At 41.8% G+C, this 70,268-nt stretch overlaps 6 protein-coding genes across 8 annotated transcripts; 2 read left to right on the top strand and 4 right to left on the bottom strand.

The window, feature by feature from the left end:
• Nucleotides 1-13,785: 13,785 nt before the first annotated feature.
• Pate3 (prostate and testis expressed 3) lies at nt 13,786-15,838 on the bottom strand. Of its 2 annotated transcripts, none has more exons than XM_048458791.1 (3): nt 15,790-15,838; nt 14,286-14,412; nt 13,786-13,906 (listed from the first exon to the last, which is right to left on the bottom strand). In XM_048458791.1, the coding sequence occupies exons 1-3, from the start codon at nt 15,836-15,838 to the stop codon at nt 13,786-13,788; spliced, it is 297 nt and encodes a 98-aa protein (XP_048314748.1). The 2 variants fall into 2 exon arrangements, with proteins under 2 accessions (XP_048314748.1, XP_048314747.1); XM_048458790.1 differs by having other exon boundaries at nt 13,786-13,910; nt 14,290-14,412.
• Nucleotides 15,839-22,401: 6,563 nt separating this feature from the next.
• LOC125416072 (nucleoside diphosphate kinase D, mitochondrial-like) lies at nt 22,402-22,989 on the bottom strand. 2 transcript variants are annotated; one of them, XM_087905098.1, is made up of 2 exons: nt 22,772-22,989; nt 22,402-22,669 (listed from the first exon to the last, which is right to left on the bottom strand). In XM_087905098.1, the coding sequence occupies exons 1-2, from the start codon at nt 22,987-22,989 to the stop codon at nt 22,432-22,434; spliced, it is 456 nt and encodes a 151-aa protein (XP_087761224.1). In that variant the 3' UTR covers nt 22,402-22,431. The 2 variants fall into 2 exon arrangements, with proteins under 2 accessions (XP_087761224.1, XP_048314723.1); XM_048458766.3 differs by having other exon boundaries at nt 22,402-22,989.
• Nucleotides 22,990-25,433: 2,444 nt separating this feature from the next.
• Nucleotides 25,434-27,570, top strand: Pate2 (prostate and testis expressed 2). Its single transcript, XM_085688560.2, has 4 exons — nt 25,434-25,597; nt 25,743-25,756; nt 26,378-26,528; nt 26,847-27,570. The coding sequence occupies exons 1-4, from the start codon at nt 25,546-25,548 to the stop codon at nt 26,981-26,983; spliced, it is 354 nt and encodes a 117-aa protein (XP_085544686.1). The 5' UTR covers nt 25,434-25,545; the 3' UTR covers nt 26,984-27,570.
• Nucleotides 27,571-39,390: 11,820 nt separating this feature from the next.
• Pate1 (prostate and testis expressed 1) lies at nt 39,391-42,064 on the bottom strand. The gene is made up of 5 exons (XM_085688559.1): nt 41,800-42,064; nt 41,470-41,505; nt 40,816-40,851; nt 40,401-40,523; nt 39,391-39,697 (listed from the first exon to the last, which is right to left on the bottom strand). Exons 1-5 carry the CDS (start codon nt 41,870-41,872, stop codon nt 39,564-39,566), a joined length of 402 nt encoding a protein of 133 aa, XP_085544685.1. The 5' UTR covers nt 41,873-42,064; the 3' UTR covers nt 39,391-39,563.
• Nucleotides 42,065-56,712: 14,648 nt separating this feature from the next.
• Nucleotides 56,713-57,325, bottom strand: LOC125416047 (DNA-directed RNA polymerases I, II, and III subunit RPABC1). The gene is given in 2 exon segments (XM_048458720.3): nt 56,713-56,746; nt 56,748-57,325. Coding segments are annotated over 2 exon segments (612 nt in total).
• A 6,061-nt stretch (nt 57,326-63,386) lies between these two features.
• Nucleotides 63,387-69,097, top strand: LOC146894704 (uncharacterized). The gene is made up of 4 exons (XM_087905945.1): nt 63,387-63,459; nt 63,882-64,010; nt 64,444-64,579; nt 69,058-69,097. The coding sequence occupies exons 1-4, from the start codon at nt 63,387-63,389 to the stop codon at nt 69,095-69,097; spliced, it is 378 nt and encodes a 125-aa protein (XP_087762071.1).
• The last annotated feature ends 1,171 nt before the right edge of the window (nt 69,098-70,268 follow it).

Here is a 70,268-nt window from a genome sequence, read left to right as displayed (position 1 = left end):
TAGCAATTGAGGAAAGGCTTTTATTAGGGCTGAGGAAACACATGCATGCAGCAGACACACAGAGAAAAGGACTTTTTGCAAAGTGGGTGGTGGTAGTGATGGGGAGCCAAAAATTTCAGTCTCTTTGTAAGGGTCAGGTTTTTTTTTTTTTTTAAATTCATCATTCCTTCCATTCATTCCCTCGACCTCCCTCCTGCTCCTACCCACTCCTCCTCCATCTCCGTTCATATGGGGTAAAGCCTTCCATGGGAACCAACATAGCATGGTGTGTCAAGTAGAGGCAGAACCAAGCTCCTCCCTTCCTCCCTCTCTCCTCCCTCCATCAAGGCTGAACAAAGCATCTGACCATAGGGTATAGGTTCCAACGAGCCAGCTCATGCATCAGGAACAGGTCCTAGTCCCACTGCTAGGGGCCCCACAAAGGACCACGCTACACAACTGTCACCCAGATGCAGAGGGCCTAAGCCAGTCCCATGCCGGTTCCCAAGCTACCCGTCCAGAGTCCATGAGCTCCCACAAGCTCAAGTCAACTGTCTCTGTGGGTTTCCCCACCATGGTCTCCTGGCCTCCTGGAGCTCAGCCCAGTGAATGGCTGTGGATCACTGCATCTGCTTCCATCAGGTACTGGATGAAGGCTCTCTGATGACAATTAGAGTGGTGACCAGTCTGATTACAGGAGAAGGCCAGTTCAGGCACCCTCTCCACTATTGCTAGGAGTCTTAGCTGGAGTCACTTTTGTGGATTCCTGGGGACTTCCTGGCACCAGGTTTCTCCCTAACCCCATAATAAAGGCCAGGGCTTTAGAAACCTCTGAAGAATTTCCCTCCTCTCCTTTAGAGTTGGTCAATTTGAAAAAGCTAGGATGTCTGGATTGCCTCAGAACTGTTGTATAGGGATCCTGAGCAGACCTTGAACTTGTTGAGCCAGTCCACCAGCTGGGGGCCTATTGATGGGAGACAAAGCCTACAAGGCCTTTGTTTTATACTGCCAGGCTTTTTGTCTCAAGGCAGAAGAGTGAGAAAGAAGCAGCCATCTTGATAATTTTCCACCTTTATTACCTAGGGATAGCCCTTCTCCCTAGCTATCTCTTTACCAGGAATCTGTCTAACCCCTAATCAGCGGCTCATATAGATTTTCTTGGGCAAGAGAGGTGGTCAGAAGTCATACTTGGATCTTCCCCAGTCCCTCTTCTCCACTGACTTGCACATAGTTACTGTAACTGCAGCTGTGGTAGTAGATGGAGACCTGTTCGTGAGCCCTCCAAGTATGGTGGCTACAACCAGATGGAGCTCTTGGAAGGCAGCAGGTCATGTGTTAGGACAGCCTGTGAGAGCTGACTCAGAGCAAACCCTGGCACACTGAGATCCTGCTGTCTCAGTCCAGGCAAAGACACAGGTGGTGGTGGTGGAAGAAGACTGCTGGGAAACTTTCCTGAGAAAGTTAATTATTGAAGTTTTGGGCTTCGTTGTAGGTGGCCTCTTGTTTGTTCCTGGCTGCCCAGACCATGAAATAATCACACAGAAACTATATTATTTAAATCACTGCTTGGCTAATAACTTCAACGTATTTCTGGCTAACTCCTGTATCTTAAATTAACTCATTTCTATTATTTTATATTTTACCATGAGGCTCATGGCCTACCAGCAAGGTTCTAGCTGGCAGCTCATGTCTTTCCCCTCTGGCAGGTACATGGCTTCTCTCCGTGACCCTGCCTTCGTTCTCACAGCATTCAGTTTAGTTTTCCCTGCCTACCTCTACTCTTTTGCCCTATCACAGGCCAAGGCAGTTTCTTTATTCATTAACCAATAAAAGCAACACATATATAGAAGTATCTTCCACATCAAAATTTCATTTACCAAATCAGTAGATGAAGGCACTATGCCAGGGATGTGGGAGAGATGACCTGCGAATAGAGGAGACACAGAATCCCTACCTAAAGCTAAATTTACACTTGGGATTTTTCTCACTTGGTCTCTGGCCTGATACCTGAGAGGACATGAACCATGTGTTGTTGTTTAATGTTGGCATGTTCCCTGGCAGGCTCGCAGAGCAGCCTCTAGTCCGACAAGGACAGCTGTGGGTCCCTGCAAGATCTCCAGGGTGGCATGCTGGTCCCACCATGCGCCGGGCGAGTCAGGTGGGTGGGTGCAGCGGATGGTGGAGTAAATAAACATAAGACTATACATAAAGCTAAACATTTATTACTTAAAGAAGAGGCAGAGAGACAGAGAGGCAGAGATAGAGAGACATAGAGACATTAAAAAACAGAGACAGAGAGAGACACGTGTGCACACGCTGACAGAAGGGGACAGAAGAGAAAGAGTTAAGATGGCGACCAGGAGGTCAGAAGAGGCTGGGAGTGGGCGTGGCTTGCCCTTAAAGGGACCAGAGCCAAAGGAATAACAGCATGATCTCCCCCTGCCTTCATGTTTTGGTGACATTTTAACTGATTCCTATTTCTCATGTGTAAAATAGATGCTAAACTCTGTGGCTTTTAATCCTAACTCCTTTATTTACACAGATGACAAAATACAACCGCCCATGGTACCTTTACACTGCCCAAGGTCAACAGGTTGGAGGGCGATTAGGAGAAGGATCCCGAGGGCTCTGGCAGGAGGCTATCCTTGGATGATGGTACATGAGGAAATGGAGGGTGAAGGGCTCCTCGCTGGGATCCAGGCAGACAGGATAATGTCCCAGGGTGAGTGTAGGCTGCCAGAGGATGCTTGGGTCTACGGAGGGCTACAGGTAAGGAGACCTGAGTGCCCTGGCTCCATTGCCTTGCAGGCTTGGGAGTGAGACAGGTGAGGTGCCAAAGAGAAGGAATATGGCTGCCGGGACACTTGCTTCCTCTTTCCATCTGTGTGGAGGCTCTGGTGGAGCCTCATCATGTAACTTCCCCTCTGACACCCTGTGTGAGTGACGGATCTACTCTTCAAGTCTCCTCTCTGTTTTTACTTAGTGAAGAACACTTTCTTTGTGGGGGGGGGGCATTAGTCTTAGTTTATTTTCCCCTGCTTTTCTACAGAAGTAAACACAGAGGAGCCTAATCAAACTTCAAATCTGCCACTTGCCCCTCCCTTGGCAGCAGAGGGGGAGTGGGTGAGGGGAGGCTCTGGGCAGAAGGAGAGCAGGACGGAACAGTTTGTTCTACAACTCCTGGTCTAAGAAAGAGCAGTGAGGAAAGACAAGGCTTTGGGTCAGAGCCAGTGTTGGGGGTAAGAAGGTTATACTTTCCAGGCTTAGGAGAAGGCTCAAGGGAAGGCCAGGGCGACTCTGGAAGTCCAAATAAAGGGATGGGGAGGGCAGATTGGACAGTGAGTCTCCTCTCTGTGGGAGGGAGAGGGGTCTCCAGGTACCACAGGACTGTCTATGATCCATAAAAACCTTGCTAGAGTGAATGTTCTCAAGGACAAACCTGTGCATCTGCCCTTCACGGGGTTCCTCTGCCTACTGAGACATGGACTTGTGATATATGTGGGGAATAATACTGGATGGAAAGACGGTCCACCATTCCTTAGAGATAGATGTTATGCCCAGATCCGTGAAGTCCCTTCAAAATCAACAAGGAGACCGAGTACTGTATGTAAAAGCCAAGAGCCTTTGCAAACTCGGCCTCTCCGTGTGTCCAATGTATTGGAATAATCGGAGAGGCTTGAGCCCAGATAGAGTTGGGTTTTTATAGTAGTAAAGGTGGGGGTGAGGGATTTCTAAGGTTCAGGACCCCTGATTGGCTGACATTTGTCTAGGGGTGTCCTGGTGAGTGTATGCTGGCAGGTGATCCTATCTACAATGGTTGGAACATTAGAAATTTCCTTTGGATGGTCTGTTCCTGGGTGGTGCTCAGGTAATCTCAGTTTGTGGTCTTCCTGCAACCAGGTGTTGCTTCAGGGTAAACTACTGAGACTCAGGCCATCACAAACGTGTCGTGGCAGAGTTCTACTCTGGCAGGTGATAATGGTTGGAAGTTAAGAACTTCCTTTGGGTGCTCTGCTCCTATTGAGCTTCTCATGGCTGAATCCTACAGTAGAGACGGAAAGGTGATTTTCACTTACTTTTTAACAATCTTGGTATTGTTCTAAATTTCCTATTACTCTTATTCTGGGAAATATGTTCAAAGTTGTCTGGAAAACTTTAGAAGACTGGGGTCGAGTGGAGCTGGGCATTCCATCAACATATTTAAACACTGGACACCCATGACATCTTTCTGGATGGCGCGAGGAGTCTTTTGCTGGGTGGAATGAGTTGATGCTCTTAGCTCAAGCCCCTGCCGAGAGTCACATGTTCCAAATGAGAGTCCTGTAAAGGAGGTCTGCAAACCAGCATGGGAATTCTTTCCTGCAATGGCCTGTAAATTCTAGAGTCCAGTCAGGTCCTTGGATCCTTCTAGTTTTGATGGGATCTGCTAGTAACTGTTGTCTCTGCTAGGCAGGAAGAAACTCATTTTTGTTTGGTGGAGAGAGACTCTCAGTTGTACCTCACTTACCATTGTTGTGAGGAGCCTAGGGTAGATACCATCCAGATCAACCCTGGGGACCCAATTCTAGACTCTGGATGCAGAGCTGGACTGGAAAGATAACATCTAGGTTATTTAGACAGTTGTGTGCCTTTGTTGTCTTGGTGAAAAACCGTTTCGTCTCTAACACCCCCTTGGTCTTCATCAGTAAGATGAGGTCAGTCATTTCTAACCCACAATACTGTCAGAGAATTCAAAGACGTAAATGGGCGACATTCTGGAGAAAGTCTAAATTTTCGTTCTTAAATTGGGCATTGTTAAATGTAAGCACCTATGCTTCCTTACTGGGTCAAGGTCACCTGATACAGCTATGAGGAATTAAACTGGGCAATTGGAAGGGGCCACTGCCATACTGAAGCTGTGACAATCTTATTGAGAACAGTCAGATTTCTCATAGCTTTATCAGAAACAGAATATAATGTCAACTGCCAGAATCAATATAGTTGTAGTTGCCCAGTTACAGTGATATTTGCAAGTTTTACAGGGTTTATAAGATTAATGTCCGAAGCCTATTTTCCTGATGAGCATCTTGATTCTTTGACTTCTGTGGGAACAGAGAAATGAAAAGTGGCCTCAACATGTCATTGCCTGAGGGAGTGTGTTGATACAATATACTTATTTGTATGTAATATTATTTCAGATATAGCAGTAATGCCCCTTTTTGAGTTCCTTATTGTGTTTGCTTATTAGTTTCTACCATGTTAAATTGTCTCTTTATTAACCAATGAAAGTAACAATAGACAGATAACCCTCCTCCATCATAGAATAACATATTTAAATCTAAAAATTACTTTCAAATCACCTGTAGTGTCAGTAAGAAAGAATTTGTCCAAATCATACAACATTAAGATAGAGATTAGAGTTTAACTTCATGTCATGTGAAAAATATGGCAGATGCCTCCATTGGGGTCTGGCTAATTAGTCCATGTGGACAGAATAGAGATAAGGGCAGCAAGTTCTCATGATGAAAGGCTCCCTGGGAAAACTGCTGTGTATACTCATTGTACTTAGAATGATCCCAGCAAGTAAAAATCATGTTGAAACAGAAACTGAGAGAAAGGTTCAAACTAAAGAAGAAATACAAAGTAGATGTGATAAAGGTAAGTGACAGCAGGGGGCGAAAGAGAGAGACCCCGGGACAGAGCAGGAACGGACAGCCACACACAGCTAAGCCTGAACTGAAGATCATCTGCCTTTGGCAGAGCAGAATCATATTCCTCCATGTGGCCCCGTAGGTCTGGCCTTCCTGAAGTCTGACCCTGTATTGGATTTCCATGAGATTCTGAATCTCATGTTGCCCCACATTAAAATTGTTTTCTTCCACTATTGAGGTCTAGTTACAATAAACTTGTTCAAAATGTTTTACAAACAACAACAACCAAGTCAGAAGTCAAGAGAATGGTCAAGAAGGCCATACCTTAAGCAAATGTGGCAAATTTGGATCAGGGTCTCAAATACCCTTCTTGGTCAAAGATATCTTCTGCATGATGAATTTGTAGTGGCAAAACTGGTGATCATCCAGGGAAGACAAAATCTGAAAAATTATTTCAGAGTCACTGGATTCCTCATTTACATAAACAGACCTCACAATGTCCTTAGATAGAAGAAAGTTTCATAAATGCCAATAATAATTTATTGGGTATTTACTGACAGAAACATGGCACTAACTTGTAGCAAGACCAGTGGATTCCAACACACACACACACACACACACACACACACACACACACACACACACATATGTTGGGGGAAGTTGTTAGTTTGTTCCTGGCTGCCCAGATCACGAAATAATCACTCAGGAACTATATTGTTTGTAATACTGTTTGGCCAATAGTTTAAGCATATTACTAGCTAAATTAACCCATTTCCATTATTTTATATTTTACCATGAGGCTCGTGATTTATCCGCAAAGTTCTGGTGTGTCTGTCTCTGGGGTGGCTTCATGGTTTCTCATTGACTCTGTCTACTCTCTCTCTCTATCTCTTTCAGCCTGGCTGTATTCTGTTAAGCCATGGGCTGAAAGCAGCTTCTTTATTAACCAATAAAAGTAACTCATATACAGAAGGACTTCCCACACCATATATATAAATAAGTTGCAAATATGTATTAATGTGAGCATACATTACCATATTTAATATGTTAATATTTATTGATAATGAACATACTATTAATATATTAATATCAAACATAATTATAGTAACATATCATATAATATTAATATATCAATGTATTGCATTACTATTAAATAACATATTAATATAACATACTAGTATTGCTATGATTAAGCTATATAGCATGTTCTATTAATAGCAATATGATAGTATTAGTAATATTGTTAAGCACAATATATTGTAATATATTATAAGTAATATAATATAAGTTTATTATAAGTATATTATAATATATTAATGGAATATGATATAAGTAATATATTGGTATATTATATAGTATATTAATATATAATTATATATAATCATATACTAATATATGATTTACCAAAAATTTTGGGAGCAGTCTCAGGATTAATTGTACCAGTATATGCATATAAACCTCCACAGAACACTGATGACTTCACTTACATAAAAGATAATGGAAAATTATCAATGGGAAACCAAATAAGATTATTTAGAGGCAGTCATGGTAGTTACATCTCAAAATGGCAGTAATGATGTCAGTCTGAATCACATCCTGGAGTATTATTAACATGAGGAAGATCATAGCTTCATTTGGATAAACATATGCAAAAGGATAGAAATCCAATAAAATATGTTTATTTACTGATTAATTTAAAACTAGATCTCAGACCCCAAAACAGCACAGGGTATTTATTATCTTTGCCCCAAATCCACCACTAGAACTTGATGGTATGACTGTATTGCTGAAGACACTACACAGTTTAGTCACAGAATATAGAGAAACCAAACTGATGAAACCTGGAAGCTTCCTTCCTATGGCTTGCTTTCTCAGAGCTGTAAAGTGTTTTATCATGGCACTGGGAGAGAGAAACAACCAATAATTTTACTCAGCTGTGAACTCCAAGAGCTACAATAATGAGTGATGTTTTGAGGTCACACAGTTTTGAATGCCATGGAATGACCAGTCATTCTGACTGCAGTTAAGACCCACCCCACAAGATGGACCACATACCTGGTAATGTTAACTGGGCCAAGAATCCATAGTTGGATAAGTCGTAAGCCCTAGCAGAGAATCTATTTTGATTTTAGTGTTATTTGTTCTTAGTGACTCAACAATAAACTGCTCTCGAAATAATTATCTTTTAGAAAAAAGTCTATTCACTTATTCATCTGTTTCATGTCTCTATGTGTTTGCCCAAGTGAGTGTATAGGCATGTCATGTACTAGAAGAGGGCATTACATCATCTGGAACTATAGTTACAGGTGGTTGTGAGCAACCAAGTGGGTGTTGAGAACAAATTCACTGTGGCTATGGTACAGTCACAAGACTTGGATAAGATCAAGGCATTCAAATTATCAATTTGGATGGGAGGGACTTACAAAGGCCTGCTCCTAGGAGTTATTGGTAATTGATGACTGCTAGGAAAGGAGTATTGACTTCTTTAGGAATGTAGATCTGGGTAGGTTACCCATGCTCCAGTGGTGGTCCTATGCCCATATACATACCAGCATCACTAATTGGACTCAGTAGTTTGTTTTTTTTTTAATGAGTACATGAAGTTAGGAGGGAGATGTGGGATGGAGGGGAAGAACAGACAGAAGTTGGAGGGAAAGCATGGAGGCAGATTTGATCAAAATACATTATATACATGTCACAAATCCCAAAGAATAAAAGTATGTTTTTAAAGAAAAAAGTGAGGGGTTTATAGTCACCTGCAATTTTATGTTGAAAGATGTTCCCTAAGTGCTTCCTGAGCAGAACTTAGCAATTTAGATGTTCACTAATAGTTTTTGTGGTCCTGTGTGATGTGGGATAACAGTCAAACTTTTCAAGGTTTATGAACCTGATGTGTAGACAAGAAAATTCAACTCTTGCAGTAGTGTTTGCACTTGTCTTATGTAAAAATTGACTCTGTGTGCAGGGTTTTGCACTTCCCTTATTTTGAATGGTTTTTTCATTCTTTGCCTACATGTGCTGTGGGGTCTTTTGTGATCACCAAGACCAACACAGTAATGATCCATAGGAGGTAAAAAGGTAGTTTGCTTCAACAGGACTAAGTAGACTGTGTTGGTTTGAACATTGAGAGTCTGACCCTAGTTTATTTTAGGCACATTTAAACATAGCAAAATTTGCTGAAAACTTCCCTGGTAGTAATTAACTCAATTTCATGTGCACAACAAAGCACAAAGTAAGCTAAATAAAGATTGAATGTGACTAAATAAAAACACTTTGTAAAGTTCATGTAACGCCTTACATAAAGATGGGTTTACTGGTTGAGAAAAACAGGTTTGCAATAAGGGTCTGGGGGAGGAGCTGGTGTGATCTTGGCCACTTATAGGGCTCAAAGGTTGCCAGGCTATTAAATGCATCTGCTGCCAGTCTTCTTGGGGGGTGGATGGGAAGGCAGCTTATGTGTCCTTTCCTTTGACAGAACAACCCCATATGTTTAACATCTTTATTGCTTATCTATGAGCACAAAGGACCTACCATGCCTTCTATAATGTGCATATGTGTTCAAAGGTTATTATTTCCTAACTGATTTAGGAATACTTTATACTTCAAATAACTGAATCTTTTTGAATGTCTCATTGAAAAATGAACAACTTCTTTCTGAGTTCTCTGAATATTGGAGCCTGGCAGGTGGTAGGTGTGGTGAGTTGAAATTAGACACTAATGTTTCAGCTTGCTTAAAGGTCAGCTGCTCAACATTGCTGAAACAGACTTAGCAGTCTCCCTTCTGTGTGTATCCTAAACCACTTCTGACCAGCATTAGCTTTGCAGCATGTGGGCAAGCATGGATCTCACTTGTTCCAGACTGTACACACTGGAGTCACAAACATCTAAATCAAGGGTGCCCTAAGTGTATTGGTTGTAGAGGAAGCAGAGTTCTGAAAGCTGTTACTAGAGGACTCATCTCAGTGCTTTCTAATCCTGCTCAACACTAAACACCCCGTGCAAAGGAGGAACCTGTAGCGAGTTCACACATACGAGTTTAGTGTTCTCACTACTGCAACTAGAAAACTTCAAGACCAAGGAGAAACCTGACTTCTGGTTCAGGGTCATCAGTTTCTTCTTCACCAAAAGGATAGGGCTACCCACCAACCTACCACTGAGCTCTTCATTGTCTGAGTTTCTGTATTTCTGAGTTTCTCTGCATGTCTTCAATCAGATCTCCCATTTTCATGACTACCTTGTGTTGCCAGCTCCAACCCAGGGTACATGACTGTATATCTATCTTTAGGCTCTCAGTCTGTGGGTCTTTTTAAGGGCCTTCGATAAGCTCTGTACCAAGAAATATGTTCTATTTTAAGAGGGTATGTGGGTGTAGTTCTCCAAGGTACAGAGATGCCTAAGAGGATATCATCCATTCTGACTTCTTACTTAGGTTTCCACTTGGATTAAAAATTGTAAGAACTAAACTGGACAATAATGGTGCATGATTTTAATTACAACACTCGTAAGGCAGAGGTTGGTGGATCTCTGAGTGAGTTCAAGGTCAGTCTGGTCTACAGAGTGAGTTCCAGGACAGCCCGGCTACACAATGAAATTCTGTCTGATCCCTCCCCCAAACTTTAAGAACTATGGGCCTACTATGTACCACTAAGATTGACTTTCAGGCCCTTTCTGAACAGGACTGCCTGGCTTAACTTGTGAGTCTTCAACTTCCCCTTGCCCTCACTGGGAAACTCTGAACTCTGTTGTGAATTCTGATGCCCTTTGCTTTTTCTCTCTTCAGTATAAAGGCTATCCTTGGTTTTCCTGACTGTTCTCCATCCTGGGGTCATACTGAGCCTGCTTTCACGCTGCCACCTTGACTTGACTCTTCAGAATGAATGGTTTTGAAGAAGAGAAACCTCTTGGTTTGTCATCAGTTAAGATCTTTGGTGATGAGAGAGAACTGTACACCCATGGATGGGAGTGAGAGAGAATTGCACGCCCACGGATGGGAGGCGCTGGAAAGGATACAGTATTTTGTGTTCATCATCATGTGTTGTTTGTGGTTGCAGATCTGCCACCTGAATGGAGTCAGGCAGATACTGTGGACTGATCCAGTGTGAGGAACTGCAGAAATGTTAAAATATCAAGAGCATGAAAACAAAAGGAAGATTGTGAAACTATTCTGGACTGGGGGGACTACTTAGATGTGGTAACTAGGTGTGATATTGTGATTGTGGGTTGAATTATTTCACTAAAGAAATGTTACTGAAAGATTGTAGAAACTTAGCCAGTAGATGATACATCGTTTTAGTCATAATCTTGTGATTGTGATGAGAATCTTGTGGATATGGGGGAAATGTTCCTGTTTATAAGAAATATACTGAAGAACCCAGAGTTTGCAAAGCATAAGGCAACAAAAGCCGTCATATTATAGTCAAACAAGACAAACAATCAGAAGGAAAAACCCTCAAATAGTCAACAAAAATATTCTTTGTGGTATTAGAAATGGAAGACTTCAATAAAAAAGATTAGTTTATATGATATAACTAATATCAGAGTTTGATTATATTAAATACATTTTTGAAAAAGGAAACAAGACAAGATGGAAAAGGTTAGAATTGAAATGGCCCAAAAATTACATGAGGAATGTTAAAACAGACTGTCAGAAATTTTCACATATAGGAAAAGTGTGCTTCTGAAGCTTGTTATGACACGGAACACTAACAGGAAAGATCTGTACACAGAAGGAATAGGAAAATGGATAAACCAATAACAATCAAATACTCTAGTTTGACAGGGAGGGGAAGGGTTCATTTTATGTTATACTTCTAAGTCACAATCTATCATTGAGGGAAATTGGAGCAGGAACTCAAACAGAAATCGAAGCAGAAAGTATGGAGGAACGCGGCTTCCTGGCTCTCTCTCTCTGACTTCTGCTCAGACAACTTTCTGATACAATACAGGGCCGTCTGCCCAGGGATGGCAGTGACCACAGTGGGCGTGGATCTCCTTCTCAACCAGCAATGAAGAAAATGTCCTACAGACTTGCACACAGGCCCATACGATCAACGGAATCTCCCAGTTATTTATTTATTTTGGTGGCTCATGCACACAGGAGATTGGGACCAGAGGAAAACAAGTTTTGAGATCAGCTTGAGCTACACAGTGAAGTCCTGCTTCAAAGCAAAGAAACACAACATTCCCACTATAAATCAATTCATGAAATGCAAAAGGATGATGGGTGGGGTTTACCACTTGAAAATTCTGGCTTCCTTAGCAGCTATCGCGATCCCCATCCCTGTCACTCTTAAGCCCCACTTCAGTGCTAACTCCAGCCAGGACTCTGCTTCGTCTTTGGGTGAATGCTTGCACAGCCTGTTCCTTAGCTTAAGACACGCTGTAGGTACAGCCGTGACCCAGCAGCTGCGAGAGTGAGCACACCCAGTATGCTACCTGCGTCCTTCTGCAGGAACTGTTTTTTCTTTTTTTTTTTTTTTGTCAGTTTCTTCTCTTCCATTTGCTTTCTCCTAAGGTCTGGCAGCTTAAGGCTAGGAGATGGCATCCCGATCTGCTGTCTCTAGGACAACTCAGTTTCACAGGCAGTGGAGGTCATGCAACGATGGACTAACTTATTCTCTTTCCTTCTGAAAAGTAGGGAAGTTTTTATTAGGTTCTTCACAGGACTTTTAATTCAAACTGAAAAATCAAATATTCTCAAGTGATATGCACACATGTAAATTCAAAGCAAAAAAATTTGTTTTAGAAAGGATGAGACCAATAGCAACCTTTTTACTTAAAAGTAAACCCAATACTTTCTAAGTACAGGGAAGAAAGGGCTGGCAATGTATAGACAGGCTTGGTCTAACTAGAAGAAACAAAGGTTTTAGATCTCTGTTGGGGGGATACAGTGGTTTGGGACCCATGGGTCTCAAAATTCAGTTATAGTTCTCAATCTCAAAAGGATTCTGATGAATAGTCATTAAGTACACGACAATCGACATTTAGTCTGGAAGCCTAGAGCAATGTCTGTAATTGTAAGGTTCTTTGGGGACATACTCATGCTAGATGCCAGAGGGAGGGTTTACAACATACAGAAGACTAGGACTCCCATTTGTGAAGACCAGCGAAGAACATCACAATGCCAACTGTAAGAAACAGCAATTGAGTGATTGTACCTATTGTATCCTGGGCTGCTGTTTAGAGCCACCGTGAATGTGTTACCTGTGTGGGTCCACTGAGAAAGAACACACTTGTACACAATTACGTGAAGTGGGTTTATTATCTGTAGACAGGTTTTAAAGGACCGGAGTCCTAGGTCCATTGGGCTCTACACGGTGACCTGAGGCTCATGGGAGATGCTGTGGGAGGATAAAGATGCCTCTGGGGGACCAGTCTGCAGCACAGATGAGGAGTTCTGAAAGGCTTCCTGCTGGGGCCATGGGACGTGCTGGAGAAAGACTCGAAGCACAGCCCACTTCTACTGGGAGAGTGCATGTTGCAGTGAAGGAGGAGAGGTGGCTGGCAAAGGGGGAAAAGAATGGAGAAGGAGACTAAATGTGATGCAGTGTGCTGTTGACCCTCGTCTCTAGGGGTGTACTCATGGCCTAATGTGATCTGGGAATGCCACTGAGGCCGAAGTCCTATGCTTACTATGCCCTGTGAAAACGTGTGAGAATGTATTTTGTCAAGAAAATCAGAATGACTGAGTCTAAAATGGACACTCTCTGCCAAAGAAACCAACTTTGTATTCACAGAGCAAAATCTTCGGTGCCCACCTCCAGTTTGTTCTATTTCTGCTGAACCATTATGGAGATTCATGGGATGTTCAACTAAAAAAAATATTTGGGGATTTTCCATTGGAGGCTTTCTGGTCCACCCCAATTATTTAAGCCAGTATAGAGTTCTAGGGTGGCCCCGTTCCATATCTTTCTGTGCAGAGTTTTCTGAGACAGGTCTTTTAGTGGATAAAGATGCTAATTCTAGCAGGAGGAAAAAAATCCATTGTTTAAAACCATCATCCCCCACCATCCCTTGTCCAAAGTGAGATCCAAGCTGAAGGAGCCAGGAAGAATAATGTGGAGTTAAGAAGGGAACAGGAGTATCCTTCATACATACGGTGCAGAAAGGCAGGATAAGTAGAGTGTAAAGGAAGAAAGACCCCTGGACCTTCTGGAATGAGGTCTGGGGGGATATCTTAGATTTTGAAATTACAATAATCGTAGTTACAACATTTATGAACATAAGTCCGGTTGTTGAAGTCGTACGTCAAGTTCTTGCAGAATCTCTGACACACCATGTATGATATCTGGAGAGTTCTATCTGCAACAGAATGGAACCAAAGATGTTAGACAGTGATCTCAGCATCCAGGGCAGAACATGCCTGGCCTTAACCAGACAGGCTTACGGATGGCTTCCCAGTGCCCCCTTCCTAAGAGCTCCAATGCATAAACTGCTGGAAAGCCGTCAAGTTGACTTGTTTGCCTGTGGTCCCTGATAACTCAATGCTATGCACCCATTTCATTCCTTCTCCTGCTAGAAAGCAAGAAAAGCAGGGCTTTGATGTCTGCGAAGTAAGAATCTGTGTGGCTGTTTTCATCCTGCCCTGCACCTCCTGCCTGCCTTATAGGTTTGTAGCCTCCGCGCTTAGGGCAGTTTGTACTGTGACCTGGGTCAGAGATGCCCAAGCCCTGCAACTTACTGGAGTAGATCCTTAGGCTCATGCATGTTTCGTACTTCTGAGCATGGCAGATGCCAAAGCCTCTTCTGCAGTGGTCTGACGGTGTGCGGAGGTGGCATGTTACACACGTCAGAGATGTTGCTTCTGGAGACAACACAGAGCTTGACGTGAGGGCAGGGACTTGGGGTGGGGAGGGAGATGGCAGAGTTGGATTGAGCAGCCTTCCAAAGGTGTCTGGGCAGGTGAAGAACTGATGGTTGAGTGTTTAGGGGGCGACAGTTGAACCTTTTGTCTACTCTTTTGCCTTTAGTGATGGAGATAAAAGGCCATCGAGCATGGGAAAGGATTCTCAGTCTTTACATTTTGGATAACTTTCTCTCACTGGTTCAGGGTTCATCTACTTGGTTCAACAGGCTGGCCAGTGAGCTTCAGGGATCTGCCTGTCGCTGCCTCTCTAGCACTGGGATTAGAAGCCCACAACACAAGATCTGGCTTTGTTTTAGGGTAGTTCTGAGGACAGAACTTAGGTCCTCGTTCCTGGGCAGCATGAACTATCTTTCCAGCCCTTAATTTGTGTGAGGATTTCACTTCTACACACTTTATTCCTCTAGCTTAAAAATGGTCAGTGAGGAATACCTTCAGGAGGTTCTGGAAGAGTGAATAATTAAAATATGGGTTCAATTAAAAATTATTTGCAGAAGCTGGTCAACTGGCTTAGTTGATAATTTGCTGTCAAGCCTGAAGGACCTGCATTTGAACTTTAGGACCCACACTGCAGAAGGAGAGAAATTACTTCCAAAAGCTGTCCTCTGATCACACGCATACTATGGCATGTGCAACATACATACACATGCATGTATGCACGCATGCACACACGCTAAAAACTGTTTAAAAATATCCCCATGGCACTAAAAATGGAAAGGATGTAGCTTTTATTGACCATCTTATTAGGACCATGTTGTTTCAAATTATATCTGATTTAACTAATGCACTGTACTCTGATCTCACAGGTCCTTGTAAGAAGATTTTTGTCTCCACGTGTCAAATTAAAGAATTCAGGACAATTACTGGACAAGTTTGGGAAAACCTGTCAGATTCCAGGATGTACAGAATTTCTTTTCCTAAATGGCTTGTAACTAGGCCCCTGGAATTGTTATCAGAAGCCAATGTCTAGGACTAAGACACTCACAATATTTTTGAATGGCCAGTTCCCTCGGCAACATAGATTTAAGAGTAGAGTGGATGCTTTAAGGAAACTTTCCTAGGCATCTGGATTATGGGGTTTGGCACTGGCAGTAAGGGTAACAAAATAAAGGCCTACACAGCCATAGAGATATAACAGAGTGCTGGAAAAGACGAAGAAGATGGAAGAAAAGGCAGAGAGAGCATTCCGAAAGCCATCTCCCTTCCTTCTAAATATGGTCAAAGGTCTGCCTATATGGACATGGCTACACACATGGAGATTCACCGCAGCCCCCTTGATCCTGCCCCTGGAGTTCATTCCTCAGGTCTGGGACTCACCCACAACAAGGCAGAAGAGGGAGAAGAGTGGTAAGACATGCCTGTTCATTTGGGCCCAGATGTCTTGCGTGAAGCAGAGCTACCTAAGGGCTGCAAGCAGAAGTCAGCTGGGCTCCAGGGAGAGGCTTTCTGCTTCAGCAGAAGTTGGTGATTATTCATGCCTAAGGGGAGTCGGTCACACTAGGTTTATTTTGAGAGCTCAAGTTCATTGGCTATGGTCTCCATAGCCTTGAGACCTGGAGTTGGAAGTTGACCAGGGAGTTTTAAGGTAAAAGGACCCTGAAATGTGAACAATTTCTTGGTTAAAAGCTAGAAATGTCTTTGAGCCGGTGAGCAGCCTTGAGCTTCTGAACTCAGAAGTGTTTGAGGGTTTTAAACTAAAATGTCTCTGATTCTGTCAGGGACAGAAGCCAGGGATGGTAGAAAGGTGTGTTGCGGGGGACGGGGAGCTGCCGGAGATCTAGATTTTCCTGTCGCTTGCCCTGCAAAAAAGTACTCCTTCCCGGGAAGCTGTACAGAGTATATGACTGCAACTCAGAGGCGCCTGGACATCCTAATGGCAACTGCACTGACCAGCTCACCCCATTCCTCAGTCCAGTAAAGTCTTGTTATGCCCAAGACGGAGAGGCTCACGGTACCCCTGCCCAGGGCACCCCTCCTGCTGTACAGGGACTCCACCTTTTTCTTTTCTGTAATAAAACACCTCTTTGTAAAATTTACTTTCACTGGTCTTGGAAGTTTATTCTTCAAATATGGAGCCAAGAACATGGAAGTCACTGGCAAGTTCTCAGGACTCTAATCCAGTGGGATAAGCTAACCCAAGAGTCATAAGGACTCTATCACTATTAAAGGCACCCCAGAATTCCCATATATAAAGAAAATAATGACAATGAACGATTGTCAGTGTTTCCATAGTGTTAACTTTTCTCTCTCTCTCTCTCTTTCTCTCTTTCTTTCTTTCTTTCTTTCTTTCTTTCTTTCTTTCTTTCTTTCTTTATTATGTATACAATATTCTGTCTGTGTGTATGCCTGAAGGCCAGAGGAGGCACCAGACCTCATTACAGATGGTTGTGAGCCACCATGTGGTTGCTGGGACTTGAACTCAGGACCTTTGGAAGAGCAGGCAATGCTCTTAACCACTGAGCCATCTCTCCAGCCCGTGTTAACTTATTTTTACAATATAGTCTTTATCATATTAATCATAGTCGTCCCCCAGCATCAAGAGGATATTGGCTTCAGGCACCTCCACATATCTCAAAATTTGTGATGTTCAATAGGTAAAATAGTATAGCATTTCTATATAGCTTATGCATAGACTCTTGTAGAGTTTAAAACATATTTAGGTTACTTATAGTACCTCACGTTATAGTACTTGTATTATATTATGAGAATATAATATAAAATAACTCTACATAAATATTTACTGTTACTGAACTTGGGTTCACAGTCTGTCCCCCAAGAGCCAGGTTTGGCCACTTCTCCTCCAGAAGCCAATTAAAACAGTCAAATTAATAGTAAAAGTAGAAAAAAGAAATTTACATTGGGGAGAGGGACAAAGAGATCCAGTGGCTCCTCCAGTGCATCTTTGGGATCCAAAGTGAGATTAAAGTTTAAACAGAGGGCTGGAGACATGTACGTCTAAGCAGTCCAGGTCAAGGTTTGGTTTTAGCTAATGGTGACTGATTATTGTGTAGGCCTCCAGTTTCATCCTGCAAACGGTCAGACAAGCTTTGAGAACTGCATGAAACCTTGTTTGTAGGGGCCAAGTTCTCCCTCCGATGGCATCAGACTTCTCCCAGCATTAGGTTTCAAGGGAAAGGGACTCCAGGTTCTTGGGGTTCATTGTTTCAATATCTGAACGCTATAAAAAAATAAAAAGAAGGTATTTTTTTGTGTTTGGGTGGAATATTCTATAGATGTCTGTTAAGTCCATTTGAGTCATAACATCTGTTAGTTCCTTTATTTCTCTGTTAATTTCCTGTCTGGCAGACCTGTCCAGTGGTGAGAGTGGGGTGTTGAAGTCTCCCACTATTAGTGTGTGGGGTTTAATATGTGATTTAATCTTAAGCTTTAGTATTGTTTCTTTTACAAATGTGGGTACCTTTGTATTTGGGGCATAGATGTTCAGAACTGAGATTTCCTCTTGATGGATTTTTCCTGGGACAAATATAAAATGTCCTTCTTTGTCTCTTTTGATTGATTTTAGTTTGAAGACTCTTGTTAGATATTAGGATAGTTACACCAGCTTTTTCTTAGGTCCATTTGATTAGAATTTTTCCCAACCCTTTACTCTGAAGTAATGTCTGTCTTTGAGGTTGAGGTATGTTTCTTATATGCAGTATAAGAAAGAATTTTGTTTTTGTATCCAATCTGTTAGCCTGTGTTTTTTTTATAGGCAAATTGGATCAATTTATATTAAGGGATATTAGTGACCAGTGATTGCTAGTTCCTTTTTTTTTGTTTTTGTTGTTGGTGGTGGCATTTTGTGTGCATTTCCCATCTTTGGGATTTGCTGCTGTGAGATCATCTCTTGCCTGTTTTTTTTGTGAATGTAGTTGACTTCCTTGGGTTGAAGTTTTCCCTCTAGTACTTTGTGTAAGACTGGGTTTGTAGATAGGAGTTGTTTAAATCTGGTTTTGTCATGGAATATCTTGTTTTCTCTGTCTGTGGTGTTTGAATTTTTTCCTGGGTATAGTAGTCTGGTCTGGCAATCGTGGTCTCTTAGTGTCTGCATAAAGCCTGTCCAGGAACTTCTGGCTTCCATGGTTTCCATTGAGAAGTCAGGTGTAATTCTAATAGGTCTGCCTTTATATATTACTTGACCTTTTTCCTTTGCAGTTCTTAATATTCTTTCATTATTCTGTATGCTTAGTGTTTTGATTATTATATGACAAGGAGACTATTTTTGGTACAGTTTATTTGGTGTTCTGTAAGCTTTTTGTGTGTGCATAGGCATATCCTACCTCAACAAGGTGATTGGACAGACTTAGTTAACTTCCTAGGGAGGCCTTACCCTCTCTGAGGAGCAGATGGAGGATGAGGTGGGGGAAAGGTGGGGGAAGTGGGAAGAGGGGAGGGAGAAATGGGATTGGTATGTAAAAATAAATAAGTGCATAAAATTAATTATTAAAAACCTAAAATCAGATCAATAGTCCAAGTTAAAGACTGGCAAATGATATATAAATAAGAACAGAAAAATCTTTGTGCTTTAAATAGCTCCATGTAAAATTGATGCCTTAGCTAGTCATCATCAGAGAGGCTTCCTCTGACAACAGATGGGAGCAGATGCAGAGACCCACAGCCAGGCTTTACATGGAGAGGAAGTCTAAATGAGACTCCCGCTTCCAATCCCTCCCCATAAAGCTCAGGGAACCACATGGAAGAGGAGGGAGAAGAATGTAAGAACCAGAGGGGATGGAGAACAACAGGAAGACAAGACCCTCTGAGTCAGCAAACAAGGTGCATATGAACTGGTGCAACAAGCAAAAGTCTGCACCAGGTACTCTGTACACACACACACACACACACACACACACACACACACACACACACGTATATATATATACACATATATATATGTGTGTATGTATGCGTATGTGTATATACATATTATAGCTTTTAGCTTAGTATTTTTATGGAACTCCTGAGTGTGAACACAGGTGGATTTCTGATACTTGTGTCTGCTCGTAGGACTCTTTCTGTTGGGTTACCTTGCCCAACTTTGATCTGATGGTTTTTGATTTGTCTTTTTATTTATTATTTTGTTATGTTTGGTTGTTATCTCTTAGAATCCTATTCTTTTCTAGTGAGAGACAGTAGATCTGGAGATGAGGAGAGGTGGGGAGGAATTGGGATGAGTCGAGAGAGGGGAAACTACAAGGCTATATATCAGGATATATTGTATAAGAAGATATCTACTTTCAATGAATAGAAAAAATGAAAAAGTCTCCCTATGCTTGGCTATGTGCATATATATGCATTATTTAAATGTGTTTATATTTTTGCATGGTAATACACTGGCTTATAGTGAATGATCACATAAACAAAATTGTTAAATTAGTTCAAATTCTTTTTAGCAAATAGGGTATAATTGGAGTTTCTGGGCAAAATCCCTGGGTCTGACAACCCCACTAGGTTAATCAATAGAAGTCTTAAAAATGCCAAGGTATTAAATGAGCACACACATAGGTGAGCTGTGTACATGTGTGTATATATGTTGGGTATAAAGACATTAAGGATGATTTTAAAGTTCACTAATGTAATGGCCAGGAACACAGAGAAGAGGTTTAATGGATGTGGTCATGTTGGTAGAAGCAGCTAGAACAGTGTAATGGCATTTTATTTGTGACCCTGACATGTTTTATTTTTAAATAGAAAACAAATTTAAACGGTTTAACTGGGCAGGCTTGATCATTGCTCAATTGATCTAAGAAGAACCTATTGTTTGAGGGGATGGGCTGGTTCTCAAAAGATTTGCACTTGTTCCAAGGCGCAACCTTAACTTCATGGATGATTGCTCTAATTCAGGGAGTCAACAGCCAGGCTCTGCAGTTCCTGGACTTGATCGACTCAGACAATAATTAATTCCCCGTTTAACACGCTTATACACAGAGGCAAGCAGATAACCCAAAGCAAAGGAGTCAGACACAGAGTGAAGGAAGAAATCACAGGTTTCTATTTTGCCTTTGGTTGATGAGAAAATAGAGAGGTTTGGAAGAGTATTGATAGGGACTTCTCAGCATTTCAGACACGACATTCTGTGTTTTGTTGGGATGCAATTGTTTTATCAAGAGAGTTCTGTTGGGGAAATAAGCAAGAGCCAGGAAAGGCTGGCAGATGGCAGCAGTGGGCAAGAACTGTGCTCTATAGCGCCTCTCCACACCTCCCCATTCCCTTTTCTAATCCCCAGGTTCCCTGTTAGAAGAAGTGGGTCTTTCTGATACTCTTCCAGGAACATGCAGTGGCCAGGAACCAAGCAGCCAGTGGTGGGGGCAGTGAGGAAAGGGAGAAGGAGTCATCAAGGAATTAGAGTGGGCACCCACAGGCGACAAGACATTCACTAAGGAGTTGAATCCATGGGTTAATGTTTGTGGATGCTGTGTATGAAAGTTAAGGAAAATTTAGCAAAGAACTAAAACAACATATAGGAACTTCACTAACTTTATACCATCTGTGGAGACATGGTCAATTCTATGACCTAATGGAACCCTTTAGAATTGGTAGAAAATCACAGAGACATGCAAACAGAGGTAATTATTCCCTGGAGCCTATGACTGCTCTGGTAGCACTGAAAGTTTTATCTTCAGAATGTATTATAGTATTGTCTAGAAAGCCAAAACAGAGAAGTCACTCAAGTACATGACTTTTATTGTTAATATCTATAAAATTATGGAAGTACCAATGTGTGAATATATTTTTTCGGATCTATTTGATTGTCTTCCACTTAGAGATGTAAAAGATGGACAGATACTCTGTGTCCACGATGGCCTCTTCCATCCATGGACATACTGGGTGGTATAAGAGTCCTGGGCTGTTTGTAAGAAATTTCACCTGAGGAACCAATGTATGATCTGTTATGGTTGGATTGAGATGATTTCGGGGGATAGGGTACACATTTGGTAAGACATTTCTGAAAGATTTAACTATGCCAATAGTATCATGTTAGCTTGTCCTGCTCACCAGCTTGTAATAGATTGGTGCCATGACTGAAACATGATTCTTATATTTTGTGTACAATTACTTTCATCATTGTGGGAACCAGGGAGCTATCATGGCGTTAGATGATAGTTTAAGATAGACTTTTCTTCCGATTCACCCAGCACCTCATCATAGAAAGCCTCACATTACCCAGGGCATTCCAGGCTACTTCTTGAAAGTTCTTCCCAAGAATACCTTTCTTTCTGTGTGGGCATATGCCTGGCTTAAAAACAAGACAATGTCTATGTCTTTCTGTAACCATGAGTGACCTGTCCTGACATTAGGCCACATTGTGGATCAAGATGTGCCACACTAATGATGACCATTTAGTGCAGCTGGAGACTAGAATTCAGTACACCTGGCTTTGAATTTGTCAGTCCAGTAGTTCACCTGCTGTATTTATAGTAACTATGTTTCTTTTGACTGGTTAAGCAAGAAGGGCAACACTGTGATTTGCCTCCTTTGTTCTTACTTGGAAAGTTTTAGTCATTAATATTTAACTGGCATGCTCTAACAGAGTTAGATTTTTACTTAAAAATCACTGAGTTCTACTTAATTTATTATCCATCGTTTTATTGAAGTGTGTAATTAACTGAAGGAGTGGTTTTTCTTAAAATCCAAATATTTATTTCCACTTAGACTAACTTACTATTTCTTTTTGTTTTCCCGTTTAAAGCAGAAGATTTTAATGTCTCTCCTTTGGAGCAGGCAAAATCACCTCTGATAATGTCTGAAAGGTTGTCTGGCACTTAGGTACAGAAGGATATGATCCAATATTGTGCTGGTTTAGGATACAAGGCACCTAAAGTTGAGACTTAGACTCCCCTGGGCTGGAGTTGGACTAAAGGTGAACAGGGTGTGGTTTTGAAGATGGGAAGAGTATGGGCTTGGGTTCTTGTTGGCAGGGTTGGATGAACCCTGAAGAACAGTGGGCAGTTCAAACCCTCAGGCTGGGCTGCAGCTGCTGTGGTGACCGCCGTCTGCCCAGTTTAACAGTTTGCTGCTCTGAAACCACAGCTGGATCTCCCTCTGGGCACCCTCCACAGAATCGCTAGCATGGATGACATTCCTGCTGATGTGAACACTGAAGTCTCCCCGGATTGTCCCAGGGGCTGCCTCGGTTGAGTCAGTGTGTCCTATCATGGTCCTTGAGATGTGGACCACATTGTGCCCTTCCCAGACCATGGCCACCACAGGCCCAGAGCTCATGTAGCTGATAAGAGCTGGGTAGAATGGCTTTCTCTGCAGGTCCCGGTAGTGCTCAGCAAGGATGCTTTCTGGTGCTTGCAACATCTTCATCCCCACCAGCTTGAAGCCCCGCCTCTCAAAGCTGTGTATCACAGTCCCCACTAGCCTCCACTGCACCCCATCAGGCTTCACCACAACCAGGGTATGCGTCTGGGGCCAGGAAGGCCCTCGGGAACTGGGATGCACCAGCAGGCCTGGAATGCATGGCCCGCACAACAAGGCCCGCAGCAGGGCGCGCCCAAAGAGGCAGCCCATGAAGCGGGCTGGCGGGGCCCTAACTTACTATTTCATGTTGATTGCATTTTTTTTTTAATTAGGAAAGTAAAAAGGGACCATTGCTAGGGTATGGGAATGGGCAAACAATAGAGAGGGTCATAGCAGGGAACAGGTGATCTGACTGGGGAAATGGAATAAAAGGGAGGAGGGAACTAAATATGGAGGGGGAAGGTATTGTAGAAGGAGGGTAAAATAACAATAAGGATGTTGAAAAAGTCATAAGGAATAATTCTATAAGCTATTTACCTAAAAACCTTATAATATGTATAAGTCAGTAAATAAATATACATACATAGTTTAAAAAAACCTTTCTTATTTTGGTTGACAATGCTCTCCCCAAGAAACAAAGACAACCGAACAAAAACTTCAACCCTAGGCACAAGAAGCTCTCTTTTTAGTTTTTGGACAGGATTTACCAAGAGACTCCCTAAATGTAAAGACTGTCACCATTGCCCTCGGTTGCCTCCCCAGAATTGGAAGGTAAGCCCTTATGGCCGAAGACACCTTGCTTTTCAGGTACAAAACCCAGAGGCCCACGAATTGGATCTGACCAGAATGCCTCTTCCCTGAGGACTAGCTTTCTTGGTACCAGAAGTCACCATGTGAGCTTCCAAAGGAGGGAAGCAGTCAATAGTTCTACCTAGCTATGATGCCTACGAACCACAGCAATGACCAATATGGCCACGATAACCTTAAGGAAGCACTAGTGGTGCACATGCCTGGGTGGTAAGCAACAGCTCTCCAATTGGACTGAAGACCCACTCCACAAGTGGGAACTCATGCTGGATACTGGAAACCTAGCTAACTACCTGAGGATAGTGAAGTCATGGATTTTGGAGGAGAATCTAGAACTACCATTTTATAAGCTAGCATAAATCCCTAGATATATGTCCTACCCACAGAGAAGTGTGGTCCTCACCTCTCATTAAGGAAACTTCTCTTGGCAGCATTTTAAGACCATTACAGAAAACCACAGCCAATCAAAAACGCAATGTTTGTGGAGTTCAGTCCCACTGATATATCTACAATACAACTCCCACACTTAAGACCCAGGGATCATTGGGGAAGAGGGACCAGAAAGATCGTGAAAACCAGAGGAAAAGGGAGTTTGCTGTGAGATTGTGTCTTCCAGAAACGTTAGAAGTCACACACATAAGGTGTCACAAACATGACTGCCTAAACATGAGCCAAACACGGACAATAGCAACAGCCATGCCAAAGTGGATGGGGAAAGTCCATGAGGCCTCAACCATTAATCAAGAACTACAAGCAACGAAGAAATGTTCAGAGTGGGAGAAACAGTCATTCCTAGAGAAGACCACATCATGGTTATCCAATATCCAAAAGTCAGCCCCGAAACTATATGTGCAACTAGTAGTATACAGAACGAGTAGGTTATGTTTAGAAACATTTATGCACAAACATATACATATGCACGTAACAACAACTGATGAAAAAAAGCAATGAATTTGAAAGTGAGCAAGGAGGGGAATATGTCAGAGTTTGGAGGGAGGAAAGGGAAAGGGGGAAATGGTATATTTATACTATATTCTCAAAAATAAAAGAAAATCAATCTGATAAACTTGCTGGCTCAGCAAGGAAAATGAACTATGAATGCAAAAGTAGATGCGACAAGACCATCATTCATTCATGTCACAGATGTTTGTCAGATGTTTTCTATAGTCAAAGCCCCCAGATGCAGGGTGTGTCATGCTAAATAAAATAAAAGCCTTGCTTTGTCCTAGTGAAAGAGCCAAGATGTTAAGAAACAGATATGCAAGGCCAGGTAGTGAGACAGGAAGGGACCCGGAGGTGCTGTTTTCCCCAGGCTGCTGAGATAATGCTGTTGTATCGGTTTGGGTGGCATCTGAGTCAGGACTTAAGCCAGCAACGTCAATATGTCTGGGAAAGACACTGAAGAGGTAGTTATTACTTATTTTCCCTGGAAGTGCCTTATCAGCTGAAAGAGTTTGAGAATTTTTCCTAAATATGCTGAGAAGTCCTTGGAAGGTTTGGATTGGCAACATGGCATCTATGACTTATAAAAGGTTCTCCTGTTTTTACCTGGAGAAATCACCATGAAGGGGCAAGAGTAGAAGCAAGGATTCCAAATAATAAAGCTATTGGCCGGTCAAGATAATGATGGCTCAGCTGATGGCAAGGGTAGTGGAGATAGAGAAAAATCTATGCAGCTGTGGAGAAGCCAGTAGGTAGAATGGATGAGATTTGCTCTCACTCTCCTTTAAGGATGGGACAAATGGAGTTCTAACAACCAACTCCAAGATTTGTCAAGCCCTGCAGCCCGAAACAGGAGCAGGTTTGGGGAATCAGGGAGGTCACAACTTTTAAGATCCAGGAGTGTGTCCTGAGGGAGTCAGGCACGATGATTCTGAGAACTGAGAAGTACTGTCTGTCCTGGAAAATTAATAATGATGTAATTTAGACAAATGTCCCAAGGACAGGCCAGCCTCTCCTCTCAAGTGAGAAAAGAGTCAGTACCTCCCACAGGAAGCTGCTGAAGACAAGGGTTGCAGGATGTGTGCTCTGTTGGTGCTGGGGATGATTTTTCTGTCTTATCCGTATTGGGGTAAGTCTTAGAAGTGAAGATACAACTGGCGGTTACTTAAGAAGTTTCTAGATGCTGGGAAAGGAGGAATTTCTAAAACTGGCCCTGGGGCTGTGGATGTCTATGAGACTGTGACAAGGGAGACTACTTTTCCTTCTCTTTGTAGGTGACCTTCGTGAAGTTGGACAAGGTATGCCCGTGACTGTTGTAAAAATCTTTGGTAAACAGTTCATTTGTGACATGTTTAGGAGTAAACCCTCTTTTGAAGGAATCCTCAGAATCCAGGCTTCTTCTGGCATAGTTACTCTGTTTCTGCTAGTAAGGAGGTGAGGATACCTTTGTTTCCTTTTATCGGTTACTGACAAAATATTCAGAATCTTGTCATGTAGACAAGATGTTTATTACTTGAGCTCGATGGGTAAATTCTACAGGAATTCTGATCTCCTCAAATGATAGACTTTTGGTTTGTGTTTATATACTTCTCCATCACATTTCCAGCACTTGGGAAACAAAGGCAGGTGGATCGCTATGTCTGGACTACATGAAGAGTTTCAGGACAGCCAGGGCTGTATAGAGAGACCCTGTATCAAACAAAACAGAACAAAGCAAAGCAAAGCAAAGCAAAGCAAAGCAAAGCAAAGCAAAGCAAAGCAAAGCAAAGCAAAACAAAACAACGTTTCTCTCTTACAAGATTCTTATGGGAGTCCTATTTGGGGAAGGTTAGAACCAATGAATTAATACTTAACTTCCCACAGAGAAGGCTCCAATTGCAGAATTTTCCTTGAGATTACATTCACCAAGTACTTCTTTCTGTGTCTCGAAGATCTTGGAAAAATGTGTTATAAATGTAAGCAGTATCATCTTGGGTTATGCTATGACGTCATGAGATCCTGCACACTGAAGCATAGACAGTCCTGTGCTGCTGAGAACTTTTACATACTCACAAAAAAAGGTAATGTAGGGAATAGAGTGATGGGCAGCTAACCATACCTTCCCTCCTAAATAATAGTGTTCTCTGTGCTTAGGATGAGTGGGGAAGTGGAGTTGATGAGGATGAGTGGTCTTGGACAGGGGTGGAAAGATGGTCCTTTCCCTAAGATAACACTGAGTGATGGAGGGGTTGATGTCTCTGCTCAGCTCTGGAATAAAAGCCCTTCTCTGGATTAGCAGTGAGTAGAGAAAGGTTATGATGGTTTGAAGATGAGCTATTACCAAGAATATAGAAGGAATGAATGGTCTTTAAAATTCTTTTTCTCTTTCACTCCCTCAGGGCAGAGCATGTATCATTATTCAAGACTGTCATGTATGACCAATTGTGAGGACATCAACTTCCTGAGTTATGAAAAGAGAATAGAACTCATCTGTTGCAAACACAGTAGCTATTGTAACCTCCCAATGGGACTCTAGTTCTGAGTTCTTATGGATTTGGCATCATTATTCAATTTACTACCCACTCCTTCCCCCCCCAAGTTTTCATTTGTTCTCCTCTCCTAACTAATAGTAAATGAGAAAGTCATTTAACAGTGAAAAGGGAAGTAGTCATCAGAGGAATTGGACTGGGAGATCAACCTCATTGCCAAGCAAATCTTTGTAAATTGTTTTTCTCATATCTGGCAGGGCACTTGGGTTGCCTACAGTGCTGCTAGTCATGAATAGGTCTAGAGTTAGTTAGCCCCTATATGAAAACATAAAGTCTTGTGTCAAAATGTTATCCCAACTTTGTAAGAGAAATCTCTGTGTATACTCTGACATGCTCTGTACCAATTGAATTGGGATTCTCTTTGGACTAGCTCTGAGACTTCCTGGCACAATATTTTCTCTCAAGGATTCTGAAGGTAGGAAGGAGATGACCCCTACTTTTCAATGTGCTGATGATCTGATACAAATATTTGCCTGATAGATTTCATGGGGGGGCATCTCTGGTGAGAAAAAGCTAAACAAACCGAGAGATTAAACAACAATACTTTCGAAACTTGCGGAAATTGTCATTGATTCAGAAACAGTTAAATGTGTGTGGATCTGATTTGTATTATCAAGGCTCTGGGTTGAACTAGGTGATTGGATTGGGGATTGAGGCCTTGTTCAAAATTGGCTACTCAACTCCTTCTGATGGGAATTCAGAAAAGGAAAATGGGTTTCTATTGTTGATAAAGGTAACCGAATATGTAGAGATAGCATGAGGTATCATGTTCTAGTTTCATTTTTGTTGCTTGGATAAAACATTCTAACCCAAACCAACTAAGGCCAGGAAAGGGTTTATCTGGCTTATACTTCTAGATCTTAGTCTCTCATGGAGGGAAGTCAGTACAGGAACTCAAGACAGGAGCCTGAAACCAGAGAGGAACAATGCTTGATAGCTTATCTGCAGGCCTATGCTTAGCAAGCTTTCTCATACAATACAAGACCACCTGTTTAGGAGTGGTAGTACCTGCAGTGGTCTGGGCTGTCTTATGTCAATAAGAATAATCAAGATTGTCTCCCAAAGACATGTCCACAAGGCAACCTGATCACAGCAATTTCTTAATTGATGGTACTAAGTTGACAAAGTTAACTAGGACATGGTGTTTGGGTAATACTGTGTGCCAGGGTAAGATCATGTTACGAGTAGCAGAAAGAATGAAAGACTAGAAGTTAACACCAGTAAGAGGAGAAATACGCAGACACTACATGGGTCAAGTACCAAGGAATAAACAAAAACAGAGTAGCAGACACTGGAGCATCACACATGGGGCCAGGATGAGCAGAGGGCAACCACGGTTCTCTGGTTAGGAAGCTGACTGCAATTCCTGGTCCTGGATTCTTATGAGCCTTCTCAACTGTATTATGCCACAATAAACTCTCCAATGAACCAATTGTCTACTTGAAGAATTAAATGAACTTTCTGTTCTTGTCTTGTGTCTCAGAATGCAATTTGTTGCCTTTTTTGGCAGGGGGGAGGAGAGGGAATTCCCAGTTTGGACTAGATAGCCAGGATAGACGAAAACACAAACCCCAAACCAAATCAAACCAACCAAATAAACAACCCCCAAAACCAAGCCAAAACCCCAAAACTAAACCAAACCACACGAAACTAACCCAAAATCCATGGAGACAGTTTTTCAGAATAGACAAGCAGTCTGGAAAAGCCAGTGGAATATGGGAGTTTGAATTTGTGTCCTGGGATTTTGATGTACCTGGACACATGAGGATAGTAGAGGTCGGTGTAGGAAAAAAGTATTATTTAGCACTGAGTTTCAAAAACACCTTTACAAAGATCACGAACCAATGATTAACAAAGCCAAATTTGAATTTTGTTGAACATGAAGAGTTGTAATTAATTAGAAACTTGTTCTGTGCTCCCTGAGTAGACAGCAGGAGTAGGAGCCATACAGCACTGGGTTTTATGCAGACATGGGTGTTTTTGATGCCTGCACAGACTGTCCTGGTCAGTGCTCAGTTGCGTGGATCTTTGACTTTTGAAAGCTCTGTTTCTTACTTATCTATAGATTTTCTCTCTGCTTAACAGGATTTGCTTTGTCCACTTGCTAAACTCTCAGCTTGGCTGTAGTCATCAACTGATGCGTGTATGGACTCTTGGACCAAGGTGTGGATCAGTCTGTGGTATAATTTGTGCCCAGCACCTTTTATAATGGGGCAAGTCTAAAGTCAGTCTGTAACCGAGACCATTAACATTTTTCTTCCTCACTTCTTTCCTTCATTTTTTCCTAAGTTTTGGAGGGTGTGGTATGATGCTGGGAATCAAACCCACAGCCTCATGATGGCTAAGCAAGTATGTGACCACTGAGCTAACTACCAACCCTTATTCTCTAAGTTTTAAGAGGAAACAACCCCACTATTGGGAATGGAGCTCTCAAACAAGTTGAGTCAGGTTGGAAAATGAAGTTGTGCTTTGTTTCTATTGAGTGAGAGAGGGAACAGGGTCTGAATGCATAACTCATGAAAGAGGAGACTCTGATCTAGGACTCTCCACAACCTGGATGAAATTGTCCTAACCCTTGAGGAAATTTTCTTTCATTTCACCCATCATGGGACATTCTCCCCAGTTCTAGTGTGCAATCTGGGCAAAATAACAAGGCAAAACCTGGCTGAAAATTTCTTTCCCCAAACGATGCCACCTGAGTGTCTATTTTACCTGACACTCCTCCTTCATGCGGTAGTTACATAGGGATTATTTTACAGATATCTTCTTAAGAGCTGTACTTGGGCCAGTAACCTGTGCATCTGGAATTGACCAACAAATAATTCACTCAGCTCCATAATTAATCCAAAATGAATTTCACATGTATTAAAGTTATCATTGTGAAAAAAATCAAATAAACTTTGATTTCAAAAAATGTGTTGTGTCTATCATCATTTAATATTTGCTAAACAAATTCTATATACCTTAATATATGTATAGCTGTATAATCTCACATGCTTTTCACAGTTTCTATAATCTAGGCAAACTGATAGATAAGAAATCTGATAGCAGGCTAATGAAATAAGTAGACAAATATCAGAAAATTACATTTTCCAGTCCTGACTATTATTTCACTGTGATCAAGCAAGTCCTTGACTGAAGTAACGTGTCACTTTGTCTCTCAGTTTCAGGTCCACAGTGAATGGTATGGGCTCATGTGACAGGAAACTTCAATCTGAACTATTTACATATGGGAAGGTCAGGGAACAGAGGCTGCCCAGGAGCAGGAATGAGCTACTGACCCTCAAAGCTGTGAGTGGCAGCCTAGGCCCTATACACCAGTTCCCAAAGTCTCTCCAAACATGGCCACCAGCCTGGAACCAAACATTCAAACATCTGAGCCTGTGAGGGACATTTCATGTTGAAACCATAGCACAGTGCTTTGTAATACATTGTTGCGCACACACTGTGTTCACTGGAACTGTGGTTAGAATTTTGTAGATAAACACTGGGGCTTATCTCTTCTCCTTGATGACCAAGGTCTCAGAGGAAGACCAAAGACAAAAGAAAACCAGAAACTGGAGATTGTATCCTGATTTTTGCTCCAGCCTTGGGGGTCATGTTTGCAGCACTACACTGATTCCCTGCCTCCACTAGAGGGTAGGAAGGTCTAGAAAAGCTTGTGATATGGGAGGTATGCTAACAACAATTTTTGGAAAATACAGTCTACTACAAATAGTTAAAGGTGGAGCTAAGTTTAATCCAAGATCTGTAGAATCCATTCTCATTCTGTCTTCACTATTAGATACCAGTATTTTTAAGGTGTCTACATATCTAATGGTTGAGGAAAGCTTTTCTAACTAAGTTATCAGTTAAAAAGATTTATAGATTTAAGATCAAATCAGTCAAAATCCCAGCATGGGTGGGTCAGAAGCTCAAGATACCCCACCAGAGTCTGAGGGGCTATTGCCTATTGATAGCTGCTTGGGGAGTGTTTGTCAGTTTTCTTTAGGCATACAGGTCCTGAAAGGTGATCCATGACCTAGTAGATGATCCCATACCCACGAACATTCAGGTAGCACTAAATAGCTTCAGAGGGTGTTAATGAAAAGAGAGAGCACACGAAGTTAGGGGAGAAAGTATTGGGGGATAAGGGTAGGTGAAGGAATGGAGAGGATTTAATCTAAATACATCATATACATGTATGAATATGAAAATATATTTAAAATAACAAAATTAGGATATGCATATATATTTAATATAGATTCACATATATATCAATATATAATATATAACATCAATATATATATTCATATATATATGAATCTCACATTCAGAAGCTTAATTTGTGGAAAAAATTAGAGAGGGAAAATAAATGCAAAGATGACAAGCTATATAGACATATTTTAATATAAAAAAGGCGTAAGGAAGCTGGATTTGGGGCTGGAGAGATGGCTCTGCTCTCCCAGAGGTCCTGAGTTTATTCTCAGCAACAATATGGTGAGAGTTATTGTTCTCTTCTGGTGTGCAGACATACATGTGAGCAGAATATTGCACACATAATAAATAAATAAGTAAATAAATAAATCTTTTAAAAAGCTGGATTTGGGCATCCATGTGTGTACACATGTTTGACTATATGTATATATTCATTCTATCAGTTCTGATCCTTTAGTGAATCCTGATTTTATCATAGTAATAAGGTAGACACCTTAAAGAAAAGTCATACTGGGGTGACTCAGAGTCCCTAAAATGTAATCTATAGCTACTAGTGGTGAGCGATGGGCAAATGAGGGATGTCTTGACTCATAATATTTCTCTGTAGCTTCACATTAAAAATCTAGTATGGATGATGCCAATTTTCTCATCCAAGGTATCAAAGTAGTTAAGTCTTGGTGAAGCGTGGGAGACAGACAAGAGCAGAATTTAAATGGCTTTTCTCTAATGCCACAGGCTATGCCTGCTTCCACTTCTTCAGGCAATATGCATATGACCTTAGAACAGAAAGTTTCTGGGTAATACATAAATAAGATAAAACATCCAGGCTGGAGTGGTGACTCACCCATAATTTCAACACTCTGGAGGCTGGGGCAGGATGATCAAAAGCCCAAGGCCAGGCTAGGCTACATAGAGAGACCCTGCCTCAAAGGGAATGGGTAAGCAAAGAAAGGAAAACATACAAGTATCTTGCTAACACTGAGTGTAGGTACACAGGTCTTTCCTCCGTTTCTTCGTGGCGATTCGCAGGGCCGTTTGACCTTTGGCTCCCTGGATATTCTGCACTAGCACTGGCTTGAGGGTATAGTTTAGAAAGAACTTGGCTCTCTTTTGTTATGGTAATTCCACCTGTAAAGAAGGTTCCAGCTGCAGGCCCTATATGCCTGCCCCGCCAGGCTCCCCGAGCTGATTTTGCCTGAGGCGCAGGGCACCTGTCATCTCTACCACTGCTCCTGATGGGAGGGGGCTGTGCCCTTTTGAACCCTCTTGCCTACTGGTATAAATACCCGACTTGAGTTTAATAAAGTAGCCATTTACTCTTTGGTAAGTGAGCAGGTCTCCTTGTATCTGTCTGTTTAAACCCTTAGGACAGTCGTCCATTCTCGTGGACTTGAGTCAGGAAAGTGCACGCCTGAATTGGGCCTGGGTATCCACAGAAAAGTGTGGAGGCTAACAACTGAGGACAACCAAATACCTTTATCTAAGTGCGGCGAGAAAGAGCATCTACCTAGGACACTACGATCAGGGGAGCAGAACAGCACGCCAAGAAAACCCTTAACCAAGAGACTGGCAACAATGCCTCAGGAAATGACGTGGTTCTCAGCGCTGCATGAGAAGAACAAATGCTAGCTCAGACGTGTGGTTTCAAAGACACGGCAGCAATCTCTGTAGTCGAGGGTGAGTTGATTCAGAGTTGCTCAGCTTCAGAGTTTCTCCAGGGTTGACTTGGACAGGGAGGGACAGAAACCATGCTCTGTCTCCATCTCACAAGGACCTGCCAGTGTCCTCTCCTATTTCATGAGTCTCTGAGAAGAAGAAAAGCTTACTTCACCTCTAAACAGAAGGCCAAATTCTCAACCTAGGGCAGAACTACCTAAAACCCCAAGGGCCACAGTAATTTCTTAAGTGCTAGGAGAAAACAAATCACTGAGTTCAGAAACAAGACAGAAACTAGAACGTCCTGAGAGGAACTCGGCTCAGCTGAGCCACACACTCTCCTTATCAGGGGAGGAGGCACAATCCTTATACATGACTCCATCTCCTCCCCTGCCCCTCATCCTGACCTAGCAGGCCAGCTTACAGTTCTAAGTTCAAATGCAACTTCTTTATGAAGAGCTTTCCCATGACCCACTCTGCACCGCCTTTTCTTTATTTCTTATATTTTCTACACTATTTACAGATGTATTTATTTCTAGCTGTTTGTAGCATGACCTGTATGCGAATCAAACACCTGGGGTTTCCTGCATTTATGACTTTGGCAACTAAAATTTAATCTCCCACTGACTTCGTTCCTCTAATTGTGAATTATTTAGGTGGGCATGATACCATGGGTGTGCAGGTTTTTTCGGGTCATTGAGCCGTAATACTGGGTGTGTGAAGTAATAATTCTTACAGGAAAATGACCAGTAGGTTATCAGATTCAAGTGGGTCACCAATGCACAGTTCATGACATGAACACCCAGATGGCTCTGTTCTTTACTTCCCTTCTTACTGTACGTGTGCACACCCTCTGTTTGTTGATTTTCATAGCCAACTGATTTGATAAGGAGGGAATTAGAATTTACAAATATTCTGTCAATCATGACTGAAGAATTAAATGCTGATAAAAAAGTATTCCTAAAAGACAGCAATGAAGAAAAAAATGCTGACATAACAATTGGTTATTTGTTTCATTTGTAGCTTTAAGATAATTCAGGATCATTTGCTAACACTCTGGCTGCAGGTAAAGCCTGACCCTCATGGGTAGAAGTTATTTGTACTGGAACACGCACACATTTTAGATCCAACTGCTCCTGGTAACAGTGGTGCTTCCAATGCCATTATTGCAGGCTAGGAAAAGCCCCAGTCTTTGCCATGACAGTTCACACAGCACCTTTCACAAGAAAAGAACCCTTTTTTTTTTTTTTTACAAAGATGATGCAGTAGTGGGCTCATGGCTGTGAAGAGTACTGATCTCCCATGTATCTCATTGTCTCGAGCTGTTAACCTAAGAGATGGGGGCATGTGTCAATAAAATCTCAGTTAAACTATGATTTGGAATCAAGCATTACAGTGATTGCCTATCAAATGGGATGTAACATAGACTCTAAGATAGGTTAATATATGACTCTGCTTTACAACTGAACAGGAAACACAGGCCCAGGAATCAAGATTTAGAAGTGAGAACAAATTATTGTGTTCTTAGCATTTTTACTTGTTCACAAAGAAATGTTTCTGAGGATTTGAAGTGTATACTCTAATGAACTAGGGCTCCTTGTGCTACCGCAACAGTAAGAATGGAAGTGTTAAGTGCGCACATTCAGTCACACTGGGTGTCAGAACTTGGTGATGGGTGGTGGGGGGAAAGTTTTCATAGTTCGTTCTGGAAAGTCTTCATCCTTCCTCCACCTTCCACATTAACTAAAGCAAGCGAGCATCAGCTCCTGCCAGATTCAGTCAGCTTCCAAGTCCAGGAACTCCACTGGCTGTTCAATGGACCCAGTTACTGGAGAGAACCAATCATCCATCCCATTTCAGGAAAATGTTGTGAAGGACATAACAAGTCAAGATGATGTGACTGGATTGCTCTGGCTAATACTGCAGTGCTCCCTTAGATCCATCTGGGCAACGGAGCCCAGCAGAGGGTTTTCCAAATCTTCTCAGTCACACTGTGGGTTGCAGAATGGGCCCTATTATAGCTGTACTCTTCTGGGGTTTCAGCAAAATATGAAGTGGAGTCATGAATCAGGTGCGGAGAAAGAAGGAACCTGGATGAAAGGCCAAAGAGAACGTGACTGTGAACAACTGTGACTGGATTACAAACAAGAAGTGAAATCCAGGCAAGATGTGGTGGCACAAGAATGTAATTTCAATGCTCAGATGTTGAGCAGGAGTACTACCTCAGATTCCAGGTCAGTCTGAATATGCTTGAGACCTTGTCTCTTGGAATAAAAACAGTGAACTCTGGAAACACACCAAGTAAGGACAGAAAAATACAACAGCCTTTGGAACCAAAGCATGCCAAACCATAATATCCAAGAAGAAATAATGCTTAAGAAAGCATGGGGAGGGGGACTAAAGAGATGCTTCAGAGGTTAAGAGTGTGTGCTGTTCTTGCAAAGAACCTGGATTTAATTCCCAACATCTACATGTGACTTACAACAATCTGTAACTCCGGATCCAGGGAAGTCAATACTTTTTTGGCCTCCAAGGATACCAGACACACACACACACAGTTCCCATTCATATATGTAGGCAAACTCTCAGATACATAAAATAAAAATGGATAATTTTAAACAGAAAAAGTAATGGAAGTCTTCTTGATTAGGAAAATTATTGCAGATGTCACAGGACAGTGGGCTGTGGCGGCACAGTGAGGTGGGAATGACTTTGCCTGGCATATAGAAGTGCTAGTTCAAATATTCATAAAACTTTGGAAATGGAAACAGTAAAGCTACTGAATAGTTGAATGCATCAGGAAGGAAGATCCATGTCATCCCTTCAGGTAGACAAAAGATCCAGAATGTTTTATTGAGGGGGGACAAAACAAAGGTTTGGATCTTACAGATATCACTGGTCTGTTCAAACAAACCCTGGGCAGCTGTGCACAACTCTGTGTGTCTTAATCTCTCCCTTCTTTCCATCTCTTTATTGTTTCATGTAAGAATTGCTGTTGGTTGACAAGTGGAAGTGAATGGGTTGAGAAATGCTTATCATTGCACAGAAATGAATATCTGGGCTCTTACTCCACGATCAAGATAAATTTGAAACTCTCTCCTCTTATTTTGGCGAGGGGTAAGAAAGTATTTATGTGGAGAATAAATGAACATTGTTAGGCAAAATCCATGAAGTTATCTTTCTTGGTAAACAGAGTCCAAATACATATAGAACAGAGTATACAGATTCTGAATAGCCAGCGAGGTGACTCTGCTGTTATTAAATTATCATCTCTCACTTCCTCCTATAGCACAGGGAACAAATACAGAGACCCAGAGCCAGACATTATGCAGAGAGAGACACCTTAGAAGGCATAGGTCTAAATGCAATGTCTCCATCAAATCTCTTCCTCAGAGATCAGGGTGCCCTGAGGAAGAGGAGGCAGAGGGAATGGAGGACACCAGGAGAATGAGGCCCTCTAAAACAATTGAGCAAAGCTCATATGAACTCACAGGGACTGAAGCAGCAACATTGGGGTCTGTACAAGTCTGCACCAGGTCCTCTGTGGTGTGTGTGTGTGTGTGTGTGTGTGTGTGTGTGTGTGTGTGTGTATTAGCTTTCAGTTTAGTACTTTTGTCTTTTGTGGGACTTCTGAATGTGTGAGCAAGTTGGTCTCTGGTTCTTGTGCCTTCTCTTGGGATTCTTTTCCTTCTGTTGGTTTGCCGTTTCCAACTTTGATGTGATTTTTGTTTTATTATTTTATTTTATTTTGTTATGTTTTACTGTTGTTCTTAGAAGCCTGTTCTTTTCTAAAGAGAAAGATAAAGGGAGTGGATCCAGATGGGAGTGGAGATGGAAAGGAACTGGGAGGAGAAGAAGGAGGGAAAATGTAATCAGGATATAGTGTATGAGAAAAGACTCTATTTTTAATAAAATGGAAAAATTGCTCTCTCTCTGCTTTAGGCACATGTTCTACATTCTGCTACATGATGCCAACTTGCAAGGATTCCGTTTTATGCCTTACTCCCACCGCACTTCCAGGAACCAGCTTCATACTGCTTTCTAAGAGAGAATCATCATTTAACAGTGTTCCTTCCCTTGACGTATACATTTTATCCCACAGATAACATCCTTAAATTTATTTTATTGTTGTAAACAGGATCTGAGTCTCTAGCCCAGTCTTGTCCAGAACTCTATGTGTAGCACAGACTGTCCTCGAACTCAAGATGTAGCCCATACTGCTCTTGAACTTGTGGCAGTCCATTTCTGCCTCAGTCTCCGCAGTGCTGAGATTACAGACTTGAGATGTCATACTTGATTTCATCGGAGAAGCTGAGGTGTCCACAAGTGAGTAACTCAATCTCAAATGTCTGAGTCTCAGTTTCAGAGGGTTCCTCTTCTAGCTTGCTAAAGTCTAGTGACAATTTTCCCACTGTGTTCTCAGAGGCTCATGCATTTAGATGATTCCTACAGGTTTTATATATTAAATCAATAACTCATTTTGGTTTTTTTTGTCCTTCAATGCCTGCATAAAAACTATTTCAAAGTTTTTGTTAAAATGATTGATGCTATTTCATTTTCCTGTCTGATCCGAAAGAAGTTACCGGTGACATACTTCTTGCATCCTGTGAAGAGGGAACGAGAGAGGAGGTGTGGAATATTACGCCGATGGCTCTCTCACAGGGATTATTTATCTCATTATTACTCATCCGTGTACAGATCTCCTACTAGACTAAGCCTTATGAGGACAGAGATCATAGCTGTCCTATCCCAGAGCCTAGCAGTACCTGGAATGTGGTATGATTTGAATAAATGTTTGTTAAACAGATTAAGGGAGAGTTTGGAATGGAGTTCTCTCTACAACACAATCCCACATCACATTCATTTTATCCCGTTTCCCACAGTATGCTAGGATTACACAGCACGGAAAGCCTGAGTGTGTGACAGATGGAAGTGATTGGGAGCTTCATGTAGCCATGGTCATCTATCAACCAGATTCAGAGAGCGTCCTTGCCCTCACAGCGCTCAGTGTCTACAGCAGTGGCCTTCATGCTTGCTGGTCCCAGCTCCTTAGAGGCAACCCTGCAGCTCTTCCCTGCCTGTGATCTTTCTCCAGAATCCCACGGACTCCTCCCACAATCCCGTGTCTCCAATCTATCTCCTTAAAGACAGATGGCACAGTAGCCTTCTCTCTTTGGATCTCTAGCACAGGTTCCTTTCCGCACCCTAACCTTTCCCTCAGCCTGGCAGAAGCATCAACGAACAAAATTCTGCAAAAGTTCAATCACTGGCTGTTTCCACCAAGCACATTCTTTCTCAGAAAGCCAGTGGTACATGCTTTAACAGAAGTGGAATGAAAGGCAGGGAGGAAAACAAGAGAAAGAATTAATAAAACATTCACCCACAAAGGGGAAGGTTATAGGACCTAACAAGGAAGTTACAATGGCTGGTCTGGTAAACCAACATGAACAAACATGGTAAACAAACCTGTCCGCTCTCTTTCTAAATAACTGAGTTTGTCTCCAGAGAGATCAGTGCTGCTGTTCGCTTTTTACAGCAGGGAGTGGTAGCCGCTGAGATTCCTACCTTGTCATAGGAGAACCACAGTAGACATGTATCACTACTTCCAAGGCTCAGGGAGCGTGGCAGAGAGAGATTGGGAAGAACGGAAGAGCTCAAGGTGGGGTGGAGTGCTATGAAATGCTGTTTTCTGGGGATGGCACTGTTTACCTGGGGAGAGGCTCATGAGGCCCCATTCCTCTGGGGGAGTCATAGCTTAGTGGCTATTGGGAAAAGGAGAGATGCTTTCTTCATGCCTGGAAAGAACCTTTCAAAGATGCTCCTCTTTGTGGTAGTTTGATTGTGTTTGGCCCCCATAATCTCGAAGGGAGAGACACTATTAGGAGGTGTGACTTTGTTGGAGTAGGCGTGGCCTTGTGGGAGGAAGTGTGTCACTCTGGGGGTGGGCTTTGAGGACTCTTTTTCTTAAGCGTTCCTTGTGTGACAGTCAGTCAACTTCCTGTTGCGTCTGAGTCAAGACGTAGCATTCTCAGCTCCAGCACCACATCTGCCTGCATGCTACCATGCTCTCCTCCTTCATGATCACAATAGACAGAACCTCTGAAAATGTAAGTGACCACCCTCAATTTAATGTTTTCTTTTTAAGAGTTGTGGTGGTCATGGTGTCTCTTCACAGCAATAGAAACCCTAACTAAACAGTAATTAAACTTACCGAACTGCACACACCCAAAAAGTGAAAGTCGAAGTGGTGGGTTAGTTGAGAAGGTGATGGGTGGAGTGGAGGACAAGGGAGAGTAACAGGGTGAGTTTGATTGGAATACATGTATGTAAACACATGTATGTAAATGTCACATCAAAGCCAATTATTGTGCATAACAATTTTACATGGTAATACAATTTTTTTAAAAAAAATATGTAATAGGATAGAAGAAAGGAAAAGAAGGAGCATCTTTTGCATTTTAGTTATTTCTTTTGTCCTGAGTACTTGGTCATCCAATGGGTTTACTAACAACTCAAACACATGCTGATCTCTATAATAAGGTTGTATTTATTCACTTTTTATTGATTTCGGAATGGAAAGGCTCTTTAGAGAAAGGGTGCGTTTCCTCTTACACGTAGGCGGCAGAGTCACGTGCTTGCAGTCCTTCTATGTAGTGCTATCCACAGGAAGTCCTTGTGGAGAAGCCCTCCAGTCACCCGGATGTTGAAGCACGTCTAAAATGCTTCATTGCACATGTCATAGCCCCGGCAGCACCTGAAGTTTACCAGATAGGGGCCCCACCTTATGTTTTTCACATTGGCACAGTTCTTTAAGCAGCCCTTGAAGTTTAACCAGATGGTACCGTCCCCTGCAGAAGAAGGAAGAACAGATCAGCAAGCCCAACAGATGCTTCTGTAAAACCAACCTCCGTCCAACCCACACTGGCGTCTGAGCATCACCATGCAGTGTTCATGATCCATTATCCAGACAGGAGAGACTGGAAGGTGTTGGAAGTTGGTGGCTACCCAGAAGAAAAGAAATAGTGGTGCAGTTTTAAGACTTCATTGGCGGTAGGAAGGTCATGAGAGAAGGGGTTAACTATGTGGGAGGTTTCTACAGAGAATCTCAAGACTTGAGTATCATTGAGGGTACGAAACTAGAAAAACGCTGTCTAAGCTTATTCAGAAGGAGATGCAACCTGGGCATATTGCTGACACTGGCCCCTTTGTTTCCATAGCTTGGAGCCCTTTCTTGAGAAAGCCTGGGCAGGTACACAGAGGGCTGCTTTCATTACCAACTGGCTGCTCTCCTGAGGGTGAGTATTATGTCCTTTCTCTCCTGCATTCTGCCCACCCCCATCTCTTCAGGCCTCTTTCTGTAGCCTTGAGTTTTACCTTAGCTTCAGCAGTCACTTCCACTTCTCCACCATTATGGTGAATCACGGGAGTGATACTGCGAGCTACCTTAGAAGTGAGGCTGTCTGTAGTAACCGGAAGTTCCCGTGTTCATCCCCGAGGCCCACACATCCTGCTTCCTCTTCCCCATCTTTTCCTCCTTACCACACCACATACTTTTGTACATCTTTCCCACCATACAGGCCTCTTCTGCTGTTGCGGTGCATATTCCTCTTCCTCTGGAGCACTTTTCCCCGGGGAACTGGAGGTGGCACATCCTACACTGCACAATTTCCACAACTTGAAGAGAGACACGAGCGATGATACTACCATGAAAGAGTCTCCCCCCCCGCCCCCCATTTCAAGTGTGAAGCATGCTTAGCCCTGGAAGACTTTGTCACCGTGTCCCGGGCCCCAAACCCCATCCAAGTGTGGTTATGTGCTTCTTTTAGAATGGGAGAAACCAAAAGCGGGCCTGGAGTTCATGGTCTCAGAAGCTCCAGCGTGGAAAACGGTGGGGATAGAGGGGGGAAGCAGAAGGAAAACGAAGCATAGTGCCAAGGCGGTCAGGCTAGGGTTCTTTTGTACTCACCGTTGTTATTTTCATGAAAGAGTACTTTATCTTCTGCTGTTCAGGTGGGACAAAGAGAGCGAGTTGGCACTTCTGTCTGAGATTTACGCTGCTTGCTTTCCCTCTCCCCCAGGGCTTATTCTGTCTTCTAGCTTGGATTTTGAGAGTTTTTTTTTCTATTAGCCCAACGCTGATTATGCCATATTTTACCACTTTTTCTTTTATCCTCTTCATTTCTTAGGTCACCTCAGATTCTTCTTCCCACCCCTAAGGGATGTTGCACAGACCAGGAGGAAGGGGATAAATACACATGGTTTCTATCTCATTTTCTTCCTTCTGTTGAACCTCCATGGTACTCTCACTTAAGATCGAACAATGGGAACAGACCTCTGAAATTCAGGAGGTTGCTACCTTAGATTGGGCCACCTGGTTTCTGCAAACTTCACATTCCATTTCTCTGGTCCCCTGTCCTTGCCCCTAGCCTTGTCAGCTGCTGTCTGGTTCTTTGTGAACCCTAAAGACAGCTTCCACCCTGGCTGTATCCTGCCAGAAGAGGCTACTGAGTGTGGAAATTATGTCTATTTGTGGTTTACTTTGAGCCCTCAGTGCCCACCCCACTTTACTCCTCCTGGATTCTTTCTTCTTATTCATCTTCACATCCATTTTTCTACTCACATTTGTCTATCTCACGTGGAAATGACGCAGAGAAAACTGTTGGAAAAACCAAAAAGATAAAAATTATACTCTCTGAAGAGAGTCTACTTTCCAACCCCCATTTCACAGCTTCCGGGAATCTCTCAAACTGTTAGTAAATCATCTACTTCCTCCTGTGAGCAACAGGGCTTTGGTTATGGTCCCAGTGACCTAATGCAGGGTGAGTGGAAGGCACAGAACACAGGGACTGCTCTTTCTGCTGGCTTACCACGGCTGGCCTGCATCATGGGACATCTCACCCATTGCCGGATCCTGGACTTATCTCACCAACTGGTGATTCTCAGGACTCACCCTTCAAATAGCAGAGTAAGACGAGACATCCTGTTAAGTGAGGCTTGTCCATTTTGGAGGCAGAAAGGTTCATGTTAGGGCAGGAAGCGTCACTATTTATACACTGGTGAGGTTGGGCTGCTTCAGTAGGAGTTGGGGGTGGGACACTCAGGAAGTCAATGAAAGGTATAATACCCTGGTCCTAGAAAAATCGACCACTCTAATTTCTTTTCTTTGCAACTTTGGGGAAAAGAGACTGGCTAGGAAAGTTCTAGACTTGATTTATTCTGACTCTCAGGATTTCTGATATACACCAAGTGCCTGCTTTCCTGAGAGTACCTCTATCCTTTTAAAGTGTCATCATTTACTGTTCATGTGTTAAACACTTCTGTGCACAGACATGTGCTACCATGCCTGGTCAGTATAATTCTTTATCTGGTCTTCTGCAGAGACATTTGCTTTGGTGTGCCTCAGCTCTTTGCTTCTGTGTTCATTGCAACCCATCTGATCCTTTAAGAGTTTCTAACCCTTTTACAGCCATTCTGCAAAACACACACACACACACACACACACACACTCACACACATGCGGGGGCGTGCACCCACACACAAAAGAGAGAGGGGGAGTGGAAGGGAGGGAGGTAATACCACATACGCACAAAGAAATAAAGAGAGAGGAAGGGAGGAAGGGAGGGAGATAGGTAACAGAGAGAGAGAGAGAGAGAGAGAGAGAGAGAGAGAGAGAAAGAGAGAGAGAGAAAAGGAGAAGGAGGAGGAGGAGGAAAAAGAAGAAGAAGAAGAAGAGGAAGAGGAAGAGGAAGAAGGGAGGGAGGAAAAGAATGAGTTATAATGCATGATCTGATAGTTAATGTTAGTGATTAAGATTAGAATAAAAGAAAATGTTATTGAGCATAGCTGAGTGAAGTCAGGAGTCCTTGGTGAACCAAAGCCATGAAATCAGAAGTAGTCTTTGAATTTATAACAATAAGTCAGTAAATTCTCACACTGTGGAAAGAAACAAATGTGTCCATCTATTCTTGGCATATCTCATACATATTTAAAAGAAGGATCCAAGGGCTCAAGGTTTAGTGAGCAAGGTGCTTGCTACCAAGCCTGACGACCTGAGTTCCAGCCTCAGAATCCACATGAAGGACATGTAGAACTGGCTCCTGCAAGCTGTCCCTAGCACAAATGTGCAGGAGTACACAATGCTTTCCTCTTCCCAACAGAATAAATAAATAAATGTAAAAAGGAAGTAAATAAGTAAAATAGTAGAATTGCCAAATTAAAATCTTTTATTAAATTTGTTCTTTGGCAAATATGCATTTATATGTATGTATATATGTATGTATTTTCATACATATATATGTAGCACATTCCTTCCTTCCTTCCTTCTTTCCTTTCTCTCTCTCTCTCTCTCTCTCTCTCTCTCTCTCTCTCTCTCTTTCTTTCCTTCTCTTGAGACAGGGATTTTCTGTATAACAGCTTGGCTGTCCTGGAATTTGCCTTGTTGATCAGTCTAGCCTTGAACTCACAGAGATCTGCCTGCCTCTGCCTCCCAAGTGCTGATATTAAAAGCACATGCCACCACTGTCTAACTATAGTATATTCTTATTACTGTCACCCTTACCCCTCTTTTCCTCCCATGACCCCATTCCCACCTTCCTTTCTACAAATCCCTTTCCCACTTTTGTGTCTTTTGACTTTGTTTTGTGTCCCTCTTCATTCATCCAGGGACATTTGTGTTTTTGCTAGTCTGGAACTATCCACTGGAACATGGTGGTCACCACTGGGCTCAGAACTTGAAGACAACACTTGTTCTTCCCTCAGAGCCCATTGGAAGTCCACAGCTCAGCTTGGAAGGGTAGGCCTGCATGGACTACTCCCTGATCTGTGATTGGTTGGTGACAGAGGCTGTCTTTTGCTGGCTTGTCACAGGTATCTACTTCCACCCTGAGATCATGATTCCATTGACTATACTATGTGTTTAGGGGTAAGAACTGGATCATCATATTCTTAACTCTCATATTTTTTAGTCTTCTTGCAAAGTATCAAGCTTCCATATGGCTTTTCAAGGCACACATCATTTTGATTAACTCCCCCTTTTGATTTCTCCCTTCCTCATTTCTCTACTCTCATGCTGGTTAACATTCTCCTCTTGCCAACATTCCCCGCGCTCTGCCTTCACATCACCTATTCTCTGCCGTGCCGTCTCCCTTGTGGCGTCCTTCACTCTCAGAATCCTTTACTAGTTTCTCAGACTCTTTAAAAATATTTATTTTGTTTTCAATTATGCATATGTGTGTGTATGTGAGTACAGGTGCCTGTGGAGGTTACCAGAGGGTTTCAAATTTCCTGGTGCTTGGGTTGCATAGGTGGTTGTAAGCTGCTTGACGTGGGAACTAGGAGGCAAATTCAGGTCCTTTCCGAAAGCAGTATGTGTTCTCAACTGCAGGCCCGTTTCCTGCCTTCTACAGGTTTTCCGGGTTAAACTCAGAAGTCTAAAGACTGGAAGCTAGAATCCGCACATGAGAGGAAGCTTGCAGGTCTGTCTTTCAGGCTTGTGTTGTTTGCTCAGGAGAAAATTTCCAGTTCCATCTATTTACCTACAAGTTTCATAATTTTGTTTTCCCTTACAGTTGAGTAAAATTTTATTGGTTTCTTACTACATTTTTTCATTAACCATTCTTTCATGGATGAACGATTGTTTTTATTGCTCTTGTTTGTTTGTTATTAAATAGTTCTAGGGTTGGTGAGATGGCTCAGTGGGTAAAGGGACTTCCCCTAAGAGCCTTGTGGCATGGGTTCAACCTCTGGGACTCCTATAAAGGTGGAAATGGAAGGAGGGGAGAGAATTGACCGCACAAAGTTGTCCCCTGACCTCTACGTGCTGTAGCATGTGCACACATGTGCACACACACATGCTCGGACACACACACACACACACACACACACACATTGTGTACATACACAGATGTACAATAAAAATAATTTAATTCTTCATAAGGTATACAAAAATCCATCGTTCCACTGGTGGTGGAAATGTCTTCACATAGTGACCTTGCTGGATAGGTCAGTGAGGCTGGCGGTGAAGGGTAGATTTGGAGGAATGAGATCTCAGTGTGAACAGATTGCCCGAGTGATCGAGGAACAAAGAGAAAGAGCCTCGGCTGTTGTTCCGTTGCAATGCCTCAGTTTTCTGGAATGTGCCCAATGCCCACGGGATATCTACTGATGACCCAGAGGGGGAAAGAACAACTTCTTCCTCAGCGTTTGAAGTAGTGGTCAGATGAGAACAGCCTATGTCATTACCTCAGGGAAGCAAAGAACATACCTTTGTGTGACAAGGAAGAGAAAAAAACCCAAAGAACAAAACCAACAAAACCCAACAAAACTAAGTTTCTACCTTCATGGATGATACGGGGCGGGGGCAGAAAACATTTATATAATATGTACTAATCAAAAAAACCACACACACACGTGTCTCTGGAGATTATTCACATGTACTTTCTTCTGTCATGAGGTCAGCCAGGTCTCAGACTGTCAGGACCCCCAAATTGCCTGTCATCTCCACACTCCCACAGAATACTTCCTCTGTGCTGAGGACTGGAGAGGGTATGAATGGCAGCGAGGTGTTTGAGGAGCTAGATCTGGATTCCAAACCTGAAAAACCCAATGATTTATTTACTGTTTCTGCGATAGCATAAGGATTAAATGAAATTATCTGAATTTTTCAATAGAATGTATCTATACAATAAACCTGTATGTCTCCTGAGAACAGTTTCTAAGGGTGGTCCTAGCTAAGGAGAAATGAGATGCTCTTTACTTTCAGTAGAAAGGCGGGGGCACACCAGATAGCTATGCACGACCTGCCAGCAGTTAGCTTGTGAATTCCAATTTGCTTCCTTTTCACAATTTCAGTGTCTTTATTAACGTTCTTTACTAGAGTTGTTCTAGATTCTTTTAGTCCTTAACTTTAGGTTTTTGATCAAAGAAGAAATATTTCAGATAAATAACCTTATGTTTTACCTTAAGAAGCGAGAAAAACAAAAACAACTGAAACCCAGGCCAACAAAAGGAAGATAAGATTAGAGATTTGAACTGAAATAAACAAAACATTAAATAGAAAAGCAATAGGGGGTAGAAGTAATGGCTTACTGATTAAATGCACACCCTGTTCTTACAGAACCTAGGTTGAGTGGCTCACATTCTTCTGTAACTACAGCCTCAGGGGATCCAATGTGTTCTTCTGGCCTCCAAAGGCACATTTTTAAACACTCCCCCATATATGTGCACATAATTAAAAACAAATGAACAAGCTTGAGAAGTCAATGAAAGCAAACATTGGTTCTTTGAATAAATCAATGTTGAAAGACCTTTAGCACAACTCTTGAAGATAAAGAAAGAGGGAGAGAAATGTACAATAGCTAACACCGAGAATGAAAAATGACATATTATTTCTGACTCTGCAGAAGCAGAAAGGACTATAAAGAAATATGATCAATAGCCATGCACAAACAAATTAGACACATAGGTAAAATAAACATGCTCCTTGAAAGATGAAATTGCCAAATTTACTCAAGAATAAGTATAAATTTGAATAGATGTTCAACAAGTAAATATACCCAATTAACAATCAAAAGAGTTCTACAAAGGAAATTCAGGCTTAGGCAGTTCCATTGGTGGATTCTACCAGCTGCTTAATGAAAAATAAGCATCAACGCTTCAAAAACTCAAAAAGTACAGAAAAGTGGTAAAATATTCCTAATTCATTTTATAGGGACAGTGTGGTCCCATTTTTAAACTACAAAAAAAATTATACGAAAAGAAAACTAAATTTTAATAACATTAGTGAATATAGCTGTTAAATACCATTAAAATATTTACAAACCTGATGATAGTCAAATTTATTAAAAGTACTATATTTCTTGATAAAAAGGAGTTTAGCACCAAGTTAATTCAGGATATAAAGTTCATCAATGCAATCTGCCTTATTAATAGAATAATTACATAAATAGAATACATGAATAGGGTAAACACAGCAGCAACAACAAAAATAGACAAATGTCCTGTAAAGTGTCATGAGATTTGTGGCCCAGGACTCCTGAGCACAAGCTTTTCACCAACTCATTAGCATTCTTAGAGCTTTTTCTCCCTTAATGAACTGTTTCAAATTCTGGAAGAAGGAGGAGGAGGAGGAGGAGGAGGAGGAGGAGGAGGAGGAGGAGGAGGAAGAAGAAGAAGAAGAAGAAGAAGAAGAAGAAGAAGAAGAAGAAGAAGAAGAAGAAGAAGAAGAAGAAGAAGAAGAAGAAGGACCCACAATTGGATAGCATGAAGAGAAAAAGAGACTTTGAAATGCTCTGCCCTATATAGGACGTTTATATCCCACTCCTCCATGTTAAGGATTATGGGACTTCCATGATCCGATGCAGAAGAGAAGGTGGAAAGGAAGTTGGAGCCAGAAGGTGGTAGGTAGCTCCAAAGACACAACAGAGCTGATGCACACATGACCTCACAGAGACTGTAACAGGCATGCACAGGACCTGCCCAAGCTCAAGCCAGCATGGAAGATGGAGAGTGAGCATGAAGGCCCATCCCTATCCAAGAAGCTGTTTGTCATTGGCAGATGCTGGGAGAAGGAGACTCTGTCTTCTTCAATAAAATGACACTGGGTATATTACCTGCACTCTTGGGCAGGTCCCATGGTTAGGAATAGTCAGCCAGTACAAATTGGACTCCATATTTTTGTCTTTACATAAGAGAAAGAACATGAAGTTGGGTATGTAGGGAGGTCATGGAAGATCAAGGAGAAGTTTGGGGGAGGGGCAAGAATATGATCAAAATATATTGTAAGAAATTCTCAAAGAAATAAAAAAAAATTGAGAAAACATTGAAAAAGTGTAAATGTCAAGGATGTCACCAGAATGACAGACCAGACTACTAGTGCTCATACTTCACACAAACTTCCATGAGTGGCTGCACAAAGGAGGGAAAAATTAAAGGTAGGACATTACAGCAGTGGGGTGTATCACAGAAATAAATAAGGACACTTTGCAAAGGGCATGGAGTTCAATGTCTCTTCACAAGCCTCGCCTCTCCTCCCTCACACAGAGGCAACATTAGCAGAGATGGAGAGAGGGAGGGGAGAAAGGAGAGCAGAGAGAGTAGAGGGCAGAATGGGAAGGCGTGAGTATGAATCTCCTTCTGGGGACAGGAAAATGGACTGAGAGCATGCCCCAACAAAATCCTGCTTGAAGCTGACTTTATGACTCAGATTCTATGTCTGAGTATTTCATCTCTGGTACAAGGACAAAACTCTTGGCACTGGGATCAGGGCAGTGCCTATGGACCCTATGTCAAGGCTGGCCTTGGACTTCAGGACTGACTCAGCACCAGGGGGGTCCTTTGGCTTCAGGCCAGCCACTGTGACCTATATCCAGATTAACCCCTATGTCCCATGTAACCATTGATCTGTCACTGGGGATGTTTAACTGAAAAGGTATACTATTTTACTTGAAGAAAATCAAATTTCTTTTTGTGTTTACCTTCTTTAACTCCACGCAATATAATGTTTCCATTTTAGAGGAAGGGAAAAAAGGAAAAACATAAAATTATTATTAAAAAAATTCTACAAAAGAATGGTTGCAGGAACCCATTCCTCTAACTGGGAGGAACACTGGCATTCTCAAATGGTGAATGGGTAAATGAACAGTGGTATAATGGCAAATAACTCAACAACAAAAGAGAATGAGTGATTAATAAAGCCAGTGAAAGCATCATACAGAATGAAATGTTTTATCCAAAATGATTAGGCATTGTATGCTTCTATTTGTAGAATAGTCTCAGAATGGCAAAATTGTGAGTGGCAAAGACCCCAAAACTGGAGCTAGGTGGAAAGACTGACTCTAACACCACAGAATTTCTGGCGATGATGGACAGCATGTGTCTTGATTTTAGGGGATTTTACACAAATTACACATGTGAAAAAATTCCATAATGATACATCCTAAATGAGTATATGTCCAACTGACAAAACACAATAAGTTTACATTTAACACTGTTGTATTTCTGTTTCCTGGTTTATAAGTTGCTTCATAGTAGTTGAAGATGGCACTGTTGGGAAAGCTACATGAAAGGAATACAGAAATTATTTTTCAACGTTTTGCAATTCTTTTTTTTTCTCTCCCCGAGACAGGTTTTCTTTGTGTAGCTTTGGCTGTCCTGAAACTAACTCTGTAAACCAGGCTGGCCTTGAACTCAGAGATCCTCCTACCTCTGCCTTCCCTTCTGAGCGCTGGAATTAAAGGGATGTGCAGCACTGCCTGGTTACTTTTGCAATTTTTAAGAAACTTAAAAACCAACTTTAAAAAAGTTGATGCATTTATATGATTGATTTCCTGGCCAACAATCATGACCTATTTCTCCATTTATCTTGTTGACTCTTACTATTCCTGTTACTTACCCCCAGAGAGCTTGTCCAGCTTACATTAGATTTCTTCGTAGATCCTCAGGACACTGTTCCAGGAACGACCTGGGATGTAGCACACGCTGTTAGAACCAGAACATCCACTCCTTGGGGGCTTGAACTGAGGACACTTTGATGATAAGATTCAGATGGGCAGCAGATGAGAGGCAAAACGCTTAACCAGGCAAGAGTAGGGACCACTTATACTCAAACAAGCCAGCACTAGAAGTCTCGGCAGCATTCCGAGATGTGTGGAGGTCGAAAAAGAAGCTGTGAGAACATTCGGCAGATACAGTCAAACCTAAGAGAAGCAAAACATGTCTGCCCCCTCCAAAGACTGAAACATTCATCCAAAAGATGAAAATCTAAGGTTATGCGAGAAAACAACCTTTACTCCTAGGCTGAGAAAGTATTATGCTCAGATGCATTACCTAAAAGTAAAACTAGTTTGCTCTGTGCTGGGGTCAAACTCAAGGTCTGTGTATGCTGATTGAGTTCCCCATACTGTGCTTCCAGCCTTAGACAGTGAATTTCTTGTAATATACATCTCTCTCCATGCCATAGAAGGGTCTAGAATGCAGCTCAAAGTTGCCCTTCTGGTTTGACTTATATCTGTTACACTCGGATTGACTGCCACCAAATACTCAGGTGTCTATAGTAATAAAATTAATGCAATAGTCAAGATGTTAATTTTGTAAGCCTAATAGAAATATCTATTTTATTTGGTTTGCTGTGAATTTAGTTTTGGTCCCCTTATTTTTCCCTCTCTTTGTTATTTTGTTCCCTGTCCCTCCTCTTGTCACTGAGTGCCACCACTCTGACTTTATAACGTGTGGTTTGGTTTAGATGTGGTTTGGATCTCTGAGAGTGAGCGGGAGAAGCAGTTTCTGAGGGAAGAAGCCAATACCAATGGTCAGCTCTGGAAACATAAATGCAAGAAACATTACACAGACCAAGCAGGTTTTACTTATATATTTAGGAGTGTGTGTGTGTGTGTCCCAGCTACTTTCAGCATTCCGTAGATGTCTGTAGTTCTTTGTATAGGTCCGAGGCTTCGTGGGCTTTCCCCCATCCATATTAGCATCTGTTGCTGTTGTTCTTGTCCATACCGAGGCAGTCACTTGATGAAAATTTATGGGTGGAGCTTCAGACACTCCCAGGGGACACAAGGTCACAGAAGTTTCTCCATTGTCTGGCTTTTACAGTTCTCCTGTTGCCTCTTCCACAATGTTTCTTGAGTCTTACATACAGAAATTACGGTGTAGACAGTGCATCAGTTGAAGCTGGCCTCCACAATTCTTCACTTTAATTAGCTGTGGTTTTCTGTAATGGTCTCTGTTGTAAAGGGAAGTTTACTTGATAAAGGGAGAGGATGGCACTTATTTGTGGGCATAAGGACAAGTATTAAGAATGTGATTAGGGGTCATACTGGTTTAGTAAAGTGGTGGGTATGGGTTCTCTTACTTGATCCATGACTTCAGTAATTCTGGGAAGTTGGCGAGGCTTCCAGGACCAGTCATGATTTCCTCCCCTGAAGCCTCTATGCAGCTGTTTGGTACCAGGAGAACTAATCCTCATGGAGGAGGCTGTAGGTCAGTTCTAGTTCCAGGTCCTCAAGCCCTCTGTCTGAACTGCATGAGGTGTTCAGCAATAGGGACTCACCTTCTACCTTTGGGGGCAACCAAGGACAATAGTAATAGCTTGTAGTGTTTGGGGAATTTCTTGGACAATCTTGACCAACAGTTCTAAGGAGGCTTTCTGATGTGTATACTTACATGAACTTTGGCTTTTGAAGGAAGCATTGTCAGCCCGGATGGAAAAATTTATTTTAAACTATATATGTATGTTTACACATGCACTTAAGTGCAATACAGGTGTTTTTAGGTAGATAATAATATGATTCCTTATGACTTTTTCAGACATTCTAACTACTATTTACCCCTGATGCTTCTTCTTTTTGCAATTTCTCCCTCCCTTTCCCTAATTAGACCCCCTGGTTTCTATTTCCCCAATCAGATCACTTGTGCCTTGTTTTCCCCCTTTCTTCAAGCTCCACCCCTGCTCCCAGAAATGGTCTCTTGTATTTTTCTGGTTTCTGTGATTACTTTCAAGATTTATACTTACATCTGAGGATTTGGGGGTAGGAGCCTCAGATGAGAGAGGACATACAGCATTTGTCTTCTGTGTGTGGGTTGCCTAACTTGGTATCATCTTTTGGAGTTCCATCTACTTAAATGCATATTTTATGTTTTCAAATTTTTCTTTACAGCTGACTAGCATTCCATAGTGCGTATTTAACACATATTCATTACATATTCATTGACTGATAGGTGTTTAGTTTTTTTTTTCCATTTAGCTATTGTGTAAAGAGCAGCAATGAAAATGGCTGAGCAAGTCTCTGTGGAGTAGGATGTTGAGTGCTTTGGGTATATGTCAAGGTGTGGAGTAGTTGGACCACATGATGATTTGTTTTCAGCTTTTAGAGGATTCTCCACACTGATTTCCAGAGTGGCTGCCCTCTATGAAATCTCACCAACAGTGAATGAGGGTTGCTCTTCCTCCAAATTGATGCCAGCTCTTGTTGGTTCTTTTGTTGATCTTTGCCACTCTTACAGGCAAGATGAAATGCCAAAATTATTTTAATAGCTAGAAATGATGAACATTTTCTGAGATATTTATTTGTCAATTTTTTTCTTTTGAGAACTCTCTGTTCCTGGTCCAGTTTTGGAATAGGTTGTTTCTTTTACTTTTTTTGTGCATGTTCTTGTGTGTATATGTATATGGTGTATGTGTGCGTGTGCTCTTCATATATTCTGGGTATTTGTTAGATGATTTTTTTCCTTAGTTGTATGGTAACTTTATTTTCATGAATTCCTTTATCTATTGTTGGCTATAATTCTTGGACAAATTGTGTCCTGTTCAGAAAGCCCTTTCCTACACCTGTGTCATGTAGGATGTTGCCTATCTTTTCTTCTAGCAGGTTTGGTGTTTCAGGTTTCAGCTTTCACAGTAAGTCTTTGATCCATTTGTAGTTTGATTTTTCTCCAGGTGATAGATTCAGGCCTAATTTCATTCTTCTGCATGTGGACGTCCAGTTTTCCTGGCACCATTTGTTGAAAATGTTTTCTTCATCTAATTTTTAGAATATTTGTTAAATATTAAATAGCAGGATTTATATGTACTCATATTTTGGTCTTCAGTTTTGTTCTATTGGTCTACATATCTGTTTTAGTACCAGTGTCATATTGTTTCTATCACCATGGCTCTGTAACATAGGGCATGAGATCTGGAATGGTAATTGCTCCACCATTCTTCTTTTTGTTCAAGATTGTTTGGCCATCCAGGGTCTTTTTGGTTCCATATGAATTTTAGGATAATTTTTTTCTATTTCTGTGAAGAACAAGATGGGGATTTTGATTGAGATTGCACAGAATCTATAAATAACTTCTGATAAGTGTTCATTTTTACATTATTATTTATACAAGTTTATGAGTATGGGCTGTGTTTTCATTGTCTTTCTGTCTCTTTCTTCAGAGGTTTGAAGCATTCATTGTAGAGAGCTTCACTTCCTTGTTTGGGTTTATTCCTAGATATTTTAATTTTGTTGAGGCTATTCTGAATAGGAGGGGAGTGTGCCCATGTCCTCTTTCTCTGAATATTTATTGTTTATATATATATAAAACCCTATTGGAGTGTACCCATGACCGTGTGTGTGTGTGTGTGTGTGTGTGTGTGTGTGTGTGTGTGTGTGTATCCTATTGATTAGTGAAAGTTCTACCACATTGTTGAATTTGTTTATCATTTCTTGAAGTATTCTGGTAGAATGTTTGGAATTTCTAAAGTATAATATGTCATCTGGAAATAGGGATAGCTTGATTTCTTTCTCTATTTGTAGACTCTCAGTTTTCTTCTTTTGCCTTATTGCTCCACCTAGTGTTTTAAGCACAACATTGAAAAGGAGTGGGGCTAGTGTACATCCTTGTCTTGTTTCTAACTTCTTTGTGACTGCTTCAAGCTTTTCCCCATTTAGGATAATGCCGGCCGTGGGTAGCTTTTATTGTATTGAGATATGTTCCTCTAGTCCTACACTCTCAAGGACTTTTATTATGAATGTGTGTTGGATTTTCTCAAAGGCTTCAAGCTTTCATGGAGATAGTCGTGTAGTTTTTTTCTTTCAGTCCACCTAAGTGGTGTATCACAGTTATCCAGGGATGAATTTCAGGGATAACGCCAACTTGGTAATAGTGGATAAACTTTTTGCTGTATGTCTATATTTTGTTTACAAGTATTTTACTGAGAATTTTTTAAAACCCATGTTTATCAGAGATATGACCTGTAGTACTTTTGCTGTTGTTGTTGTATTTACCTGGTTCTAGAAGTAGAGTGACACTGGTTTCCTAGAAGGAATTTGGGAATACCCCTTCTGCTTCTATATTCCTTGAATTTTTTATTGTCTCCAGGTCTTTGAAGGTCTGGTAGAATTCTGCTGTGAATCCATCCTACCCTGGACTATTCTTTTTTAAGTCAGAGCCTTTTATTACCATTTGAGTCTTCTCATGAGTCTATCTAGGTTATTGATTTTCTCTTGATTTAATTTTGCTGGTTTGGTTGACTCTAGAAATTCATTCATTTCTTTTAGGTTATTCAGCTTATTGTAGTACGGGTTTCCAAAATGTTCCTTATAATATTCTGAATTTCTTTGGTGTCTGTTGTGGTGATTCCTAGTGCATTTCTAATTCTATTAAGTTGGGTCTTTTCTTTTTCTTTTGATTAGTTAGGCTAAGGGTCTGTCAAAGAAATGAGCTTCTCAAAGAAATAAGATCTTAAGTTCACTGATTCTTTGTATGGTCTTTGTTTCTATTTCATTAATTTCTGCTCTGATTTTTATTTTTTTTTTTGCTGTCAGCTGTGTTCAGGTTTGATTTGTAATTGCTCTTCCAAATTGCCATTAAGTCACTTATTTGTTTATCTATCTGTCTGTCTGTCTATCTATCTATTTATTTATTTTTTATCACTAAATGGGGGATCAGCCTCCAATCAGCACCAGGGTATGTAAAAAATCCATGAATGCAGCAAGGGCTAGACTTTTCTCTCTGAGGGGTTTATAAGGAAACACACGCATTATGATAGTAACTTTCTTTTTTAATTTCATCTTCAATAATCCTCCCTGAGACTCTCTGTCTCCACACAGCTACGTATCTTTTTTTTTTACATGTATACATCTCTTTCCTACAAGGCCTACAGTAACACCACCAACCACAAAACCAAAAAATAAGAGGAATTAGCAACCACTGCTCATTAATATTCCTTAATATAGATGGATTCAATCTGCCTATAAAAATCAGAGGCTAATAAAATGGATACAGAAACAGGATCTGTCCTTCTGCTGTGTACAAAAGCACACCTCAACTTCAACTTCAAAGACTGACATTACCTCAGAGTAAAGGGTTGGGAAAAGATTTTCCAATCAAATGGACTTAAGAAGCAAGATATCCTAATATCTAACAAAATAGGCTTCAAATGAAAATTAGTTAAAATAGTTGGAGGACATTTCATACTCAACATAGAAAAATTCATCAAGGAGATAAAGGGGATTTGAATTGGAAATGAAGAAGTCAAATTTTTGCTATTGCAGATATTATGACAGTATACAGAAGTGACCCCCAAAATTCTACAAGAGAACTCCTACAGCTGATAAACACCTTCAGTAATGTGATGGGATATAAAATTAACTCACAAAATCAATAGCCCTCCTATATACAAATGATAATGGAGCCAAGAAAGAAATCAGAGAAATATCATCTTTTTCAATAGTCACAAATAAAATAAAATATCTTGCAGTAATTATAATCAAACAAGTGAAAGATCCATGTGAAAAGAACTTTATGTTTTTGAAGAAAGAAATTGAAAAAGATATCAGTAAATGGAAAGAACTCCCATGCTCTTGTAAAGGTAGAATCAACATAGGAAAAATGATAACCTTATCAAAAGCAATCTATAGATTCAATGCCATCCCCATCAAAAACCCAACACAGTTATTCACCAACCTTGTTTATGGGGATGAAGTTAAACCAGCCCTGAATTATGAATGTACGAGAGCCAGCCCCACTATCTGTTATATGTTATATATGTTATAACTATCTGTTATGCTGTGACATGGACCCTGACAAGGTCGTTGGCAGCAGCCCAGGCTCAGATGACAGCATGGCCCTGGCTTGTAGTGCAGGGTGCTCAGAGTTGGATGGCCCTGCAGCTGCATGACCCTTGGACACTAACACGGCCCTAGGTGAAAGCCTAGACCCCTGATGCCTATGTAGCCCTTGATGCAACATGAGCCATGGATATCAACACAGACCTTGACTGGGGTTGGACCACGGACTCAGACATGGCCCTTAGTCACAGTTCAGGTTTTCACGTCACCATAGCTCTGGGTGGCAGCATAGGTCACCCAGATCTGTATGGTCCTGGCAGCAGCTTGAACTTCAAATACCAACATGGCCCCAGGTGTCAGCCCAGAATACAAGCCTCTGCAGGCCCTCCTTGGCAACGGGAGCCACGGACATCACCACAGAGCCTGGCTGTAGCAGTACCATGAACCTAGTCATGGCCCTTGGCACCAGTTGGGGCCCTGACATCATCATGGACCGAGGTGGCAGCCCAGGATTCCTAGATTGGCATGACTTCTATGGGAGCACATACTTTTTTTTTTTTTTAAACTCCTCAAAATGTCTTTAGTTCTCAGAACAGAGCCCTACAGAATGGAAAACTCTAGACAGGACAGCGACCTCAGTGACAAAGGTGTGGGGTGCCGTCAGTGCCCCAAGATTGCACAGGGAGGACTGTAGTGCTGGCTGCCCTGGTGGCAGTGCTGGCCTTGTCCAGGGCCACATTCCCCGAGGCCAGGTGGGAACCCTTTGGTCAAAAGGCAAAGAGGTTGTGGTCCGTACTCTTGGTCCCATGAAGCAGCAGGCAAGGGTACCCGACAGGACGAGGGTGCTGGTGAGCTAGGAAGGGCAGATCAGCTGGCTCCTGCTGCGTGGGTTCCTTTCCTGTTTTCAGACAAGCCACTCATACCAGAAGCGGGTGCTGGGCCAGTTCTTGCTGAAGTCATAAACTCACTTGAAGTTGCAGCAATCCCCCTGCCTCAGTCAGTCTCCAGGGTGCTAGAATTTAACCTGGCCCACCTCCTGGTGATGGGGTTACAGCGTGTCCTCCCATTAGACCTCAGGGTTTGTGGGTTCACGCAGCTGCTATGCTGCATGTACGGGAGGTCAGAGGACAACCTGCAGGAGTCAGTGGCTCCTTTCGCAAGTAGGTGTACTGGGGTGTCTCACCCAACAGTCCTGCTTTTCAGAATGGGACAGAGGTATGAGCTGGGACCCTGGCAGAGAAGTGTGCTCGCCAGGGAAGGCTGGGCTCAGCCAGGGATGGTACTGAACCCTGACTGCGGTGAGGCTCACCCGCAGTGGGCTACTGTACCAGGGGGTAGGTGATGTAGCGGCCAGATGATCTTCACAACCTGCCCTCACTTGATCCCAAAATAGCGCGTCACTGGGTCCCCAGCCTGGATCCTGGGCAGCTGGCTTTCAGGAAGCTTGTATCGAGCCAGCAGCTCTGTCACCTCCTCCTTCGTCATGACCACATGCTCAGGGATCAGCTCGTGTTCTGTGATGTTGATGAGCTGCTCTTGCTGTATGAACTGCTCCAGCATGTACTTTGGTGCCATGTTCACCAGGGACTGCTTGGCAGAGGGTGTCATGCCCTGCTGCACCACGATCAGCGCCCGCAAGATGTTCTCCTCCTGCATGCGCTGGCAGTACACCTTGATGGTCTTGATGCCCATCTTGGGCTCCTCTGGGAAGAACACAAACATCTGGTCTGTGGGGTCATCATTGTGGGCCAACAGCACGGTGAGGTTTGAGCGCCTTGGTCTTTCTTTGCTGGGTTTGTCCCCAGACTGTGCCTTGAACTCCTCAAGTGTCTGGTCCAGCTCATCCTGAGTCACCAAGTAGCCACGGTCATGACACAGCTGCATGATAGTCTTGCCAATCTTCCACAGCCGGTAAGTCTCCTCGTCGTCCATATTGCAGCCCTTCCGGGAACACATACTTTGGACACTGACGTGGTCACAGATGATAGCCCCACCTCTGGGCATTCGCAGGGCCTTCAGTGGTAATAGGAGTCACAGACATCAACACAGATCACCATGGCTGTGTTAGGGTCCTGGACCCAGATATGGCCCTTGGCATCAGCCCAGGCCCAGATATCACTGTAGTCCTGGGTGGCAAGCAGATCACCCTTGTCACCCAGTTGCTCACTGCTGTCAACTCTTCAGATCAGCCTCTCTCTACCATATACACTCACTGTAATGGTACCTGTGGCATGGGCAGGCTCATGGTTGATCTCTTCCTGCCCAGGAAGAGTGTCCTGGGGCTGAGCTGTGGCTATGCTCCTTGATCCTGTGCTTTATGGTGATAGGCATTCTTGTGATTGATTTCTTCCTGCCCAGGGCCAGTGTCCTGGGGCTGAGCTGTGGCTATCCTCCTTGCTCCCAGGCCTCATGGTGCTGGATGACTCATGGTTGATTCCGTCCACCCCTTGGTATTTCATCTTCTTCTGGAGCCATTCTCTTTGCAAGGCTTTCCTTCGAGTTTTCTAGTTGGGTTACTGGGTTTTTAAACTTCAGTTTCATTTCAGCTGGAATAAACTGCAACTTTCCTTTCTCTTAATCATCTGTACTTTTCTGGTCCTGGACTGTCTTCATCATTTCCTTCAGCCTTGTGTTTGTATTTTCTTGGGCACTGCTCAGGCATTTATTGTCCTTAAGCTTCCTTTCCTTAATTTTTTTGAGCTTTTTATTTGTGTCTTTTTAAGACTTTTTGAATTCTTCGATGAATTTTATGATTTTTCTTTTACATTCTGTGTACTATCTAGGTAATTCTCACTGTCAAACATTTCCACAGGATTTTTAGGCTTTAGAGGAGAGATAATGGCTCAATCCTTCATAATTTCTTTTGCATTTTTTCGATGAGTTTTGGGTAGTGGGCTTCTTTCATTAGAGTTCTTTGTCTGATGAGGACAAAGCACACTAGAGAAGAAGGAAGGATGCGCAGGGCAGTTGGACTTAGAGGTTGGAAATGACGTAGTAGGATGAAGTCAACTGGATAGAGGAGACTGGGCTGGGGCAAGATATATGTCCTGGTCCAAGCCTGGAGTGTGGGAGTAGATCCAGCAGTATGCGGAAGGTTAGATTTGGCATAGGAGAGGCTTGTGGGTTGGGGCCTGTAGGGAAGATCCTGGCAGAATCTTGGAGGTTGACTATAGACAGGATTTGGCTGTACTAGGCCTGGTCAGTGGATGTGGAACCCAGGCTAGATGTGGTGAGGGTGTGTGGTGGGAAGGGCCAAGCAGACTCATTGGGTTAGACCCTGGAGAAGGATGTGCAGATTCTGCCCCTGGAGAGAGGTTGAATGCAGTGTGGGAGAACTAGGGTGTGTGTATGTATAAATGTATGTATGTATGTATGTATGCATGCATGCATGTATGTATGTATTGTGTGCATGCACATGCACTAAGGAGGACCTAGTTTATGTGCTGCAAGGCTCAAGGCAATGATAAATGTAATTATAATTCAAAATCATCTTGAGTCTGGGCAGTAGAGGGCAGTGTGCAGCTGCAATAGAGCGGGAGAGAACTCTGAGAGGTACCTGGTTAGAGCTGACTTGCTCATCAGCTCTGTCTAGAGAGGGAGAGACTGCAGGCATTGAGACCCCTCTTTGGGAGACAAAGAAAGGCAACTAAGCTTTCTGTGATCTAACAGATAATACACATTGTTTTGAAAGCCAGTCCATCTCCAAGAGTTGCCAGCCCCCAAGTGATACTAAGATCTAGAAGGTGGTGTAGAAGAGCACAGAGGTTCTGAGAGCCCTTAGCATCCTTAGGCTATATCTTCTCAGATGTCTCTTTCTTTCCTCAAACCTAACATGGCCACCATATTGCCTCCCTCACTTATTTTTGTGTGTGTGTGTGTGACAGAGTCAGTCTCTCTACATAGCCCTGGCTGTTGTGAAACTCATTATGTAGACCAGACTAGCCTCAAACTCATAGAGATCTACTTGTCTCTGCTTTCCAAGACAGAACACCCAACATGAGCTAAATATTCTGCTTCCTGTTGACCTTTGTTATCAAGCAGCTCTTGCATTGTACATCCTTACCCTTATTCTGGTCTTTAGGACTCAGGGATTATAGTATGCTAAATTTTATTCCATCATTGGTTCTTCCAAGGCATTTTTTCTAGAAAGCTCTTTTATGGGAAACGGAGATCTCTAATATTTCTCTCTTTCAAGTATAACAGTTCCTCTCACCCTTCATCTCCACGAGCATTTTTTTTATTTCTTTCCTTTTTTGAAGCCTTATTTTATTTTTATTATTGTACATGAGCTTGAGTATATATATATATATATATATATATATATATATATATATATATATATATATATGTTGGCACCAGGGCATCTCTGTGGATGACAGGTGACAGCTTTGTGGAGTATGTTCTCTGCTTCCACGTTTCCATGAGGTATTGGAAATGATATTTCCTTAGTTCTGAGGAAGAAGAGTGGAAGCCAGCGTGGAGAGTGCTAGCAAGGAATTCTTAGGAAAGAAATTGCTCATGAAGACGCAAAGAAGAAAGAATAGACGCAGGAGACAGAAGGAAGTGTGTGTGTGTGCGCGCGTGCACACACATGACAACAACTAAAGAAAAGAGACCATGAATTTGAAAGAGATCAAGGTGGGATTTGTGGGAGGAAGGAAAGCGAAGAGGAAAGTGATGCAGTTATAATCTCAAAACTAAATTATTAAAAATAAATAGATGAGTCCCTTACAGTCTATTGCTGGCCACCTTCTCTCACCAGGGCCTAAGAAGGCAGGCAGGATTTTTAAAAATACTTATTTATTTAATTCTTATTTTGTGTGTGTGGGTGTTTCACTTGTATGTACATCGTCTGTGTACCATGTGCATATGGTGCCAACAGAAGCTAGGAGAGGGCATCAGATTCTCTAGCACTGCAGGCACAGACAGCTATGACCTGCCATGTGCATGCTGGGAATCAAACACAGGTTGTATGGAAAAATAGCCAGTGCTCTCAACCACTGAACTATTTCTACAGCCCAGAAGGCAGACATTTCCTTAAAAGTCCTAGATCAGCCTAATTCTTTGTAGTCTACACGATTTTATCTGTAGAACCTTCATCCCATCTTTTTTGAGACAGTCTGTCTACTGGCTGCTACCACTGCCCCTTACTTACAAGAGCTCTCTGTACTGTAAAGTACATACATGGAGTAATTGAATGGGCTGTTTCAGTTTCTCATAGGTTCGCTTAGTCTTATCATCTATGAATTGGGTACTAAGCTGTACTCCCTAATCATTTCCAAACTGGTGCGGGAGAATTGTCTGTATTCTGTCAATCATGTTTTAAATAAATGCTGATTGGCCAGACAGGAAGTATAGGAGGGACAACCAGACAGGAAGTAAAGGTGGGGCAATGAGAACAGGAGAATGCTAGGAAGGAGGAAGCCTATTCCTCCGCAGTCCTGCCCAGAACACAGAAGAAGCAAGATGTGACCTACTCCACCAAAAAAGGTACCGAGCCACGTGGCTAACATAGATAAGAATAATGGGTTAATATAAGCTACAAGAGCTAATAAGAAGCCTGAGCTAATGGGACAATTATTTTATAATCTTATAGAGACCTCTGTGTGATTTTCTTTGGGTCTAAACAGCTGCAGGAACTGGGCAGGACAGAAACCCCAACAAGCAGGCCCTCATGCTACACCAAACAGCTCCAGCAACTGGAAACCAAGCGTTCACATATCTGAGTCCATGGAGGCCTTTCATGCTCAAACCACCACAGTCAGTATGTGGTTGTTTCAATTCACGCCACTCTACAATAGATTTTTTGAGTGAGTTTAATATAGTGATTTTTAAAAAAAAAAATCTTAAAGACTGCATGCTTTCTTTTTAATATACAGGTAATAATGACTGCACTTTGGTAAAATAAAACTATTCTTTTACAAATACCTCAAATGCATTTTCTTATGTTCACACAACAGGAAGATATACTAGCATTCATTCCATGCTTATTACAAATGATGACAGATAGTTCCCAAAGACTCTAATTACCAACATTCATGAAGAGGCAACAAGAATACCATGTATCTACTGTGTGTATTGGCTTTGCCACTAAAATTACTACCATGAAAGAACAGATAGCTTCCTTGGTGAACTCTATCAATCATGTTTTGGTAGAAACAATTTTTTTTTCTGGACTCGAGAATTTGCTTAGAGGATAAAAGTTCATATCCAAGCATCATGTCAAACAGTTGATAAATGCACTAACTCCAGCTCAAAGGGGTCCAGCACTCTCTACTAGCCTTCCAGAATACTTGCTTGCACACACACACCCCAAACAAACAAACAAACAAACAAAAACCAAAACCCAAAACACACATAATTTAAAAGGAATTATTTCTTCCTAACTCATTTTATGGGGCCCACATTTTGAGAATAAAGACATCATAAAGTAAGACTCTGACCTGTGTCATGACCTCTGATCTCTAGAATTTTACATGACCTTTGCCTCACTACAGAATGCCATCTGGAATTCCACTCAGCCAAGTCTTATTGTTCCTGACATCACAACCCATCACATCTCCACTTCTCTGTGGGTGACTTTCAAACTCGTCTCTCCGGACAAGAAGCCTGTTCTGTGCTCTTCTGTTGTAGAATCTAATTCCTCCTTTTTGAATGTTTCACAACATTGTCCATCTACATGGACTCAAATCTACTCAAGGAAGGAAAAGCCACAGACTTGTATGAAAGAGTAATTTGTATTGAAATGGGGCAAGGGAAGTCATTAGACCCCTAGCAAAAGCAGCTCATTTTATCCAAAGAGGTTAAAGAGGTTAAAGAGGTTGAGGCTTAACTTTGAACTGTACTGATAAAGTGATTCCAAAATAACTTAATCAAAAGACATGTGTAATCTGTTACAAGAAGCGGCCCCTTGTTTGTCCCAGCTGCCTGGCTAGCTTACACCTGAAATAAACACCCAGAAACTGTATTAATTAAAACACTGCTTGGCCATTAGCTCTAACTTCTTATTGGCAAACTCTTACATATTAGTTTAACCCATCTCCATTAATCTGTGTATCGCCACATGGCAGTGGCTTACCAGAGATTCTAACCAGTGTCCATCTCAGGCAGAGGATCCATGGCTTCTCTGACTCTGCCTTTCTTCCTCCCAGCATTCATTTCTATTTTTCTCTGCCTATCTAAGTTTCACCCTATCAACTAGGCCAAGGCAGTTTCTTTATTCCTTAACCAATGAAAGCAACACACAAACAGAAGGAACTCCTACACCAGTAATCAATCAGTGAGTTTTCAGAAGTGAGAGAGAGGAAGAGAGAGAGAGTGGGGGGATGGAGGGAGAGAGGAGGGGGGAAAATTAAGAAAGGAAAACAGGAAAACATGTCTTGAATATGGTTTCCTTAATACAGCTTTGTTGTTGTTTTTGTTTACCTGGATTAACAAATTGCCTCCAGTTTGCACCTTTAAATTCTCTGTCCTATGAGTGGTTCCGTCTGGTATGGTCATCTTCAAACCATATTCTAGACCTAAATGTATAATCTGCCAACATAAAGAAACTCTGAAGTTAGCTTGGTCCTCGCTCTCATCTTCACGTACTTCCTTTTCTTTAGCTGAATGTTTTATGATATTGATGGGCTGGGAAATCCTCTACACTCTATGTGTGCCATGCACTGGCAAGTCTGTGAGGTAAAGCTATCATGTCCCCCACCCCACCTTGAAACTGGGATTGTCTCTTGCCAATGTTATTTTCCTGGTCAGCATCCCAGCTTGGTTGGGTTGGGAAAGGAAGCAGAACACCCACTCTGCAGAGGCAGAGCCCACCAGCACCAATAAATGGGCCACATTGTTCATAGCCCAGGACATCACTCAGAGTGGGAAGCCAAGGGAAAGGCTCAACCTCAGCTCCATCTCACATACTGCCTGAACGCAGCTCCCCAGCACTTGCGGGACACTGACTACCTACCCCCTCGCTTTTTCCTTTATTGTTTTTCCCAAACACATGGACTGGTTCCTGTTCCTCTTGCTCCCAGGAGTCCTGCTGGTTTTGTGTGAGTCTCATTTAAAGGGTGAGTGTAATGGCAGGGATGCAGGGGGAGAGGAGTTCTGGGATCTGGGAATGGTGTCCTGAGCTTCTTTATTGGGAAGGTCAGGAACTATCAAGACAGCATTGGATCCAGGTCTCTGAATTCACTGACTGGCACAATTCCATTCTCCATCTTAGAAGCTTTTTCTGGGGCCTCTAGTCTCTGCTGTCTAGTAACTCCACCAGAATCTAGTTCTAGGGAGGTAACAAGGAGGGAGTTTGGTGGAGAGAGTGATAAATTTTTTCAGGGGAACACAAGATTTTTCTCAACTGAGGCACAGATCTTGGCAAGTAACTAAAGTAAGATCTCCCCTTTCCTTGTCCCCACTAGATTCTCAATCTTCTCTGTCAATCTTCCCCCCAGCAACAATGCCTTCCTCATCATTCTGATACAATATCTATGCCTTGTAGATATTCTTTGCACTTCTTGTGATGAATATTACGACAAGACCTGCAGAAAGAACTTGGGGGTCTGTCGACCCAGATTTCCTGACTTTGCATGCCAAACCAAAGAAGTATACTTTCAACTTTCAACTGGAGGTGAGGTGAAGGCAAGAGAAAGGAGGGGTGGGAGACTGACTTTATGACTTGACTGAGGGAGGAGAAGAGCATCTGGAATCATATCTGCTTGATCCATCAGCATTAGCAAAGACTTAGCTGGTGGTGCTGGACATGTTCTTTCCATCCTGAGTTCAAGGTTCTCATTAGACAACAATTTGGTTTATAAGTGGCCTTCAAATTCCCAACCATTTCTTATTTTCAGAGACTTACTCTAATAGCTGAGTCTGTGGCATCTCTTCTGTGATGAGTGCTTGCTTGTACTGGGGACAGGGACAAGTCATCATGGAAAGAGACCTTTCTGTGGAAGAGTCCTTAGCTTCAAGCTCGAGGTGGGGGAGGGAGGGACAACTCGGCTATATTTCCTCTCATTGTTTTAACCTGCACATCTTTGTCACTGCCCCACTTTCTTCAGAATATCTGTACAAATATTCCACCTTGGGCTGCCCAAGAAGATGTATGGAGTATATCCGCTTCATCAAGTTGGAGAAACACGTCTTCTCCTGCTGCAATGAAAGTCACTGCAACAGTTTTCCAGGAAAATATATCCAACTCCCAGAAAGAAAACCACCTAAGCACTTCACCTAAGTGCTTCCCTTGGTTTGTGGGGCCTTCCTGCTGGCCATATCCTGCCCACTTCTTGCTGAACAAACTTCAGAGTTCGGAAGTTTCTTCACTCCCAACCAACACCCATACAATCTGCCAAAAGCCAAAGAGCACAAAATAAATGAGCTGTGGACAGAGAAGAAGGTGGTGGAACTTTGAAATGCCACATGGGCCCTGTGATATGTGATATTCGTCAGGCATCAGGATCTGGTATTTTGGTTGGAAGCAAACCACAAGTTCAAGTGTGGGTGAAAAGGGATCATTCTGTGTGAGGATGCTTGTTACACCCAACATAAGTTATCAAAAATGTTATAATAAAGAATATGACCTCATGCAGAGGATGTGTGGGCTGTTTTCACATAGACCAGAGAAAAAGGAAAGGGTTCTTGGCTGAAAGCTATCTGTCAAAGGATCGTAAATTCTCTTAGATCTGAATCTGGCTGGGTTGGGAAGTTCTGTTTACGAGAATTAAAGAATTTAAAAACAGGAAAAAAAGTTTAAGGTAAAACCAACATAAAGTTCACTGGCAAGTGTTACAGAATCTGAACAGAGAGAAGGACCTCAGCACGGGATCCTACCAATTCAAAAGGGCCTAGGTTTTAATTTGGGCTTGAGTAGCCCCTCCTGGTGATCTCCCTGTTCTCCTATTGGACCTAAGGTGCTCATGCATTCTTAATGCAGAGATCAGATCATCTTCCTCTTTCCATGAGCTCAGGAACAGCTGCAGGAGGATCCTTGTCTTGTTGCATAAGCACCAAAGCAGCTGTAACAGTGGCCCTTGTCTTGGTGCACAGGATGGAGCTCAGCTGAGTGAAGTGAAAACTTAAGGTCCTGTCTTTCCCAAGTACAGTTTGCCCCGGGAATGCCCATGACTTTCAAAGCTCTCTTGTTTCCGTGACTGCTTGCCATTTTCACTAAGAATTGACTTTGGTTTATTCTATAAGCAGTCAACTCTGCCTTAACGTACTGTATGTCTCAGTGAGTAATCGCTTCTGCAGAAAGCTTTTAGCTCTTGGGGCGTTTGTCAAAACTTCCTACTGCATTCCTGCTTGAATTCTGAGTTGGATGAAATAGGTATGAGCACCTTCCATCACTGCTTCAAGCACACTGATTCATTAGGACAAAACACACAAAACAAAGACTGGGGCCAAGATCATTAAAAAGCTCAGAACCATTGAACAGTTGATTTTCGTAAACCTTTGACTCTTTCCCAGAATGTTTGTTTGTTTTCTGAGGGGTGTCAGAATGTGAGATTGGGGTTTTTGTCACTTTTTAAGCCACATTTTACAACAGTAAATGAAGAAATTCAGAGTCCAGAGTGCTAACCATTCCTAATATAAAATTTTTAGAAAGAAACCCTTCATGTCTATGAATCATTTTTAAAGTCTAGAGGTATACTTTATTTCTGCTGTTTTTACATCCAGGGTAATGGTCTCAAAGGCTCTTAAGTTCTCTGAAATTGCAAGGATACTGGATAAGTCTAAATTGGGACATACCCTAACAAACTGGCCAGAAATATGGAAGGCAATGATGCCCCCAGGTGTGCATCTTGCTTGCTCCCTGAAGGTTTATTTGCGCCATTCTCACCTGGAACAACCTTGATTCCCAGCGTCTGCCTTACCTATTGAGAAAGGAGACAGTTTCCTGTTGCAAGACTGCTTGTTTGTCCTGGCCACCCGGATTGCTTAGCTCCAAAATAACCACACAGAAATTGTATTAATTAAATCACTGCTTCACCCTTTAGCTCTAGCTTCTTACCGGCTAACTATTACTTGTTAGCTTAACCTACTTCTATTAATCTGTGTCTCACCATGAGGTTGTGGCCTACCAGCAAAGTTCTGACTTGTCTGACTCTGGTGGTGGCTCCAGACTCCTCCCTTCTTCCTCCCAGCATACAGCTTAGCTTTCCCTGCCTAGTTCTGTTCTTCCCTGCCATAGGCTCAAAGCACTTATTTATTAACCAAAAAAAAAAAAAACAACACATAGACAGACCTCCTAAACCAGTTTCCAAGTCTTCAAAGTTACCTACCCAGCACTGCTCGAGCTTTTTTTTAGTGGGATAGGAAGCTTTCCAGGGTTATTGTCCTGGATTCAATTGAGAGACCTTATCTCAATTAACAAGGTGGAGAGTAATTGAGGAAGATTCTGAAAGTCAGACTTAAGCTTCCACCTGCACACACAAACACACACACACATGCATGTATACATGCACACACAACCACCACATACATGTACAAATAGATAAAACAAAACAAAGAGAAAGGAAAGCAAAAAAAGAAAAGACAGTGTCTTCAATAAAGAGTAACAAACACACACAAAAACTATGTATTTCCACTTGTAAATGAATAAAAATTGCCAATTAAAGACCTCCATGTGAGGAGCTGAAACTACAAGATTTGTAGTGAAAAACATAGACATGAGACAGAAACTCTGAATTTTTTTTAACAACATGTTTGAATTTAGAGAAAGACAGAACAATTGTCCAACTAAAGCCAGCTTTGATTTTTAAGTGAGTCATGACTATTATTATAGTGGGTAGCATATATATATATATATATATATATATATATATATATATATATATATATATATATGTATTCAGTGATTCTTACCCTCAGATGACCTGTCTTCATAAGTCATAATACTCTTTGCTTGTTGGTCCTATCTGGATAATTATCTTTTCCTCTTTAGGCATCTAGATGTCCAGGGAGGGTCTTTTGGAGATAAGTATTTTGCTAAAAAGACAAGAACAGAACCCTGCCCCAACATTTATGAGGTTTCCTTACCATCTGTATGGTTGTCACCACTGTGGATGAGACCACTGTGGAGGAGAAATGGAGTCTTTTTTTCAAGAGGTTTCTCTTTTTCAAACTGCATCTTTATTAATTTTGATGGTATCCATAGCTTTTCTTCTGTGGAACCAAGAGCAGAACTCCATACCACAATATAGCACATTTCCTGGTTTCCTTTGTGAGGTCAACACATCCTTGAACTACACTGGCTGAATTAATTCAGAAGATTTTTCTATTATCCAGTGTCTCTCTGCTGCTGTTGTTCCTTTCTCATTAGCATTAAGAAAATTCAAGCTTAGTAAAGCATTATGTAATATATTTCTGGGGGTATTTTCCATCCCCTTCTGTTTGTTTAACATATCCTTTATAGTTCTATTCGATTTTTCTATAACTGCCTGACATGTAGGATTGTTTTGTATACCTGTAATATGCTTTATATTATAGTAAGCAAAAACCTGTTTCATTTTCTTAGAGACATATGCTGGACCATTATCTGTCTTTATTTGTGCAGGTTATACCCATGATGGCCATAACCTCTAATGTGTAATTACTGAGTCAGCCTTTTCTGAGCTCAAAGCAGTTGTCCATTGAAAACCTGAATAAGTGTCAATGGTGTGGTGCACATATTTAAATTTTCTAAAATCTGCAAAGTGGAACATATCCATTTGCTAGATTTCATTTCTTTGGCCCTGCAGGTATTTGGTTATTGAAAGAGCAAGTAGGACATCTCTTTATAATCTCCTTAGCTTATTGCCATGTAATAGAAAACTCTTTCTTTAAACCTTTGCTATTGACATGATGTTTCTTATGAAATTCTGAGGCCTTCAACACACTTCCAAACAATAATTGATCAATTTCTGCATTACTTTGTGCTAGCCAACCTGGTAGACTCATATGGAATCGGATGTGTGTTATATATATGGGACTAACCTATTCCTGATTATATCTTGAACCTGTATGAATAATGAAGTTAATTCTGTGTCATCTGGTATAAATTAAGCAGTTTCAATTTGCAAGACAGCTCTTTTGCATATTGTGGATCAGTAACTGTATTGAGAGGTTCTTTAAAATTTATTAGTACCATGAGAATAGTATATAGTTCTACCTTTTGGACAGAATTATAAGAGCTTTGTTCCACCTTACTTAAATCTTCTGATTTGTAACCCGCCTTTCCTGATTTATTTGCATCAGTATAAAATGTACGGGCTCCAGTTATTGGTGTGTCCCGTACAATGTAGGGAAGGTAGTTCTTTTTATAAGGTTAATTCTATCACTTTTGGGATAATTGCTATTAATCTCTCCTAGAAAATTAGCACAAGCTCTTTGCCAAGGTTCTTTGTCTTTCCATACATTTTTTTAAAAATTTCATCGGTAGTAAAAGGCACTATATTCTCTGATGGGTCTATTCCTGCTAGTTGCCAAAGTCTCAATTTTCCTTTTATGATTAATTCAGAGACCTTTTTCATGTAAGTTTTTGATTTTTTACTTGGTTTATATGGTAAAAAGATCAATTCTAAGATAATATCTTTCCTTTGCATTAACATTCTTTTTGGGAGAAATTCTGGAAGGCAATGTGATTAGAATACAATTAAGATTTGGAATCACCCTATTCATATGTGTCTCCTATAATTTTTCAAAGACAATCATTTCCTTTTCTGTTTCAGCTGGTAATCCCCTGGGACTATTTAGGTCTTTGTCACCATCTAAGGTTTGGTTTAAATGAATTATTAGATCAGGTGTTATCCCAACAGCTGGTTGTAGACTGGAAATGTCTCCTAACAATCTTTGGAAGTCATTAAGAGTCCTCAATTGCTCCCTCCTAATTTATGCCTCTTGTGTTCTAATTTTCTGTAAACTTATTTTATAACCTAAGTAATTGACAGAATCTCTTCTCTGTATTTTTTTTTTTAGGAGCAATTTGTAATCCCCATTTTGGCAAGACTTTCTTTACTTCTTCAAACATTCTTTCTAAAGTATCTATGTTTAAATTAGATAGCAAAATGTCATCCATGTAACGGTAAATTTTAGATGTAGGCAATTTTTAATGTATTATTTCCAATGGCTGACTTACAAAGTATTTACACAGGGTGGGGATATTGAGCATTCCATGTGGGAGGACGGTCCATGGTATCTCCTAGCAGACTGAGAATTATTATAAGTAGGTCCTGTGAAGGCAATTTTTTTTCTGTCTTTTTCTAGTAAACGTATAGTGAAGAAATAATCTTTTAAATCAATAGCTAAAAGAGGCCATCTTTTGGTAATAGAGAAGGCAAAAGAATTCCAGATTGTACAGGGCCAATAGGTTGAATTACCTTGTTGCTAACTCTAAGATCTGTCACCATTTTCTATTTACCAGATTTCTTTTTAATAACAAATGCAGGAGAATTCCAAGGGCTGGTTGATTCTTCAATATAGTGAGCATCTAGTTGCTCCTCTACCACCTGTTTAAATGCCTACAATTTGTCTTTTGTCAAAGGCCACTGTTTAACCCATATTGGCTTCTCAGCCATTTTAAAGATAGGGCTGTTTGTACCTTTAAAGGTTTGTTAGTTGCTTTGTGTTCGTATAGAGCCTGAATGGCTGGTGACCTTTGTGTACAACACCTTATAATATCCTTCCCAGAAATATGAGTTTCTGGGACTGCAGGAACATTAACCTGGGTATACTATTGCTGCAGCAGGTCACAACCCCATAAATTCACTGCAATATTAGTTACATATGGCCTCAATCTTCCTTTCTGTCTTTCTGGCTCATCTATGCATTCAACACACCTCATGCTTTGTTTCACTTGAGATAGGGTTCCAATTCCTAGGAACTGAACATCTGCCTCTTGAAGAGACCA

Source organism: Myodes glareolus, chromosome 4 (genome assembly GCF_982192425.1).
Source record: "Myodes glareolus chromosome 4, mMyoGla1.1, whole genome shotgun sequence".
NCBI classification, from domain to species: Eukaryota; Metazoa; Chordata; class Mammalia; order Rodentia; family Cricetidae; genus Myodes; species Myodes glareolus.
The sequence above is the reverse complement of the archived record's forward strand: the minus strand, read 5'-3'. Positions and strand labels throughout refer to the sequence as shown.

What these genes read in the sequence shown, in the direction of transcription:
- LOC146894704 (XM_087905945.1), top strand. Translation starts at nt 63,387, where the DNA reads ATGGACTGGTTCCTGTTCCTCTTGCTCCCAGGAGTCCTGCTGGTTTTG. An exon ending in GTCTCATTTAAAGGGTGAGT is followed by an intron (nt 63,460 to 63,881) that starts GTAATGGCAGGG and finishes TATGCCTTGTAG; the next exon opens with ATATTCTTTGCACTTCTTGT. An exon ending in TTTCCAGGAAAATATATCCA is followed by an intron (nt 64,580 to 69,057) that starts ACTCCCAGAAAG and finishes TCTCCTATAATT; the next exon opens with TTTCAAAGACAATCATTTCC.
- Pate2 (XM_085688560.2), top strand. Translation starts at nt 25,546, where the DNA reads ATGTGTGCTCTGTTGGTGCTGGGGATGATTTTTCTGTCTTATCCGTAT. An exon ending in TTACATACTCACAAAAAAAG is followed by an intron (nt 26,529 to 26,846) that starts GTAATGTAGGGA and finishes TCACTCCCTCAG; the next exon opens with GGCAGAGCATGTATCATTAT.
- LOC125416072 (XM_048458766.3), bottom strand. Translation starts at nt 22,989, where the DNA reads ATGGGCTGCCTCTTTGGGCGCGCCCTGCTGCGGGCCTTGTTGTGCGGG.
- Pate3 (XM_048458791.1), bottom strand. Translation starts at nt 15,838, where the DNA reads ATGAACAGGCATGTCTTACCACTCTTCTCCCTCTTCTGCCTTGTTGTG. An exon ending in CCTCTTCTGCCTTGTTGTGG is followed by an intron (nt 14,413 to 15,789) that starts GTGAGTCCCAGA and finishes TGTTGTCTCCAG; the next exon opens with AAGCAACATCTCTGACGTGT. An exon ending in CTAAGGATCTACTCCAGTAA is followed by an intron (nt 13,907 to 14,285) that starts GTTGCAGGGCTT and finishes TGTTGCAGATAG; the next exon opens with AACTCTCCAGATATCATACA.
- Pate1 (XM_085688559.1), bottom strand. Translation starts at nt 41,872, where the DNA reads ATGAACCTTTCTGCCTCCAAAATGGACAAGCCTCACTTAACAGGATGT. An exon ending in CTTACTCTGCTATTTGAAGG is followed by an intron (nt 41,506 to 41,799) that starts GTGAGTCCTGAG and finishes TTTTTCCAACAG; the next exon opens with TTTTCTCTGCGTCATTTCCA. An exon ending in TCCACGTGAGATAGACAAAT is followed by an intron (nt 40,852 to 41,469) that starts GTGAGTAGAAAA and finishes CCACCTGAACAG; the next exon opens with CAGAAGATAAAGTACTCTTT.